Source organism: Bidens hawaiensis, unplaced genomic scaffold, assembly GCF_021521415.1.
Source record: "Bidens hawaiensis isolate Kalapana, Puna unplaced genomic scaffold, B.hawaiensis_p1.1 tig00004444_1, whole genome shotgun sequence".
Taxonomy (NCBI): domain Eukaryota; kingdom Viridiplantae; phylum Streptophyta; class Magnoliopsida; order Asterales; family Asteraceae; genus Bidens; species Bidens hawaiensis.
In genome coordinates this window covers 68,926-141,014 of record NW_027491267.1, presented here as the reverse complement: position 1 = coordinate 141,014, position 72,089 = coordinate 68,926, and the positions used below count along the sequence as shown (strand labels likewise).

General features: G+C 38.0%; 1 protein-coding gene across 1 annotated transcript; it reads right to left on the bottom strand.

Annotated features, from left to right (window-relative positions):
- Positions 1-42,407: 42,407 nt before the first annotated feature.
- LOC143626579 (uncharacterized) lies at positions 42,408-42,938 on the bottom strand. Its single transcript, XM_077096631.1, has 2 exons — positions 42,855-42,938; positions 42,408-42,755 (listed from the first exon to the last, which is right to left on the bottom strand). The coding sequence occupies exons 1-2, from the start codon at positions 42,936-42,938 to the stop codon at positions 42,408-42,410; spliced, it is 432 nt and encodes a 143-aa protein (XP_076952746.1).
- Positions 42,939-72,089: the final 29,151 nt, after the last annotated feature.

Below are 72,089 nucleotides of genomic sequence, written 5' to 3'. Positions count from 1 at the left end.
CTACCGCAAACAAACCATAAACACAAAGTTTAGAATCAAACAATGCACCGACCAATCAATACAAAACTAATCAATCAACACACGGGGTTTATGCAATGAATTAACCAATAATTCCAGCCCTTAAACACAACCTATTTGAAGTCTAAATCAAACTTTACAATAGCAAAATACGTCTAGCAATCAAACAATCCAACAAGCTCATCAAACATTAACAATTTTCATCTTTCCTAGGTAGAACTAACAAGTTTAGCCGAGCATATTTTTTAGACAGCAGCAAACACTTAACAAAATCATCATTAAACTCATCTCAAACATCTTAACGAACATCCAATGATCAACAATAATCAATAACAAATCAATCTTTCAAGTAATTGCAAAACTACTAATCGATTCAACAAGTATATTAAAGTGTATGATCAATGAAAAATAGGTGAGGATATGGATGATTCCGGGGCTGCTCCTTGCTGTAAAAATCGATGGTGAATGCTCCCGAGGCTTGCACTTACTTCCTTCTTCCTTCCATAGCCGCCAAGAACACCAAACCCTAGCTTGCAAAAACTTTTTTCTTTTTTTTTCTCTGCTGGAAATCCCGATCGCAGCCTAGCTGTGTGCTTAGGGTTTTTTTTATTTTTTTTATGTTATAATATAATATGGTATTGGGCCTCCATGATGCATACGGGTCGGGCCTTGAGCTTTGTCTTGAACTTGTATGCGTAAAAAGGCTCGTAGAATGCTCGAAAAGTCCCGGTTTTCTTCTTTCTTTCACCCAAAACCTACAAGATTAATAAATGTATGTAAAATCTATCTAAAACGAGTTAAAACATATAAAATATAATATAATACGTAGATAAAACGTGCGGAAAATACGAGTGTTTTACAACACATCAGTACCTTGCTCGAAGCCTTCAACACTTAGAAGAATCAACCATTTAAGGTTCAAAACCTTACTCAAAGTAGTAAAGACCATGCTCGATCGTCTGGGATTGCTCGTATTCCATACTTAGCCGTTTTCTATGGAGGTTGAGAAGATTCCAATCTTCCTTATCAAAAATCCGACCCAACAATCTCCCCCTAGATTGGAACAAGCTTAGATGCACCAAAACATACTTGCGTAGAGTTACACATGTATCAGATTTCTAGATAAATCATTTAATAACATGTCTTTTCATTACATAATTGGAATTCTGCTACATGGGCATTACAAACTAAATTTTACAACTCAAACAAAATACAAAGATAAACAGAAATAAAAATCAATCATCCATTAGCTCCATTCTGTTATCTTCTTCCTCTGTTCTTGGCTTTAGCTCTTTCTTTCAGTTTCTTCACAAATGCAGCTCTTTGCTTCAGCATGTCAATTTCTGAGGAGTCAGAGGCATCACATGGAAATCTTGCACTAATTAAATCTTGTAAGTCTTGTGGATACATATAATACAGATCTCCATCCTCCCTTATGAGTGCAATAGGTATCCCTGACTCATTTCTCAAGGTGGTCGAATCATCATTTTGATTGTACGTTATGTATGTGATTCTTCCAAATTGTTGCACTTTTGAGTTGGGTTCCTTCATCACTTCTCTCGTAGCCAAGCACTCTTTTAAGGTCTTCCTTTTCTGATGAGAGCTGCTTGCTAGAGTTCTTTGTTTCTTTGATTCAGAGAGGGAAAGCTCAGATATGTGAACTTCACTGATTCTCTTCCTCCTCTTCTCCTTTTCTGCTTGGCTCCTGATCTCTCTCTTCTTCTGCTGCAGAAATGGGAATCCCTTTTCTACTTGTTCCTTCAAAAACTTTGAGAGATCATTCCTCAGTTGACCAGATGGTTGACTCCTTACTTGATTATCATATAAAGTCAGCTCAGCCATCTTGGTCAGTTGTTCTGTTGTAAAGTTTCTCAAATCATCTCTGAAGATGATGAGATGTTCTGCTTCATCTTCAGTCACGACCCTTAAGGTCTTCGATCTTTTGTCTAAATAGAGATGAGTGGGCAAATTCAAGTTTCTTGGCAACACAGGCCTCACACTCTCTGACCTATGGGTTCTGCTTGAACTCCCCATTTCAACTTTCTTAATCTTATCAAGACCCTCTTCAACATACCATCTCTTTATTGTATCTTCTGTTTGCATTAACAGTCTTGACATTTTTACTCCCTTTTTGTGGAGGGCATTCATCATTTCTGCATGAACTTCTTGTTCTGCCCTCCTTTTGTCTTCTTGCAGTTTCCTCTGTGTTTCAAGATACATCCTCTGCTCTCTGTGATATATTTCCATTAGTTCAGCAAGAGGCATGTTCTGAAACTGTTCTTATGATATCCCTTTCTCCATCACAATTTTCTTTAACATCTCTACTCTTTGAGGGTCCTCAAACCACCTCTTTGCTTCTTGATCTTTCTTTTCTTTTTCCTCCCTTTCCTTCTGCAATCTCATTTTTAACTCCTGCTCCCTTTCAAACTTTTCTCGACTTTCTTGATATCTGTGAGAGTCTTTAATATGTTGAATTCTTCTTTTAAGTTCTTCAAGAGAGAGATTTATCAGGAAGTTGTAGCTGTAGCCATACAGCCGAAGGAATTTGATATCTTTGTGTTTTAAATTTAAGGATTCATATTCTTCTTCATCTTTTTGTTTCTTTTCAGTCCTTTTCCTGCCACTGTCTGATTCTTTGAATTATTTTTCTTTCTCTTTCTTCCTTTCAGACACCCTTCTCACATAGTCAGATAGATTCTCCATGAGAGCCCTTTTGTACAAACTATCAATCTTGTCAAATGGTTGTAAGTTCAGGAAAGCAGGCTTGTGACCAGCCTTTATCAAAACTTCTCTTCTACCTTTCCTTACTCTCCAACCCTCAGCTTCTTTTGCCACATCCTCTTTAGTTAGTCTTTGAACATACAGAGGATCATAACCCAAGCTGATCAGATATTCAACATCTTCATTTGTCTTTTCAGCTTCCTTCAATTCTTCCTCATTTTCACTTTCACCATCCAATTCCACCACTTCTTCAAGGTTATGAAGAGCCTCAATCATTGGTTCATCATTTTGTTTGGATTGAGCTTTTTGATGTGTTGTAAAACACACGTATTTTCCGCACCTTTTATCTACGTTTTTGTATTACATTTTATGTGTTTTAACTTGTTTTAGATAGATTTTTTATATAATTTTATTCATATTGTAGGTTTTGGGTGAAAGAAAGAAAGAAACTGAGCTTTTGGAGTGGTTTACGAGCCTTTTACGCATACGTTTTCAAGTAAACAACTCAAGGCCCGACCCGTATGCATCATGGAGGCCCAAATCTTATATTATATTATAATATATAAAAAATAAAAAAACCCTAAGGGCTGGACAGCAGGTCGATCGCAGTAGCAGCAGGGGGAAGAGAAGAAGAAATCTTTTTTCGGCTAGGGTTTGAAGGTTGTGGCGGCTAGGGAAGGAAGAAGACACAAGAACCAAGCCTCGAGATCATTCACCACTGTTTTTTACAGCCAAGAGCAGCCCCAAAACATCTCATATCCTTACATCTAATCTATTATTCATGCACTTTTAGTTTATTGCTTAATTGTTGAATTGTTTTGCAAGTACTTGAGAGATTGAATTGTTTATGATTAGAATTGATTGTTGGACGATTGTTAAGATGATTGGTATGAGTTTTATGGAGTTTTTAATGAGTATATGCTGCTGTCCAAATAATATGATCGGCTAATCTTGTTAGTTCAACCTAGGGATGATGATTATTGTTAGTGTTTGATAGGTTTTATGGATTGTTTGATTGATAGACGTGAATTCTTATTGTAAAGTTTAATTTAGACATGAAATAGGTTGTGTTTAAGGGCTGGAAATTTTGGTGAGTTATTGCATAAACCCCGTGTGTCGGTTAATTAGTTTTGTGTTGATTGATCGGTGCATTGTTTGATTCTAGACTTTGTGTTTAGGGTTTGTTTGCGGTAGGTACCACCGTAGGGTTTTGTTGCGTGATTATTTGGATTAAGTACAGCGGTTAAACACCTTCTTTGAGACCGAGAGGTGATAGGAAGTTAGGGTTGTCTCATTGCCTTTGCATGCTAGAATAAGGATTGCGCGAGAGCGAGTTCGTTTCTTGTCAGGTTTAGGTGTTTTGAGCGACTAGTTGATCTATTTTAGTTTAAGTTGAATTGTTCCTCTATCCTTGGTTGTGTAGTATTCATTGCCATTAGGGTCGAGTGTTGGTGAGACCGAGAGGTGATCCTTCATTAGAACACGTTAGCAATTGTTTCCCGGTTTGGTCGTTTTAGGCGATTTTGAGTAGTTTAGGCTTATTGAGTGAGACCGAGAGGTGATCCAGTGAGCCCGAGCGATCCTTAGTCGTGTCATCTTTAGGGACCAGTGTCTTGAAGTCATTCAATCCATTAGCTTGTTAGGCCTACAATTTGATTCAAACCTAGGTAGACGTTTTTTTCCATCCTAAATTAACACAGTTAGTTTTTCGTTAAGTTTTCTATTTTTGGTAAGTTTTGTTAGTTAGTCCAGTTAGTTCAGTTAAGTAATTAAAAAGCAAAAATCAATTAAATATTATTTTAAGGTAGGTCTTGTCTAGGGTTAGTGATCATTAGTGTCTTACGTGTCCACGTATTCGATACTCGGACTTCCTAGGTCTATACTACTTGCGATCTGTACACTTGCCGGTTGTGTGTGGTTTTAGGATTTTCGTTTTAATAATAAAGCTTAGTTGTGAGGGTCATTATTATAGGGTTATTAGACACACATCACTTTTCTTCTTTCTTCTAGCTTGTCTCTCCTCATCTTATACACCATTTTCTTCATAGATTTTTGTCTTTTGGATTTTGGTGTCTTAATATCAGTTGTGTCTTTCCTTTTTAAACTTGATTGAGTTGGAGTGGATGTATCGGACTGCTCCACTTCTGTTTTTGGTTCTTCAATAATTATCTCCTCATCCACAGACTCAGATTCTTCAATAACATCTTTATTTCTATTAGTTTCTTCAGTTTCTTCAGTGACCTCTTGAATGATGGGTTCACTTGGTTCAACATGTTCTTCAGATCTTGATTCTCCTTTGCTCAGATTTATAAAGTCTTATTGAGCCTTTCTTGCTGCCATCACAATCTCTGGGTGATGTCTCTCTCGATTATTCAGAATCAGTGTAAGATCGTTCATTATAATCAGTTTAACCATTGTGCTTGCTGAGACTTCGATTGTTTCATCTTTTTCTTGACTAACTGGTCCCAAACTAATTTCTGGCTCATTTATCTTAGCCTCTTCAGGCTCAGTGATCAAAGGCTCTGCAGCCTTTTCTTGTTCAGGTTCTTGTTGATCAACATTCAAATGTTCTTTCAAGGCATAAATTGTAGCCTTGATTGCTTCATCAACTTCTCTTAATCTCCTCTCATCATCCTTCTCTTTATCTTTCATTTTAATCAAGGCTTCTATGACCTTCTGAGGAATTTCCTCCTCCTTTTGATTCAACTTTTCTCTTTCCAGAGCTTCCAATTCTTCATTCATCAATTCTGTAGCTGTTTTCACGGATTCAGCCTCAGCCATGTCTTGATCAACTACATTTTCTTTAAACAGAATGTCATCAGACTGAGTTGTGTGTTGAGGCAGGGGGTGTAAGTCATCGTCTGTAAGTGCAACCCCCTTACCCTTTTCTTTCCTCTTTAAATTTTCTTTTTCAGTTTTATCTTCTTCTTTATCCTCCCCTCATCCTCTGATTCTCCATCATCATATGCTTGGTTTAGCATGTTTAAAGTATCAGATGGTCCAACCTCCTCTTCAAGTCCACCTTCCTCTTCAACACTAATATTCTCCCCCTATTTTGGTGCATCTGAGGTCTTCTCAACCTCAGACTGCCCCTCAAGAGTTTGAATTTTCAATAACGCCTCCTTTAATGCAGCTTCCAGGGCCGAGTTCTTTGCAACCAAAATGGCATTCTTATCTTTTAGCATTATGTTCTCAAACTCTAGTTTGGCATTTTCACACACAATATCATAAAGATTTGGACTTGATGGTGGGGTTTCAGTAGTAGGTGTTGGGGCTGGTTCCGAGAAGGGTTCAGATTCTGCGTTTTAGGGGATGGAACGGTGTATGGTTCTGGGACTTGTGTTGGGAGAGGAGGTTCAGTTGGTGCTGTAGTAGGTGAAGGATGGATAGGTATGTCTTGTTCAGTCGGCTCAGTTGTAGCAGGGGAAGAACGAATATCAGCATTATCAGTTGGCTCATGAGCTTCTTGACCAATTTCATACACAGTCTCGTCAACTACCACCTGTGCATCAGCATCATTATCAATAACCATCGCATCTCCTCCATCGGCACCATCATCATCATCATCATCATTATCAATATCATCACCATCATCAACTTCCTCATCACTGTTGCCAGGAGTCCTCGGTACATTAATGGCACCCAGTGTAGGTACAAATAACAATGGGAGTACATCCCAGCCATCATTCTCAATGAAGTTACTCTGAGCATCCTTCATACGTTTGCATATGTTTGAGTCTTGCAACTTCAAAATCTGCCCTATTCTTTGAATGTCAGGTAAGGCTCTGTTTATTAATATTTGAAGAAACCTTGGATACATCATAAATTAGTCGTGAAATGTTGAAGGGTTGTTGATAAAGGATGGCGACAGAGAGAGTCCCAAGCTCTCTGCTCAACAAAGTCCAGGTCCCTCTTCGTGGAGATAGAGACTGAATAACGTGATAAATTAAAAATCTGTAGAGTAACGGAAAACTCCCCTTTTGAAACTGTCCCTCCTTTACTCCTCCCTGATATCCCATAGTCTCTTGATAAACATTCAGTAACCTTGGGATGGAGTAAGACGGCTGATCCTCAAGATTTTCAGTATGTTCCAGAGCAGCTCTGATTGAGGCTTCAGTTATCTCAATGTCATGATTTAGAATCGACGCCTCAATTCTTTCTGCATTGACGTCATTAACATGTGTTGCAGACCCCCAAGAAAATTGAAATATGATTTCTGTATATTGTGGGGTCGGTAGTTAAAGCCACCCTCAAATTGGAGTTTCTCAAAAAGTTTATCATTGGCTCCAACTCACAATTTTCATTGTCTATCTCCAATCGAGCACACATATTATGCCGTTTTTCGAATTTGAAAGCCATCAGTTCTGCAAAAACAAGAAGGTTTGTCAGCAGACAAAGTTGCAGAACTAATATAGGAGAATAGATTGATGATTAATGGCGTCCCCAATTAACCTGTTCCTTAGTAAGGCCTATTGAATATCCCGACGGAATCAGAATATCCAACGAATGGGAATGAAGGTGTGAAATTATAGACACAAAACAATAAATGATAATCAATGAGAACACAATCAAAGATAAAGATTCACTGTATTTAATATATCATTTAATAAAACCGTGAAAGGAATGCCTATGGTTTTGTGACAGCGGCGGTACGAGGAAACAAATAGAATATTCTTTTGAATGTTTCTCGTATTGTGTGCGTCGTTATCCTTCCCTAAATAGAAACCTAGGACCCTATTTATAGACCCTGACGTTCCTTCTAGAATTCTTATCTATTACATAATGAAACACAAAATAAATTCAAGTGTAGGAGTCTTCGAGCAAGGTTTGTCACTTGCTCGAGCATACTCAGTATGCTAGGTATGCTCGATGAATGTCTTCAAGCATACTTTACTGAGTATCTTCAGTGAAGATATTATCCTCCAGCAAGCTTCATTCTTCTTGATATCTTCAGTCTGGTCCTTAGATTTATTGAACAATCTTTAGCATGCTCGGATTTAAATCTTGCTCGGGGAACTGAACTGTGCTCGAAGTCCTTGCTTTGAACACATGACATCTTTTTATTGCATCCATGCTTGTCCCCATGTGCTCGACCATCCAGTGCTCGTAACACTTGGTTAAAACTTGTATGATCAAGCTGTTTGCTCGATTGGCAATCGATGCTCCACAGAAGAATACTCTTGCTCGTTGAAGTGTAGCTTGCTCGAATCCTTAACACTTAGAAGAATTAACCACAAATGGTTCTAAAGACCTTGCTCGAAGTAGTAAAACTATGCTCGATAGTCTAAGCTTGCTCAAAGTCCATACTTAGCCATTTCTTAAGGAGGTTGAGAAGATTCCAATCTTCCATATAGAAAATCCATCACAGAAGCCAACCATCTGGACAACAAAGAAATGACCTCTCAAAATTTATAAAGAAAAAATCAGAGAGAGGGTTTCCATTCCTAAATCAAAAGAAAAGAATAATACACAACCAAGATGAGAAGAAGAGAAGGCGAAAAAGGGTTAATGAAGTTCACACTCTTGAACTCTCTCTGTTTGATACCAACAAAAGGAAAACCCAAGGAAGCAGCTCTCATGGTAAAAGAAAGACTTTAAAGGAGTACTTAGCAATAAGGCAGGAGATGCTTGAACGAAATTCGGTTGTGCAGCAAAATGGAATGATCACTTACATCACTTACAACCAGCACAATGACTCAATATCTCTAAGGAATGAATCAGGAATAACAATTGCTGTGATCCGGTATGATGGGGATCTTTAATTCGTACATCCTCTAGATCTCCAAGATATAGTAGATGCAGAGTTTCCCATCGACTCCTCTGATTCTATGGAATTAGACATGATCAAGCAAAAGGCCGCTCTTGTCAAACTGAAAAAGGAAAAATCTGACACGAGGAGCAGGAGGAGGAGATAGCAGAATAGACACTCAATGATGATTAATTTAATTCTGTTTATCTTTGTAATTTTTTTTAGTTGTATTTTGATGTAAAAATTTAATGTGTAATGCCCAAGAGGCAGAATTCCTATATGTAATGAAATGACATGTTCATAAATGATTTATACTTGATATTTGATCCATTTGTAACTCTATGTAAGTGTGTTTTGGTGCATCTGAGCTTGTTCCAATCTAGGGGGAGATTGTTGGGTCGGATTTTCTATAAGGAAGATTGGAATCTTCTCAACCTCCTCAAGGAACGGCTAAGTATGGGCTTTAAGCAAGCTTAGACTATCGAGCATGGTTTTACTACTTCGAGCAAGGTTTTCAGAACCATTTGTGGTTAATTATTCTAAGAGTTAAGGCTTCGAGCAAGCAACACTTCAACGAGCAAGAGTATTCTTCTATCGAGCATGGATTGCCAATCGAGAAAACAGCTTGATCATATAAGTTTTAACCAAGTGTTAGGAGCATAGGATGGTCGAGCACATGGGGACAAGAATGGATGCAATAAGAAGATGTTATGTGTTCAAAGCAAGGACTTCGTGTACAGTTCAGTTCCCCGAGCAAGATTTACATCCGAGCATGCTAAAGATTTTTCAATAAGTCTAAGGATAAGACTGAAGACATCAAGAAGAATGAGCTTTCTCGATGGACTGGTTCGAGTAAAGCAAGGAATTGTCAAGAGGAATGAAGCTTACTGAAGGAGAATATCTTCACTGAAGATACTCTAAGTAAAGTATGCTCGAAGACATTCATCGAGCATACCTAGCATACCGAGTCTGCTCGACCAAGAGACAAACTTTGCTCGAAGACTCCTACACTTGTATTTATTTTGTCTTTTATTATGTAATAGATAGGGATTCTATAAGGAATGCCAGGGTCTATAAATAGGGTCCTTGGTTTCCATTTAGAGACATATAATGACGCACACAATACGAGAAACATTTAAAAGAATATTCTATTTGTTTCTTCATACCGCCGCCGCCGTCACAAAACCCTTGGCATTCCTTTCACTGTTCTATTAAATGATATCTTAAACAAAGTGAATCTTTATCTTTGACTGTGTTCTCATTAATTATCATTTATTGTTTCGTGTCTACAACTTCACACCTTTGTTCGTATTCGTTGGATGTTCTGATTCCGCCGGGATATTCAATAGGCCTTTGGGTAACTAAGTCAGTGTGTTCTTGTCAACCTTTCCAAGGTTTGCACCTGACTCCCGGTCCTGACATGGAATATTGAATTTCAGAAACGAAATTTTTTAACTATGGTAGAATGTGACATTCGTGACAAAACCGGATACATCTCAGTATCCAAAATTAGAAAATCGATTAACCGTTTATTACGTAATGAACAAACGAATAACCAAACGGGTCTGGTTAAAACCCATATATCTCGGAGGGCCATCTATAAGTGTTATACGTTTAATATAAGCCAGCATATTAGTATTATGGCCTTAGTTCGATAGCAAACTAGTTAAACGAAAACATGCTCGTTTAACTACCCGCGATGGATTCAAATGCGAAAGATAGTTACGAAACAAGCATTGTATCATCGTACAAGATAATTTTTCGTGCCACAAACTGAACCCGAAATAAATTTGGCTCGGAATTTCATTTTCGGGCACCCAAATCGGGAAATATTGAAACAAGACAAGCCCATGTGGGCCTTCCTTGCTTGCGGCCGCCAAGGGGGAGGGGGACCTAGTCCCTTTGGTATATCTTCTTGTCTAAGTATGAATAAAATATTATTTGGCATAAATATCTACTCCATCAGCTGCCGAAGTCGTTTCCCATTAAAAATCAGCAAGAACCTAGGTAAAAACTTCAATTTTTACTAATTCTTAACTTGTTTAAACTTGCTAAATCACCATTAAACATAGTTTGATCATAAAAAAATCACTCCTAACCATGCAAAAACCCTAAAAATGGTTCATAAACATGTTTTGATCCTACAAATAGTTAGGAATCTAAATTGATGTTTTTTTGGCCATAAACACGGATTAGGGGATTTAAATGATGTTTTTACGGTTAAAAAGTTAGGTGTAGAACCCTAACCGAAACCCGAACATTCATGGCAGGTATTTTGATGATACATGCTTGGTTTGTGATATAGGACCTGTACTAGCTTATATAGAAGCACAAGAACCCGAAAATTTGATGATACATGCTCGATTACGGGCTGTTTAGGTTAAGGTCGTTATGTGCATATTGTTAGGTCATAAAACTTTGCAGGGACATCAGGGGCAATATGATTTGGTCCCTGCCAAATTTGCTAATTTTTCGACCATCCGAGAATATTTGGCGAATTTCTTACCGATATGGGGCGTTTATTTGGGAAAACACCTAAAATGCGTAAAAAATTATGAAATTTGGTGGGGAACTTAGATTTGCTATAATGTGATAGCATATAAAATTTGGGGTCATTTGGAAAACCCTAAGTGTTTTGATCACTCAGGAATTTTGGTGGATTTTTCAGAAATCGTTTGGTACAAATGGACGATTTTCGGCTAAATATAGCATATAAAATTTCGGGCTAAATTTTCATAATCTAACAATTAACGGATAATTAATTGTGCTAATCTAAAGATTAAACAAATTCAATTCTGATAAAAACCAACGAGTTCGTGATTAACGAACCTGTTGGAATATCAGAACATCAAAAGTGATCAAAAACCATATTTTTGGACTAATTAAGTAAAAACGAATTTTTGTGAGAAATCCGGACAATTTGGGTGAATTGTGCACGTCTTTCTCCAAACCAAACTGAATAAATGGAAATGAGCCCCGTAGCGAATCCAGACCCCTAAATTGTGATATTTCTTTATAACTTAATCATTTTATCAACCAACACGTTTACCCAAGTTTACATCCCAATAACTATTTTCCAAACGCGTAAACGAGCAACTTGGCCCAGCTGGTGAAACTGGGAAACTGAGCCAAGTTTGATTTTAAACATCAAACATTGAACATAATCATAATCTAAACCTATTGACACTTTCTGTGTGTTACAGCTACACCCAGACTAGCTATCAACCCAGCCTAGTATAAAGATTATAATAATATTAAAATATTAATATTACTATAATAATGACTATAGGGACTAAGTGATGGCAAGGGAAACGAACCCCGGACTGACCTCGCACTGAGTGCCTACAAAACCGTGAGTTTCATGACACTGCTTTTCAAACTGTTATGAAGTTTTTGTGGTGAAAAGCATAGTACATACGTTATCTATCTGGAAATGGTTCAGGATATAAATTACCATAACGTTTACATACAAAAAGTCCCTGCAAACATAACGATTGAGTACGTGCAAATGAATGGTGAATAGTATTCTTGAATGATAAATTAAGTGGACATGATACGAATACCAAAACATAATGAAGTTACATGTGAAAACACGTTTATATAATTACGCTGTGTACTATTAAACATAACAAGCTAAGGGAATAACGTGGGGTTTAATGGCCATGGGAGAATAACGTGGTCTGTAATGGCCATGGGGGAATAACATGGTCTGTAATGGCCATGGGTGAATAACGTGGTCTGTAATGGCCATGGTTGAATAACGTGGTCTGTAAAGGCCATGGGTGAATAACGTGGTCTCCAACGGCCATGGGGAATAATGTGGTTTGTAACGGGCATGGGGACAACGTGGTCTATGACGACCATGAGAATAACGTGGGCAGTGGAGGCTACGAGGATATTGTCGGCGGAAGGGGGGCACAGTGTTTTGTGATACGTGATAAATACTATATATGTGCATATATATATATGTGTATATATATATGTGTATATATATATATATGTATATATATATATATGTGTGTGTGTGTGTGTGTGTGTGTGTGTGTGTTTGTGTGTGTGTGTATGTCTATATACATGCTACGTGATTAGGCGTAGGAAATAATGTGGCGTAGGAAATACTAATTATTTGTGAAAACACTGTGTATTGTTTGGATTTCACGTGGAACCGTTGTGGGCGGAAGAGGGACCACAGTGGTTGATCTTACCCGGAACCGTTTTGGGCGGAAGGGGGGTCACAGTGGTTGATTTTATGTGGAACCGTTGTGGGCAGAAAGGGGTCCACAGTGGTTGATTAAACACGGAAATTGGAAACACGTAGTTCGAACAAACAATCACGATTTTATCAAAATTTGAAATTTATATTATAAACTTGCATGCATGCATATGTACACACAGACACAGTTGTACATATATATAAGCGTAAACACAATTTTTATATACGCACGTACATGCAAACTACGACTGTGTGGTACGCAGAACTGATTTCGTTAAAACTTATGAAACTCACCAACTATTCGTAGTTGACCTTTTCTTTAAGCATGCTTTTCAAGTAATCAGAAAGGTGGAGTAGATCGATTATGTATTACTGGTTGAATTGTGATTGTTGTGAGCATTTGAGTTAGAAGTAAAGTAATTGAAGAACTAGTTTTGATTGTATAACGTAGTTTGTAAAAGATGTTAGAACGATGTAATATATTGTAAATTAGTTAGTAATGTTTCTTTATGAACAATGTATTTGATACCCGTTGTATCTGTTGCATTTATGTTTTACGCTTCCGCAAATCGCTTAACGGGGTGTGACAACTAATCCTTTCTTTGCTCGAATAAGTCCCTCGAGCAAGCATGTTCTTCTAGATCTCTTCAATCTTGCCTTAGTGACTTATTTAGAACAATCTTCAGCATACACGGATGTGAAGCTTGCTCGGGACTGAACCATGCTCGACCCACCAATGTGCTCTGAACACTTGGTTTAAACTGGATAGATCAAGTTGTTTGCTCAATTGGAAATCTATACTTGATGACGAACATTTTTTCTTGATGAAGTGTAGCTTGCTCGAAGCCTTCAACACTTAGATAAAATTCCAGAAGATAGTCTTTATCCATAAGACATCGTGCTCGAGGTGGTGAAACCATGCTCAAACGTCCAAGCTTGCTCGTAGTCCATACTTAGCCGATTCTTTGAGGAGGTTGAGAAGATTCCAATCTTCCTTTGTAAATATCCGACTCAACAATCTCCCCCCCTAGATTGGAACAAGGTCAGTTGCACTAAAACATACGGGCATATAGTTACAAATGTATCAATTTCTAAAGATAATTAATTTAAGCATAAGTCATCACATTAGACAATGGGAATTCTGCCACTTGGGCATTACACATCAAATTTACATGTCAATCAAATTAAATATCAAAGACAAAATACACAAAACAGAAAACATAAAAGATAAACAAGAAACAATCAGATCATTCTTTAGCTTTCATTCTTGCTATCTTCTACCTTGTCCCCTTTCGGCTACATTCATCTTTTCAAGTCTTACTGCTGCAGCCCTTTGTTGGAACATCTCCAACTCTATACCATCCTTAGAATCTATAGGTACATTTACAATGATAATGTCTCGCAGATTCTCGATGTGTATGAACTTTAGCTCCTCATTATATTCAACAGTTGCTATAGTTCTTCCTTCGGAGTTTCTGAGTGAGACAGAGTCACTTTGCCTATTAGAAGTAAGATGAGCAATTTGCCCATCTTGTTGGACTTGAATTAGGCACCTCCATCTCTCTTCACATAGCCAAGCTTTCTCTTAATGTTCTTCTTTTGGAGCTTGAGCTGCTGGCTTTGTGTGTTCCCCTTTTCTTTGATTTCCACAGAGAGAGCTCTGATAATCTTACATCACTTAGCCTTTTCTTCCTCATCTCCCTCTTAGCTACTGTGTATGATTCCTTTTGTTTTTGGTCAAGCAGTGGAAATCCTTTTTTAGATTGTTCTTTTAAGTACTTAGAGAGATCATTATTTTGTTGGCCAGCCTTTTTCCATCTGTACTGGTTGTCATATAGATCCAGCTGAGCCATTCTCTCTAATTGTTCCTTGAGAAATTTTGAAGTCACTCCTTAATATTATGTGAGTCTCTTGACCATCTTCAGTTATGACTCTCAGGGTTCTAGATCTCATGTCAAAATACATATGTGTAGGTAGGTTCAGATTTCTTTGTGGAGCTTCCTGGCTTACAATTTCAGATCTGACAACAAGTTCACTGGACCTTATTGTGGATGTCTTTTTTCCTAAACTCATCTTAGATTCTTCAAACAGTTTCATAATCTTCTCTCCATCCTTTAATTTTAGATCTCCCATTCTGGCTCCTCTTCTACACATGACACTAATCATCTCAGCCTTCTCCATTTCTTCTCTTCTCCTCCTTTCTTCCAACATTTTTCTTTCTACCTTTAAGTACAACGTCTGCTCTCTATGGTGTATTTCTAATAATTTCTCATCAGGCAGGCTGTCAAACACAGTTTCTGTCATTCCCTTTTTTAATAATATATCCTTCAAAGTCTTCATTCTATCAGGGTCATTAAACCATTCAATTGCTTTAGCTTTTCTCTTTTCTGCCTCTACTATATCCTTTTCTAGTTTCTCTTTCTCTTTCCTCTCTCTTTCACAATCCATTACACATTTATCATGTTTGTGTGAATCTTTCACCATCTTGACCTTTTCTTTAATTCCTCTATGGTTACGTCTTTGACACAGTCATACTTATATCCATGTTATTCCAGGAATTTGATGTCTTTATGTTTCTTCTTCAAGTCTTCATATTCCTTCTTGCCTTGTGCATCTTTTCTTCTCACTTCCTATACAAATTTCGTAGTATCATCAACTATTGCTTACCTGTACATCCTCTCAAAATCAGTGAATGGTTGACGGTTAAGGTAGGAGGGTGGATGTCCAGCTCGCAGTAGGAAGGCTCTTTGTGTTTCTCTCCATCTCCATTCCTCTGCAGCTTCTGTTATACTTTCCCTTGTCATCCTCTCTATATGTCTCTCTTCATAATCAAGTCTTAAGAGATAGGCTTCATCTTCCTTTTCTCTTTTTTCTCCCCTTTATAGCCTTTCTTACTTCTCCTTGGATTTTAACTCTGCCATCTGCTCAATCTTATCTTCAGACAACTTCTTTAGAGTTTCAAAGTCTAGGCCACATTGCATGAGAAAGATGCTTTTAGGATCAGTTTTTAGTCTTTCTTCATCTTCCTCAACCTCAATTGTTTCATCCAAGCCATGTAAAGCCTCTCTCATAGGTTATTCCATCTCAGTAACCTTAGGCTTCTCCCTTCTAGAATAGACTTTCTTGACCATTTTCTGCCTTTTGGCAACTCGAACCTCTGTCTCTCTGGTTTGATTTCTCTTTTCAGACCTTTTGTTAGCATGTTCTTCAGGTTGATTGGGTTCAGTAACAACAGGATCAATCAAATTTTCAGTTTGAGTATCATCAATCACCTCCTCTATTGCTGGGCTCTAGTGTATCTTTAATTAACAACTGACTTTCCCTCAAGTGTTGTTTTCGATCTTCTTCTTAGGCTCTTCTTGCTGCAGCCACAGTCTCTGGTGCATGCTCATCAAGATTGAGTAGTATATCGAAACAAGTCATGAGCATCACTAATCTAGCAATACATTTCACATATGAGTCTCAAGACATCTTTGGTTCTTCACTTCTTTCTTGTTCATTTCTGATTCCTAGACCAAAGTTCATTTCAGACTATTTATCTTAGCTGATCTTCACATTTTCCATGGCGGCCCCAATAGCCTCATCAGCCAATTTCCTCAATCTTTCTTCCTCTTCCTCTTTCTTTTTCATTTTAATTAAAGTCTCTAGAACCTCTTGAGGAATTTTCTCTTCTTCTTCTTCAACAGCCATGTTAGCCCTTTCTTCATTCATAATCTCCATTACAGTTTTGACAAACTCCATCTCAGCTATATCTGGATCATTCACTTCATTTGTTTCTAAAATCTCATCACCAGATGTTATTTTGGGAGTAGCTGTAGGTTGTAAATCTTCTTTAGAATGAGCTATCCCCTTCCCCTTTTGTTTTCTCTTTTCAATTTGTTCAGGGGTTTCCTCCTCAATCTCAATCTCCCCCTCTTCAAATGCCTGTCTCCTGTTTACATTCTCATTCACTTCTTCTTTATCATATTCTTCATTAATTAAGCTTAAGGCATTTGATGTTCCCACTTCAGCACTGGCCTTATTATAAGTTTCATTTATCATCATAATAGCATCTGCTTCTTCATCATTCTCCCCCTGTTTTGGTGCATCTGAGGTCTTCTCAACCTCAGCCTACTCCGAGGCTTGAATTTTTTTTAACGCATGTAGAAGAGCTTCTTCTAAGGCTTTGTTTTTCTTCTACAGAAAGGCGTTCTTCTCCCTAAGAAGAATATTTTTAAATTCTATTTCTGCATTTTCTGCATGTATATCTACATTAATGTACGTTGGAAAAGATGAGGGTGTTGCTTGAGTTGGATTGAATTCAGGATCAGATTCAAGTTGAGTTGAAGATGTTTCAGGTGATGGTACTTTGTAAGTTTCGAATTTGTCTTAAATGTCTTGGGTGACACCTATGGATGTTAGCTTGTATAGGTTCTTGGATTGGTGAAGTTGGTGGTGTTGGAATGGATGCGTCTTGAATAGGTTTAGGGCTGGATACAAAAGGTTCAATGTTGGGAGGGGATGATAGTACTGAATCATGGGCTGGTTCTGACCCTGGAGAGGATGTATCATCTTTGTCTTCAAGTGGATCCGGGTAATCTGATGGTGTGAACTTTTGGATATTGTAAGTTACATAAGAGATCACACTAGCCACAACACATCCCCATCCATCTGCTCGGTTGCTACTTCACTTGGTCCCACAACATGTTCTCCATTTGTTCCCTCAACATGAGCCTTTTCACTTTCAACCTGCACCTCTGGTTCTTGATTATCAAAGACCACCAATTCATGTCCCACTGGTTCAACTACAGGGTCATTAACCACTTCCTCATTATCCGTATCAACTTCATGACCAAGCTGTGCAACTTCTGGTTCAACTATCTCATCATCTGCTTGTGGTGCAATAATCACAATCTCATCTCCCATTCCACCATTATCACCATCTTCATTATCATCATCATCATCATCACTGTCACCTTCCTCATCTTCATCACCACTTGGATATAGTGAGGGAGGTACTTTCATTATTTCAATGTCTGCATTTAATATCCAAGGGAGAATATCCCACTCCATATTCTCATTGAAATTAATTCTTGCTCCTTTGATTCTATTATAAATGTTTGGGTCTTGTAACGGTGGATGCTCTCCTGCTAGGTTTAAATCATGTAATGCTAGATTGATTAAAATTTGTAAGAATCTGGGATACATCAGGAACCATTTATTTGCCTCTTTCTGAGCATTACTAACCAAACCATTAAAGATAAATCTTGAGAAGTTGAATGGTTGGTTAAACAATATAGAAACAGTCATTGTAGCCAGCTCTCTAGTCAAAAGAGTCCAGGTTCCTCATCTTGGTGACAAAGACTGAATGACACGATGGATCAAAATTTTGTACATCAAAGGAGAACTCCTCTTCTGAAATTGACCTTCATGCACAACTCCATAGTAACCTAGCATCTCTTGAAAAATTCTCAATAGTCTCTGGGTTGAATACAGAAGCTGCACTTCATGATTGTCGTTTAGCTGAAGTGCTTCTCTGATGGATGCTTCTGTGATTTCAATATCTTGACCAAGGACCAATGCTTCAATCCTCTTCCCATTAATATCACCCATATATTCAGCGGAACCCCAAAAATCTGTGATATGATTTCTATACATGATTGGGTTCTCTGTTAGTGCTATCCGTATATTGGAGTTGTTAAGGAAGTTGATTATGAACTCCAACTTCCTGTTCTCATCATCTACCACCAAACGGGCAAACATGTTGTGCTTTGGTTCGAACCTCATCGCCACTAGTTCTACAAAACAAAGAAAATCGTTAGTAACCGTAACGGCAGAGTAATAGCAGTTGGTAGTTGAAGAAGAAAGACATCTTCAGTAACCTGTTCCGTGACAATTTGCGAACCTGCACAAACAAGTAAACAGTTAGTAAAAGATGCAAAGGAAACCCTAATTCCGATACTCAAAGATACGATAACCGATAAACGATATCTTATCAAGGTCGAAACAGAGCTAATGGCTATAGTCGAACTAGTATCGACCATAATCGAGTATTTGCAATGAGCAGGGGAGGCACGAGCAAAGGGTTTTCTTTTGGTTTTTGGTTGTGAGAGGGAAAAAGTGTTTGGAAATTTTTCTAAGTCCCCATTTTATGCCTAACGCTTGAATAGTACAGCATAGATTTGTCGTCTAGCGCACGCCAGATATCATTTAATTTGAAATAAGTGTACCTCCTCTGCTCGAGCATACAGCCAAAAATAGCTGTCTCTAATTGTACTCGACCACCCTTTAAAATTAAACTCGACTTATATTCCTTTGAAAATGGTAAAGTATATCAGAATATTCAATTAAAATATCTGCTCGAACCCTAGTATACTTGAGAGAAAAACTTAGACCAAATTTTAGTCTTTAAGTCATTTCAAAACCTGTGCTCGAGTGTACCTGTGCTCGGGACTTTGCGTTAGCCAAAATTTCTGTTGTAGTTATCTTTTGTTCAGACACTCATGCTCGTTTATATGACCTTACTCAAAGACACTTAGTCACATTTCTAACAACTCAACAAACTTCTCTTATGCTCGAAGTACGTATAGAAATACTCAGTCAATCAATCATGCTCGAAACACATTCAAATCATCATCTTTACTCGAACATACTTAAACAAATTATCATATTGTCACTTACGCTCGTAGAGTGTACTCGTGCTCGAAATACTTAGAAAAATCTATCATTCCACGACTTGTGCTCATAGAGCCAAATTTAAGTATCTAGCATAAGCTCATGCTCAAAACACTTAGCAACATCAATCACTCCATAACATTGTGCTCGAAATTCAAATTCATGTTAAAAATGCAAGAATCATGCTTGAAAGACTTAGAAAAACTTTCAACACATATCTTTGTGCTCGAAGATCAAGATCATGATATCTATGCTCGAAACACTTAGAAAAGTTTTCAAAGCATATCATTGTGCTTGAAGAACAACAAAATCAATTTCAAGCATCGATTCATGCAAGCACATTTGAGAGCATTTCTAAGATTTAGAGGGTGCTCGAAAACACTTGTACCATTTCAGATTATACTTTTGAAATAACTTATCATCTTCCTAGACAACTAGACATTTTCACACACAAACTTTACTTAAATCATTAAGATTTATCATTTATGATACTATGTTGGACTCAAGCATAAGTTTAAGTTGAATAAAAGATCAAACTTCAGTTAATGGTCATTTCAAAACATTTTATAGAGAGATCTCAACTGTGATCATACTGTCTAATTACTTTCACAACATTTCATGGTTGGCATTATTTTGACTTAGCTCAGGTTGACAGCAGGTATAAAACTTAGCATGATTATCATTGTTTTTAGTGATATGATTAAGGTTCATTTAAGTGCATAAGATATGAATGGTTAACACTTTGAACCTAGGTTGTCCCTAATATCTTCTTAACGCTTATTTAGCTTTCTCCAAGTCATCCCAATTTGAATTCAACCCCCTGATGTATGGTCTAAATTGTTTTGATTAAAGAGCATAAATTATAAAAAGCAGACTTTAAGGTTGAACATTGGACTTACATGCCATCCGGACTTATATGTCTTATATTCAGGGTGTTTAGGACTTACTTAAATTCCCCACCCCTATAGTTTCCTTGATGCCCCTTTAAGTCTGATTATTTTTAGAGAACATAATATTTATAATAAGCATTCGTACCCTTTTTTTTATACAACTTTGGCTGATACATATATATATTTGCAGCTGCTCAAATAAAAAATAAAAGAGTTTTTAGGTGACCATAACATCAACAGGCTTGTGTATGACTGGATAATGACATTTCTGCCTATCACATGGAGAGATGTGTAAAAGAACATACTTTGATTTTCAAATGTTTCCCCACAACAGACTTAGCAAGATCATTATTTTTAAATCACTTAGACAACTACTCACCATGGAAAGCTACCATACAATGTCAATAACTAAATTGGTCTTTAAGCCTATAATCCATGTGTTAGGTGAATTAAACAGTTTTCTATCATTTCCCACAGGTTGGATACAATCTCTATTTAAAAAAACTTTTAAGCTTCTATAAAACTTGTAACTGAATATTCTTAATATTTCTTTTATGAGATCACCAAAAACAGTTTGATTAGTCAAAGATATCAATTATTTTTTTCAAAAATCACCTTTTAAAACTCATTTAGCATTTGATTTTGAAAAGCAACTTTGTCCTTCAAGAACATTTGACTTATAAATCTTTTCATGACTGCAGGCATGATTCATTCAATCATATTCCTTCATCCTAGATAAATGATTTTACATTCAAGCACATATATATCACACAAACTATGAATCAAGTGTCATTAGCATATTTCATTTCAAAGAATTGATTCATTAAGTTTTTCAATTTCAAGCCAGATAAAACAGATCAGTTATGCAATCAATCAGAAAATTTTCTAGCAAATCAAACACAATCTGCAAACAGAACATAATCAGTAAGCACATCGTTGATACATGTTTTGGACATCTTGGTCTTTATTAGTTTATTATTGTATTCACTTTATAATGTAAGGGCTATTAAAGTAAATATGCTTATTCGCTCTATTGTAAGTTACATTCGTTACCCCGTAACGAATGTATCACATTCGTATTAATGTAAGCTAATTCGTTAACCAAGCTTAACGAATGAGATAATGAATGAGGGCCATTTGCTTAGATTAAATGTATTAACGAATGAGTGTGTTCATTCGTTAGGTTAATGTAACAAATGACACATTCGTTAAGGATATCTTAACGAATGTAGTCATCCCCTATATATACCTGTAAGGTTATGTTTAATGTAAGAGTTCTATTATTATTCACTCCTGAGTCGTTACGCTGCCAAAATTACCTCTCAACACAAAAAGTACACACTCATAATCGTATTCTACCTAAACGTATTCCAAATCAACGAAGAACATGATGTCATACGAGATCTAGATCCGTATCAGGCTCTTTCAAGTGGTATCAGAGCTTACTGATCTGATCTCCGTGTTAATTCGTTGTGTAAACGTATTCACTTATCACGAATTGAGTCAATTTGAGTATGAATTGATATGAATTGTGGCTGATTAAGTTATGGAAAAACTGAGCTTCTGATTAATTGTAATTGGATTGTAATTAGGAGTGTTAATAAGGTAACTGGAACTGGTTAGGGATATTTGAGTTCGAATTAAGGTGAATTGATTAGTATGTTGATTGAATTGATAGTTAATTGAGGTTTTGAATCGGATGTTCATGGCTGGTGGTTATTTGGATAATTGAGGTCTGGATTTTAGTGTTTGTGATTACGGACTAGCACAGTAAGGATCAGATTTCGATTACGAGTCATTTGATAGAGGTTTTATTGATTTCGGACTAGTATGGACTAAGATCTGAATGTATGAAGACTTGAGTACCGATTCGTTAATCAATTTGAAGACTGATTCGTTAACCTTTCAACTAATCATTTGTTAAACCCTACCTTCGTCCTTGAATTCGCTTAAGTCACATTCGTTATTTTCAATCACTATTCGTTACTTTAGCCATTCCTTAACCACATTCGTTCATCTCTTATTCGCTAAGACATTCTCTATTCGGTTCACATTCGTTATTCGTTTCACATTCGTTACATCTTACCTATTCGTTACACCTTCGTTGATCAGTCCCATTAGTTTGTGTTCTCTCATTCGTTGAACAGTAACCTTAGCCTTAATATTTGACAAGTTTGGTCCCCTGATTTTTCTAACTTGTTATCTCATGGCTTCTCAAAATGCTACGTATTACGCGTTTGCATCCCAGAATGCTTTAATGCAACAAATGCTCTCATTGGACAACGAAATTGGTACTCATAACAAGTGTCCAAAACTCCTGAAGCTTTCTATGTTTGCTCGGTGGGAACAAAGGTTTCGTGCTCATTTGGGTTTGGTACATCCAAGCAGTGTTCGTTTTCTGGATGAAGTCTACAAGGCACCTCTTGTAGGTAGTGATACACTAGGTTGGACTCCGAATGATCATAAAAGATTATGAAGCCCAAGAGATTAAGGATTATGAGAGTGAGACCAAAGCGTATTCTACTCTCACGATGGCCTTGCCCGAGCAAATATTTCACCAGTATAGCACTATCAAGAGTTTTGCATCTTTGTTTGCTACTTTAAAGACCGGAAGCTTGGAAAACACTTTTGAAAGTAAAAAGACTCTAGTAAAATTTCAGTTTCGAAATTTTACTCTGCTGAAAAACGAAACGGTGGAAGAAATGATAAGTCGATTTTGTCATTTGGTTGTGGAGATGACTACTGTGAATTTGGAACCGACTGATTCAGATAAGATTGAGACCTTGAAGAATGCTTTATCACATTCGTATTCTTCTTTCTTATTGGTGCTAAAGGAAAATGGTTATTTTAGAAATGATTAACTCACTACTGAGCAATTCATTAATGAGATTGAAGAAAGAGAATTTGACTTGAAGTGTCAAACATATTGAAGGATAATAAAATCAAAACACTTCTCTGTATGGCGGTTCATTACCGGAAAATAATTCTTCAAGCTCAGCCCCAATCACTGCATTCTTCACACAGACTTCACCAGAAGAGTCTGCTAATGGTAATAATGGTAATAGTTCTCCTAATGTATGCTTCATGGCATCTGGTGGTAATTCGGGTTCAAGTGCAAGCTCTTCAAACTCATTGCCTAATGTAAATATTCAATAAGCTGAGCAGCAATTTGCTTTTGTTTGTGCATTCATGACTTCTTACGAACAACTCGTTTGGGAGTAAGATAGCCACAAGTGAATTGACTGACGAAGATTATGACCAAATTGATCCAGATGACCTTGAGTTGATGGATCTTAAGTGGAACATGGCAATGATTGTCAGAAAAGTGAAAAGATTCATGCAACGGATAGGAAAAGACTAACCGACTTTGAACAAGCGAGTTGGGTTTGACAAACTGAAGGTCAAGTGTTATAATTGTGGAGATTTCAGTCACCTCGCAAAAGAGTGTGATAAACCGAGGAAGGAATATTCGGGTCCATGCAATTCTGAAAGAACTTCGGGAAAGAATTCATCTGGAAATGATCAGAATAAGAAGAGTTCATCAGATGGTGACCAGAACAAACCTAATGACGGTGTAGATTGGTCTCAACGGCTTTTAGGAAATCAAGCAAAGCTTGCTTTGGTTGAACCAGTTGAAAAGTTTGAAGATTCTAATTGTGATAATCTATATGAAGAAAGTGACACCTCAGATTCAGAAACTGATTCGGATCTTTCAGCACCTGAACAAACCGAATCCTTTGTATGTATGGCTAAAATTGAAGAGGTATGTCCTAATCCTTCAAGTAATGTATCTGAATCAAAAGAAACAATAACTTCAACTATTGTGACAGAGTGTGCTGAGTGTGTTGAACTCAAAATCAAACTTGAGTTAGCATTACAACAAAACACTTCTCTCACAAAAGAGCATTTCATGGTCAATTGATACTACTGACAAAAATCCAAATTATTGGAACAATCGACTTTGAAAATAAAAATTTGTCTGTTAGCAATCACGATCTCAAATCTGAAGTTAATTGTAAGATTGTAGTTGTTGAACAACATTTCAAGGAGATTCTTAGACTCCGAACATGCATTTCCAATTTAGAAAATGAAGTTTTTGAACTGAAAAATAAACTTGGAAAATTTCGAGCTTCCTCGTTTCTTTAGGGTATGTTGAGATTCTTCCTCCTTTTAAAGGAGATTACAGTAGCATTCATGTGGTTGAATCATATATAACTCCAGAAATGCATACTATTGAATATGAAATTGTTGAACCAACTAAAATAACTCAAGAACCGATCCATATTAAGAGTAAATCAGTTTTTACTGAAAATGAGTTGGATGGATCGATTGAAGAATTGATAGAACCCGATGTGATTGTAAAAAATGATAACATTCCTTCTGACAATCATATCTTGTGTGAACCCGAGGAGTTTAAACAAGCAGTATATGGGTCAAAGCCCTTGGGTGATTCAGTGAAAACACCTAAGGTATCTCCTAAGGTACAGAAGTCAGACAAGCCTTCTGTGTCTGATGAGGAGTTGATGAGATTTATCAATCCTCAACCTGAATCTGTCAATGGGAAAATCTTTAAGATAAAAGGGTTATCTAAATTATTTTCGGATAAGGAAGTTCCTTTGAATCTTCTGAATCTTGAAATGATCGAAAGTGTTTTTCAAGATGACACTTCAAAAGTTACCGAACTTGAACGACAGCTTAACAAATCAAAATTAAAGAATGTTCAAGTGAAGTCTTATTTCAAAAAGTTTAACCCTATAAAATTTGTGAAATCATCTAGAATGGAGGAATTATCGAATTCCACAAATCTGGAATTTTATCTAAATAAAAAGGGATTAAAACATGAATATTCAAAGAAAGTAACTTTTGAAAGATCCAAGGTTGATATTCCTAAATATTTGCTTAAAAAAAATAAAGTGTTTTACCTCAAAAATCTTTAGACAATCGTTTGTGTTTTAAATGTGGTGAACCCGGTAATATCTCAATGAAGTGCAAAGCTAAGGTTGACGATATCAAGTCGTCGTCAACCCATAAGACTTACTTGAATCAGAATTTGAAAGAAAATCAAATTGATGAGTGTTTTGTAATGTATTCAAATGTCAATCCGAAGAAAGTCGTTCAGGTTGAATGAACTAATGTATTAAACAAATTCGTTGACCGTGCTCAACCAATTTGTAAAAACACTGATTCAGGAATCATACGTGACGGTTAAATTAAGAAGAAAACCAAGAAACCCATCACTTATTCTCAAGTACCGAATGCAAGTGTTAATTTAAATTTATCTCCGAAAGTATGAAAGGGAGAGCCCAAGACTGAGGCTTCGGATGCCTTTTTGAACTAATCATTTTACATGTTTGTGCAGAGTTCATCTAGGTCTTTGTCAAGTTATAAGTGGATACTGGACAGTGGATGTTCTCAGCATATCAGCGGCAACCTGGATCTGCTTAACAACATCAAAGATATTCAGGGTGGTTATGTAGCGTTTGCTGGTAATAACGGTGGGATGATTACTAAAGAATGAAAAGTATCAAACGGGGCAGTTACTTTTGAGAAAGTAAATTATTATGAAAAAGTGGGTCATAATCTGTTGAGTGTCTCACAGATTTGTGATAATAAATATACCACAGTTTTCACAGAGAAGGAGTGTGTTATCCTATAACCGGGATACACAATTCCTGAAGAAATGGTTGTCATGCGATCACTTCGATCAAATGATATTTATATACTTGACATGAGTGTAAATGTAAACATTTCGCCCTCGGCAACGTGTTTTGTCTCCAAGGCCTCGGAGAAAGACTCAATACTCTGGCATCGACGCATGGGGCCCATCCACGTTCGCAAAATGAATCATTTAATATCTAATGATTTAGTGGATGGTGTAACCCTCAAGAACTTTAAGTTAAATGATCATTGCGTTGCTTGCAAGAAGGGGAAATAGAAGAAGAAGTCACACCCGTGCAAGTCAATTAATTTGATTGTCATGCCACTAGAATGACTTCATATGGATTTATTTGGTCCAGTGAATCGTGCTAGTGCTGCGGGTGATTTGTACTGCTTGGTTGCTACTGATGACTTCTCACGATACTCATGGGTATTATTTATGGGTTTGAAAGATCAGACGCCTGTTTTAATTCAGAACCTTATCACGAAGATCGAATCACTTTACAAACTGAAAGTGAGACGAATTCGTAGTGATAATGGAACTGAATTTAAAAATAACGTATTGGATTTCTTCTGTATTCAAAAGGGAATACACCGGGAATTTAGTGCGCCGTATGTTCCTCACAAAACGGCGTGTCTGAGCGAAAGAATTGAACGTTGCTAGAGGCTGTGAGAACAATGCTTGCTGATTCTAAGCTTCCTGTTCAATTTTGGAACGAGGCTGTGAATACAGCATGTTATACGCTAAATCGTGTATTAAGTGTAAGGAAGTTGAAGAAAACAAACTATGAACTTCGAAATCGTCACAAGCCGAACTGAAAGTATTTGGAACCATTCGAGTGTCCATGTATGGTATTAAAGAGAGATGCTGGGAAGTTTGACGAAAAGGAATTCGAGGGTTACTTTTTAGGGTATAATTCTCCTAAAAAGCGTATCTTCAATATCTCGTCGGGTTGTTTAGAAGAATGGTATCACGTAGACTGTCAAAGCTACACTACACCTCCTGCCAGTAATGGTCCCAATTGGATGTTCAACTACGATGGGTTATTTAATTCGTTTACACCAACGGTTGAGTTGATACCTGAAGACTTTATTCGATCTTATTTGGAAGAACAATGTCTTCCTATTCCAAGTTCTTCGTCCGTTGATGTTAATGACTCTCCTAATGTATCCGAGACATCTCATGATGTTTCTGAGTCTTCCGATGATGCTAATTTTGTTGATTTGTCTTCAATTCCATTGGATGAAGCTCAAGAACCGCACGAGCCAATTCTTGTAGAAGATGTCTCATCATCTGTTTCTTTTGACACAGCAGAGGAAAATGTCACCAATCTTGGTGATAATGAATCTGTACCTGCGAATCCTTCATTAAGGATTCACACGAACCATCTGCAGGAACAGATAATTGGGAATGTGAACGATGGTGTTCGCACGAGAAATCAGTTAGCTAATGTATTTGATGATGTGTTTGAGTGTAACCTATTTCCAACTGGGGATTCGATTGTATGTGCTTATGCAGATTTGCACTCATCAGGGATTCTTAGTATTGCACGATACACCTGCTTCTTATCACAATTGAACCGACAAGTGTCACGATGGCACTCAAGGAACCGTCTTGGGTTGAAGCGATGCAGGAGGAGCTGCAGCAGTTCGTGAGACTGGGTGTATGGGATCTCATTGATAAACCCGACCGTGTTAAGAAGGCTTTACCGACCAAAGGGGATTTTAAGTGCAAAAAAGGACGACCGCATCAAATGGTCAGAAAGCGTGCTGTACCAGGCTCTCAGGGCCTGGTGTAAACCATAAAGAGCCTTGTTTAACCGATAAACATGCTCTGGATAGTCTGGATCCTCGAAGCCGGGAGGCAGCTTCGCATACACTTCCTCATGAATTTCTCCATTTAAGAACGCTGATTTAACATCCATTTGATACACTTTAAAGTTCTTGTAGGCTGCATAGGCAAGAAAGATACGTATATCTTCCAGTCGTGCTACAGGAGCATATACTTCGGTGTAGTCAATGCCTTCTTGTTGAGTGTAACCCAATACTACCAATCGTGCATTGTTTCTCACGATAGTGGCTTCTTGAGGGGGGCTGTGGACTGTACATTATTTTACATGAACGTTTGTGAAGATCTGCTCCTCGTCCAAATTTACATGGACTACATTATTTTTGGTTCCACAAACGACAGCCTGTGCAAAGATTTCGAGAAGACGATGCAAACCAAATTTGAGATGAGTTCGATGGGAGAGATGAGCTTTTTCTTTGGATTGCAAGTTCACCAGTCTGATTCCGGGATCTTCATCCATCAGACCAAATATTTGAACGATGTCTTGAGCCAGTTCCACCTCCTGTTGAAGTTTCAAATGATTCTGATTTACAAACTGATGGAGTTTGTATCTCAGAAAGTAACTGATCTTCTTGTGTTTGTATGTGCAGGAACAGTCCTCAAACGAAAATGATATATGGTATATGGATAGTGGGTGTTCCAAGCACATGACTTGCGACAGAGAAGCACTAGTCAATTATGAACAAAAGTTTGAAGGACCTATTGCCTTTGAGAGTGATGAGAATGGATGGAAAATTCTTGGAAGAGGCACTCTTAAAAATGACAAAGTATCCTTTGAGAATGTGCTGCATGTTGAAGGACTACAATACAATTTGCTCAGCATTTCTCAAGTTTGTGATAAAGGATACAAGGTCGGTTTTGATGATGCATATTGTTTTATTTTGAAGCATGAGTTTGTCATCCCAACCGAAATGCTAATGCTGATGGCTCCAAGGAATGGAAACCTCTATGAACTAAGAATGAAGAATGCAATATCTAGAGGTGGTTCATGCTTTGTATCTAAGGAAACCAAAAATGAAACAAAGATATGGCACAGAAAGTTGTGTGATGTTAAAGCTCAAAAACATGAACTAACTGGTGAAAGGAGAGCATGCAATAGGAATTCCTACAAAAGAATTCAAGTTGGAAGAGAAATGCTCTTCTTGCATCAAAGGGAAGCAACACAAGTCTTCTCACAAGAACAAACTGATTAATACAATTGGTGAGGTGCTGGAACTACTTCACGTGGATCTTTTTGATCCTGTGAGTATTCCAAGAATTGGAAAGAAAAGGTTATGTCTAGTAATAATTGATGATTTGCCAAGGTTCACATGGGTATTCTTCTTGGGGACAAAGGATGAAACACCTGAATTGATCAAAGGATATGTGCTCAGAATGGAAAATCTACTTGAGAAGAAGGTGAAAGTGATTAGAAGTGACAATGGGACAGAGTTTAAGAGTTGAATTATGGATGAATTCTACACTTCTAAAGGGATCTTTCAGCAATACATTGCTCCAAGGACTCCTGAACAAAATAGTGTAGCAGAGAGAAGAAACAGAACTCTCATAGAGGCTGCAAGAAACATGATAGCAGATGTACCCCTCCCAGCTACATTTTGGGCAGAAACTATCAATACTGCCTGCTATGTGTAGAGTAGGGTCCTTTTGAACAAGACACATGACAAGACTCCATAGGAGATACTTTTCAAAAGAAAGCCTTATATGAAGTTCTAAAAGCCTTTGGTTGCAAATGCTCACTATTGAATACAAAAGACTATCTGAACAAGTTCCAATCCAAGTCATTTGAATGCTTCTATGTGGGCTATTCATCATAGTCAAAAGCATATAGGATTTATGTGAAGGAACATATGTGTGTAATTGAGTCATCTGCCATAGTGTTCAATGAAAATCATTTTAATGATGTTGATGGACCAAAGTGGCTGTTTGATTTAGAAAAATTGATTAAGTCATTCAAGAACTATAATAAAAATATGGATGACAACATGTTCAGAACAAGCATTGAAGAAAAAAGGGAAACAAAAGAAGATTGATCTGGACAAGCTATGGTGAACTGTTGCCTTAGGAGAAACGGAATTTGATTTTGTGAGAAATATCAGAAGACCTAATGAGATTGAGTCTACTGGACCTGAAACAACAGTTGAAATCTTAAATGATGGTCTAAGTGGAGTGGAGAGTGAACCTGTGCAAAGTCAACCTGAAGAGACAAATAGAAATGAAGACAGGTTCCAATCATTATTTGACTCACTGCAAATTGGAAATAATGAGGCATCTACATCCGGAAATGCTTTCAATCAAGAACCTGCTGAAAATAAAGAAGAGCCGCATATTGAAATTTCTGATGTAAACATGACAAATCTAAATGCTAAAATAATGGCAAATCAGATTGTTCAAACTTCCTTAGTTGAAGGAAACCATCCTGCTAAAAATATCATTGGTAACCTGCATGAAAGAGTGACCAGAAGTTCTTCTGAAAGGGCAAACATTTGTCTTTATGCTTGCTTTCTCTCCCAAGTTGAACCCAAGAACATCAATCAAGCTTTGAAAGATAACAGTTGGGTAGAAGCAATGCAAGAAGAGTTGGCTCAATTCAAAGACTTACAAGTTTGGGAGTTGGTTGACAAACCCAAAGGAAAGTATGCAATAGGAACCAAATGGGTGTTCAGGAACAAGAAGTATGATAGAGGAATTGTAATCAAGAACAAGGCAAGATTGGTGGCTTTAGGATGCTTACAAGAAGAAGGACTGGATTTTGAAGAAGTCTTTGCTTTAGTAGCCAGGTGGAACTGGCCAGTTGCTTTTGGGAGTGATGAAAACGGAGGGAAGATTGTTGGAAGAGGAACACTCACCAATGGCAAGGTATCCTTTAAGAAGCGCTGCCTGTTGAAGGACTACAAAATAATCTACTCAGCATTTCTCAAGTCTGTGATAAAGGGTACAAAGTAGCCTTCAATGATGAACACTGCCTAATTCTGAAGCCTAAGTTTGTGATTCCAACTGAGATGATCATGATGATGGCTGCAAGAAATGGCAACCTCTATAAACTGAGAAAGAACACTGCTACATCTAGAGGTGGTTCATGCTTTGTTTTCAAAGCCACTGAAAATGAGACTAAACTGTGGCATAGGAAGATGTGACATGTCAACTTGAAAAACATGAACAAGCTAGTGAAAGGTGATCATGTTGTTGGCCTTCCCACAAGAGAATTCAAGCTAAAAGAAAAATACACATCTTGCCTCAAAGGGAAACAACATATATCCTCACATAAGAGCAAAGTGATAAATACAATTGATGAGGTCTTGGAACTGCTACACATGGATCTGTTAGGTCCAGTAAGTGTTCCAAGATGAAACCTCACATAAGAGCAAGTATACTTGGGTATACTTTATGGGCAGCAAAGATGAAACCCTAGAATTGTTCAAAACCGATGTGCTAAAAATGGAAAATCAACTTAAGAGGAAGGTGAAAGTCATTAGAAATGACAATGGGACATAATTCAAGAATGGAACAATGGAAGAATTTTGCACTTCTAAGGGGATATTTCAACAATATAGTGCACCTAGAACTCCTGAGCACAATGGTGTTGCAGAAAGAAGAAACAGAACATTAATTGAAGCTTCAAGGACCATGATTGCTGATACAAATCTGCCAGTCACTTTCTGGGCAGAAGCAATTAACACTGCATGTTATATGCAGAACAGGGTTCTACAAAACAAGGCTCAAAATAAGACTGCATATGAGGTTATATTTAAAAGAAAACCATATGTGAAGTTCTTAAAGCCTTTTGGATGCAGATGCTCAATGTTGAATACAAAGAATTATCTGAACAAATTCAAGTCAAAGTCCCTGGAATGTTTCTTTGTGGGATACTCATCTCATTCAAAGGCTTACAGAGTCTATGTGAAGGAGCACATGGTGGTCATTGAGTCATCAGACATAATTTTCAATGAAAACCATTTTAACAATGTTGAAGGTCCCAAATGGCTATTTGACTTGGAGAAGATGATCAAGTCTTTCAAAATTTATAATGAAGGAATGGGTGACATCATGTACATAACCAGCTTTGATGATAAAGGAAAACAACAACAAGTTGATATGGACAAGCTATGGTCATCTGTTGCTCCTAATCCAAATGGATTTAATTTTGAGAAAAGCAACCTAGGAGCTGCTGAAGTTGAGATGAATGGACAAGATGCTGTAGTTGAAGTCTCTAATGAAGGTCCAAGTGACGTGGGAGTGAACCCATTCAAAGTCAACAACCTGCTCAGCCTGAAGGGATAAATCAATTTGAAGACTGGTTTCAGTCTTTGTTTGACTCTCTACAAATTGGGTCAAATGAGGGATCATCATCTGAGATTAATCAACTTCAAGAAGCTGGTAAAAGTCAAGAAAGAATTGAAAGTGAAACTGCTGAGTTAAATATGACCAATCTTGAGACAGAAGTGTCTGCACAACAATTTGTGCAAACTACCTCTGTTGAAAGAAATCAGTCTACAGAGAATATCATAGGACACTTGCATGAGAGAGTGACTAGAAACTCTTCTGAAAAGGAAAACATCTGCATGTATGCCTGTTTCTTATCCCAAGTTGAACCAAAAAACATCAATCAAGCTTTAAAGGATAACAGCTGGGTAGAAGCTATGCAGAAAGAGTTAGCCCAATTCAGAGACTTACATGGATGGGACTTAGTTGACAAGCCCAGAGGCAAGTATGCTATTGGAACAAAATGGGTGTTCAGGAACAAGAAAGATGAAAGGGGCATAGTGATCAAGAACAAAGCAAGATTGGTGGCTCTAGGATTTTTACAAGAAGAAGTGGACTTTGAAGAAGTTTTTGCTCCAGTTGCAAGACTAGAGGCTATCAGGATCTTTCTGGCATATGCAGCTTCAATGAACATAAAAGTCTATCAACTTGATGTGAAATCTGCATTTTTAAATAGAAAGATTGATGAGGAAGTATATGGTACTCAACCTCCAGGATTTGAAGATCCAGTTCATCCCAACAAGGTTTACAAACTCAGCAATGCATTGTATGGACTGCATCAAGCACCAAGGGCCTAGTATGATGAGTTGTCAAACCACCTGTTGGACAATGGCTTCTGTAGAGGAGCTATTGACAATACTTTTTTCTACAAAAGATGGAACAAGGATCTACTGCTGTTTCAAGTGTATGTGGATGACATTATGTTTGGCTCTACAAATGAACAGATGTGTAAGGGGTTTGGGCAAGTGATGAAATCCAAGTACAAGATGAGCTCAATGGGGGAAATGAATTTCTTCCTTGGACTTCCGGTGCAACAGAAAGCTGATGGAATTAATCAATCAAAGTATGTGCAAGAGATTCTTAACAAGTTCAAGTGTCAAGACTTCAAGACAGTGTCTACACTAACGGACACACATGATAAAATGGTACCAGATGAGAAGGAAGTGCCGGTGTACCAGCATGAATATCAGGCCAAGATAGGATCACTGATGTATCTTACAACATCTAGGCCAGATATTATGTTTGCTGTATGTGCCTGTGCTAGATTCCAAGCTAACCCCAAGGTCTCATATATGCTAGCAGTTAAGAGGATATTCATATATCTCAAAGGAAAACTAGATTTGGTATCCAAAGAACCCTTCCTTTAACTTGATGGCCTATACAGATAGTGACTATGATGGTTGCAACATGAATAGAAAATCAACTTCAGGAGGATGCTAGTTTCCAGGGAACAGGCTGGTGTCTTGGCAATGCAAGAAGCAAACTACAGTTTCCATCTCTATTGCTGAAGCTGAGTACATTGCTGCTTCTGCCTGCTTTGCACAGGTTCTATGGATTCAGAATCAACTTCTAGATTACGGTCTGAATTTCTTACTTACTCCTATTTTAATTGATAATACTGCTGCTATGTTTATTGTTAAGAATCCATTCCAATATTCTAAGATTAAGCACATTGAAATTAGACATCATTTCATAAGGGACTGTTAGGAAAAAGGCTTAATAGAAATTAAAAGGGTAGATACATCTGATAATCTGGCTGATTTATTCACGAAACCTTTAGATAAAACCAGGTTTCATTTTCTGTTAAAATGCCTATGAATGATAAATGCTGATGAAGTTTGATTTAGGATGTGTGCTTGAGTGAGAGGCTTGCTGATTATTTGTGTTACTCACTCTGAATGTTTTCATGATGATTTGCTATGCTTAACTGATTATTCTAATTGCATGAATCATGTATGTGACTATCTTTGTGTGTAAATTTTGTTAGATCTGTTAATTACAGCTTTCAGTACTTTGATCTGTTCTTGCATGATGTATTTTTGAGGTTTAAGTACTTCAAGCATGAATCTGTGCTTGATATTATGCTTGTTGCTCCTTGAGCATAAGCAAAAGTACGTGGAAGACCTTTCTAAGTCTATCGAGCATAGACGTCGTAGCTCAGTTGCTCGAGCATAGATTCCCGTGTTGAAAACTTTCCAACTATTTCGAGCATGACTCTGTGTTTAATGGTGTGTTTAATGTTCTTCGAGCACAACCAAACCATACTGAGATTTCTCAAGTAATTCAAGCACAAATGTTGTGTTACTACTGGTCAAGCATGGACATGTGATTTCGGAAAAGTTTCTATGTATTCCAAGCACAAGTCTACTGCTCGAGAACACATTCAAGTCTTTCGAGCACAAGCACCGAAATGATAGAATTTAAGGTTGCTCGATAGACTTTCGAGTGTGCTCGATGAATTTCTAAGCATGCTCGACAGACTTATGTGTTTATCTGAATGTTCTATGATGTCTAAATGAATGTGTTTGATACTGGTTAAGTGTGTGCTTGTTAAATATGCTTGAATGACATCATTGTTTTTAGAATCAATCCTTAAAATGAATTTTCAAAAGAAATGATTTCTGAAAATGTGAAACGTTTTTAACTAAGCAGAACTGTTTTTGGGTGATCTCATAAGAGAAATGATAAGATTATTCAGTTATAAGCTTTAAAGAAGCTTAAAGGTTTTTGGATAGAAATAGTATCCAAGTTTTGGGAAGTGAAGAAAACTGTTTAAGATAACTAACCCATGGATTATAAGTTTAAAAGGCTTTGAGTACAACCATTGGCACTGTATGGTAGCTTTCCATAATCTGTAGTTGTCATATGTGATATAAATCTAAATCTTCTAAGTCTGATGTGGTGAACCATTAGAAGATACGGTATGCTCTCTAGCATATCTCTCCGAATGATAGGTAGAAAGGTTATTATCTAATCATACACGAGCCTGTTTACGTTTTTGGTCTAACAAAATATTTACGAAGTATTTGAGCAGATATAAATTATTTCTATATAGCAAATTTATCAAAAGAAAAGAACACGAAAGTTATTGAAGAATATAAAAGGTCAAAAATAGTAAAAAGAAATAAGTTGTCTGATATCATGACTTAAGGGGCACTAAGGGAACTACAGGGTTGGGGCATCCAAATAAGTCCTAAACGCCCTGAATGTAAGGCATGTAAGTCCAACGTTCAACCTTATAGTCTGTTATCTAAATAAATAAATAAATAAATAAATAAATATATACATATATAAACCGCTCATTATACTAAAAACAACTTTTGACCAAGGCATCAGGGGGTTGAAGTCAATTCCGGGTGATTTGGAGAAAGCTAAATAAGCTTTGAGAAGAGATTAGAAGCAACCTGAAAATATAGTGATAACCATTCCTAACATATGCTTTAATTGAAACTTAAAATATAAGAACCTGAATCCCGGAAATCCTACAGTTGGTATTCATACAAAATAGTAACAAAATACTTACTCAAAACAGTTCATTCCATTAAAAAACCAATTCAGAGTATAATTAGCGGAAATTCCTAATTATTAAAACAAGTTCCCAAAACCCGGGAATTATGCCCAAAACCAACTTTCAATGTATTTAACAAAACTTTAAAAGAAAAATGTTCATTATTAAAAACTTCCGACTATGTATGCCCTCCACCGTCCAAGTAGCTTCGTGCACGTCCAAGCGGTAAAGATGTACCTGGGATAATATTACACTACTGCTTAGCTACACGATCACACATACGATTCCGAAAGGATGAGATATTATAATGGTAGAATATAAAGATGAATAAGGAAAAAGTACCTGAAACAACGTCCGCATCATCCTTTGCCTCTCTCTTGGAGATGTTGAAGGTCCTCGCTTTGACCTTCGGCTTCTCTTCCACTTTCCCCCTCGAGGAAGTCTCCGGACCGGACCCCCCTGCCTTGCTAGTAGGACAGTTTGATGCCAAGTGGCCGACACCCTTACAGCGGAAACAAGTCAACGTCGGACACTCGAAATGGGGGTGTCCAACCTTATCACATCGAAAATAGGAACCAGACCCGACCTTACTTTCCCCCTCGAGGAAGTCTCCGGACCGGACCCCCCTGCCTTGCTAGTAGGACAGTTTGATGCCAAGTGGCCGACACCCTTACAGCGGAAACAAGTCAACGTCGGACACTCGAAATGGGGGTGTCCAACCTTATCACATCGAAAATAGGAACCAGACCCGACCTTACATTCCCCCTTGTGCGGTTTACAGCACTTCCTGCAATTACCAAATGCCGCATCCCTTTTAGAATCCAAAGTCTCAGTCTTTATCCACTTCTTAGCCGAATTGAAGTTGTTTCCCCCGGGTCGTTTACCGTACGAATTTGAGTTCCATGTCTTCCTAGTCTCAGTCGGTGGTAACTTCTCCCTCTGATCATACAATGTGCCTGCTAGGGTAACCACCGAGTGAAACGAGTTCATATTAGTGGTCCCCACACCTCTACGAATATCTGCCGGAAGCCCCTTCACATACTTTTTAATCCTCTTGGCTTCGAGAGTAACCAAATCAGGACATAATCGAGCCATCATATTAAACTTTGTGGTATACTCCCGATGCGTCATACTACCCGCCTCCAAGGTCAAGAATTCCTGTTCAATCTTATCCAATTCACGGGGAGGACAAAAATGATCAAGAACCAATTTCTTCAACTCATCCCACATCATCCTCCTAATTGAACGATCACCCATAGCCTGCGCCAGATTATCCCACCAACACAGTGCCTTGGAATGAAACGAGGCAGTAGCATAAGTCACCATATCATCCCCCTTACATTTACTAACTCTCAGAATGGCCTCCATCTCCCTCACCCACTGATGTGCAACCAACGCATCCTTAGTACCATCGAAAGAAGGAGGGTCAGATTTCTTAAAGTCCCCATACGAACAACCCCGGGTAGATACACTAATAGTCCGCACTTCGTCTTCATCCCCACTCGGCACATACACCTCCTCCTCCTCCTTGACCTGCGTCTCCTTACCCTTCCTCCCCTTATCCGAACTCTTACGAACCAATGACTCCTCCATGGACCTAACGGCCTTAGCAATGATCTCTGGAATGGCGCTATGGAGCACCTGGTTTACATGAACTCTTTGATGTAACCATTTTAATATCTAGTTTAAGATGGGACGTGAAGGCATTTTCGGTTATGGGACCTCCTTCTTGTAATTCGATCATTTCGTCCTTTGAAAGAGGTCTTCTATCAGTCATGTCTTTACAAGCGATTTCCATTTCTAGTCTCAAATAATTAGTCCATGTTTATTACACCAAAATTTCTTAACCCTACCGGGAGTGGGTTAATAAGGAATGGTTGGTTGTTTAGGATGAAAGAATAATTTTGGTTTATTTGGTTAATCGGGCTACAGATTTACCTTTAGAGAGTTCTATGTCATAAAGGTTTATTAATTTACTAATCAATATATTTTTCTAAGGGTAGGAAGTTAACAAAATGAAACTTCTATTGGTACATGTGTTATTTAATTTGAAGCGCACTAGTCAGAAATTGTGAATGTACTTGCTATTATGTTCGAATCTGTTCGTGCTCCACTCGAGTCAATCACGAAAGCGACCTTTAGTCTGGCTAATCATCGATGGTTGATCTCCACTTAATTTGGGACAGTTCTTTGGAAATGCTTTGTACTACCACATTCATAGCAAGTAGGGTGATTTAGGATAGGTTGGGTTAATTGTATTGGTTGTAAGTGAATTGGTTATGGTCGGTTTAGTTGTGGGTGGTGCAATTGTGGTATTTGATATGGATGGTTCATATTGTTTACAATGGTTTTTCAATCACGGACATAGTGTCCAACCTTGCCACATCTATAACACCCGTTTGTTTGACATTCACCAATATGATGATAACCACATTCTCCACACTTTGGCAAAAGCCCTTTGTACTTCTCTTGTTTCACATCAGAACTGGTAATGGCGTAATTTTGTATCGTGGTGTATGCACGTTTATTCAGTTATTTCCTTGTGCCTTTGCCTCATACTCGGTTTGTTTTGTAGCAGACGATTCTCCAGGCATTCTCAGCGTACCACTTCTACCCAAATCAGAAGTTACAATGCCGGCTTGTAACACGGCATTTTTGAAAGTTACTGGGCCAATTGAATTAACTAAACTCCTTACTTCGGTGACTAAACCCCAAATGTAGAGTTCAGTACGTTTAGATTCTGAAGTAACTAACCATGGAACTAGACGAGTCAGTTTGTTAAAACGGTGGGTATATTCCAAATAATCTGCACCCATCATTTCTAGATTCCAAAGTTCTTGTTCTAATTTCTGAATTTCGTTTATCGGGTAAAAGTGTTTTAACATAATATCTTTAAGTTCTGCCCAAGAGATACAATTGGTTACCTCTTGTCCCCGAATTTAAATAATAGTATTCCATCACATAAGCGCGTGGTCCACAAACGTAGCAGTAGCAAATTTGACAATATAGTCTGGTGGACAATTTGTGATATTAATGATGGATTCAGTCTTTTCGATCCACTTTACCAATCTATTTGATCCTTCAGTACCCCTAAAGTCCATGGGCTTACATAACATAAAGTTCTTAATATGATATCCATGCTATGGGGATTTTGGTTGTTACGATTATCGTTCAAGTTCGGTGGGGGATTATCAATATTGAAAGTGGCATTAGTATTCAACGGGGGAGTATTAGTTGTGACCGTGTTAGTATTTATTGGGGGAGCATTCATCGTTGTATTAGTATTTGTCGGGGGATTGGTATTCACAGCCCCATTAGTGTTTGGCCTTTGATTTGTATTCATAGTTGTATTAATACCAGCAGCGAATTATGCTACAATAGTCTGAAGTATTGTTTGTAGTTGCCGAGCTATCATCTCGGCTACATCTGCCTCAGACAAAGTTTTTACTTTCTTCGGGGCCATTCAATAACAATAACCAAGTATCCCACAATTAAAAAAATTCACTTACGCAACTAATTACAAAAGGAATCACATTAACAAGCAATTAGGTATTTTAAATAACACATATGTATCACACGGATCTGTTCCAGGTCTAAATACTAAAGATAGTATGTTAAGTTAGCCTAAAGGCCAATGTATTTACATATGTCTGATGTGCATCGGATAACCCTATAATAATGATCCTCACAACTAAGCTTTAAATATAAAACAAAAAATCCTAAAACCACACACAACCGACAAGTGTACCGATCGCAAGTAGTATAGACCTAGGAAGTCCTAGTATCGAACACGTGGACACGTAAGACGCTAACGATTACTAACCCTAGACAAAACCTACCTTAGAATAAAATTTAATTGACTTTTGATTTTTAATTACTTAACTGAACTAACCTAACTGACTGACAAAACTTACCAAAAATAGAAAACTTAACGAGGAACTAACTGTGTTAACTTAGGATGGAGAAAAACGTCTACCTAGGTCTGAAACAAATTGTAGGCCTAACAAGCTAATGGATTGAATGATATCTAGACACCGGTCCCTAAAGATGACACGACTAAGGATTGCTCGGGCTCACTGGATTACCTCTCAGTCTCACTCAAACATGCCTAAACTACCAAAATCGGCTAAAACGGCCAAACCGGGAAACAATTGCTAACGTGTTCTAATGATGGATCACCTATCGGTCTCACCATCACTCAACCCTAATGGCAATGAATACTACACAACCAAAGATAGAGGAACAATTCAACATAAACTAAAATAGATCAACAAGTCGCTCAAAACACCTAAACCTGAAAAGAAACGAACTCGCTCTCGCGCAATCCTTATTCTTGCATGCAAAGGCAATGAGACAACCCTAACTTCTTATCACCTCTCGGTCTCAAAGAAGGTGTCTAACCGCTGTACTTACTCCAATAATCCTGCAACAAAACCCTACGGTGGTACCTACCGCAAACAAACCCTAAACACAAAGTCTAGAATCAAACAATGCACCGATCAATCAATACAAAACTAATCAACCGACACACGGGCTTTATGCAATGAATCACCAAAATTTCCAGCCCTTAAACACAACCTATTTCATGTCTAAACCAAACTTTACATCAACAAATCAAGTCTATCAATCAAACAATCCAACAAGATCATCAAACACTAACAATTATGATCATTCCTAGGTAGAACTCATACCATTAAAATCATCATAAAACTCATACCAATCATCTTAAAAATTGTTCAACAATCAATCCTACTCATAAACACTTCAATCTTTCAATCAATCGCAAAACTAGTAATCAATTGAACAAGTATAAAAAGATGATGAACAATGTTATGAAAAGAAAGGATATGGATGAATTCCGGGCTGTTCTTGGCTGCCACAACTGATGAGAAACGTCCCCGAGGCTTGGTTCTTGTGTCTTCTTCCTTCCCTAGCCGTCACACGATCAAAACCAAAGCCGAAAATACTTTTTTCTTTCTTCTCCTTCCTGCTGTCTTGCGATCGGCAGAATTCCCCAGCCCTTAGGGTTTTTTCTTTTTTTATTATAATATTAAGAAGAGGCTTGGGCTTTTCCATGATGTAAACGGGCCGGGCTTTGAGTTTTACTTGAAAACGCATGCGTAAAAGGCTCGTAAACTGCTCCAAAAGTCCGGTTTTTCTTCCTTTCTACCCTTTGCTTGCAAGATAAATAAAAATATGTAAAACCTATCTAAAACAAGTTAAAATACATAAAATGTAATACATTACGTAGATAAAAGGTGCGAAAAATACGAGTGTTTTACAACACATCAAATATCCCCACATTTTAGACTTTTTCTTCCCTGAAAAAGAGTTCTACACAGGATCATATCCGAGTTTAACCGAAAACTCTTGGTTTTATTTATTTATTATTATTATTAATATATATATTTTTTCTTTTTAAAGTATTAGAACAAGTGATCCGTTACCCAACTATTTCTTCCAACTTTCACCTAATAAACTAGATCAGGTCGATTGCCGGTATTGCTCTCCACTTTAAACCCATGCCCCTAATACTTATCGAGGCAAACAAGGCGTGACGATTCTATTAATTTGTATGACTAAGCGTAACCCACACCTAAAAGCCTTGCTGCCACTTCACCAATTCCATTATGATTTTATCAGGCTGAGTCACCCCAACTTGACTTAAACCTATTGCCACATGATTAAAACATTTCAACTCATATACAAACTATAAACTCTAGCTCTCTTTCAAGTGCACGCAATTACAAATGCATCTCTTTTATTTTTAATTTTTTTTTTCTGCCTTTTGGCTTTATACATTTTTTTTATACTCATAGTACATGGCTTTGCATGAATAGAAACAAATACAAAAGATAAAACAGCTAATATATACAGACGATCATATGACTCGAGGCTTGAGTATGACCCGGATTTTCATTTCAGTCCTGTCACGAGCTTAGTTAAACAAACAAAACCCCTAAGATGTTTCCCACTAAAGTCAGGCCATTTAAAAGGTTCAATTAGGTCAAAAACCAAACCGCCCTTTCATTCTCAAAGGCTGAGACTACCGACACATTAATTACTGAGTCTAAACCGTTCGGTTGCCATACATTACGTGCGGGTCTAATGGGAACTGTTCTTATTTATTATATATATATTTTTGAAACCACCAAGAATTTATAAAATAATCACTACTCGGTAATAATATCATCTCCTGTTTAACGTAGAGAACACAAATTTCAGGGGACTATTTTTTTTTCAAAATTTTTCAAATTTTTTTTTATTATTGTTTTTTATTTTTTATGTATTTTTATTTATTATTTTTTTTCTCAAAAATTTTCCTACAACTAAGTAAAATAAACCCCATCCCCACAGTTAGAACGAAATCGTCCTCGATGAGTACAAGGAAAAGAAATAAAATAAAATAAAAATAAAACAGAAAATAAAAATAAAGTATACAAGACTAAAACAAAGAACATGTTACTCCCCTAGTTTGTGTGCAGAATCTTCAACAGCTGAGTAGTATCCAAACGACGTATAGCATTTCATTCGCGGTCACAACCTCAGGAGAACTTGTTCCACAACGCCATCGTAGCTACCCTGCGCACAATATAACCTGCAAAACTCAAACTCGCTCGCATGTAGCGGCGTAACAACACGGAAAACAAAAACATAAAGAAATAAACATATTTTTGTGTTTTTGGTTTTTATAAATTTTTTTTATTTATTTTTTCAATAATGGAACACCCCTTAAATCGACCGACTCGAATGGAGATTGAGTACGAGCGGTTTCATCTTGGAACATCCTGAAATAGAAAAAAACAAATGAAACAGATAGCACAAACATATAACAAAAATACAAACTCTACAACTCAGGCAGTCTCCCGAGTGATGCATCCACACGTCTACGTCTCAGAGAACGAGTCAAGGTAGAAAACCTCGACCGTCTGATCAGTCATCGGCTCGCCAATGTAGTGCATCAGTCTATCACCGTTCACCATAGACGTACCGCCTTTATCCTTTATCTCAACAGTGCCATCTGGGAAAACCTCAGTAATAAGAAACGGACCTGACCAACGAGATTTCAACTTTCCCGAGAATAGCCTCAATCGGGAATTATACCATAAGACCAAATCCCCACACTTAAGTTGCTCAATACCCTTCAACTTACGACATTGCAGTTCCTTCACCTGCTTCTTATAACAATATGAATGCGCGTAAGTATGGTCCCGTAACTCCTCCAACTCATACGACTGATGAACACGATGATCTCTGATAGATAACTCAGAATCAAGGGAAGACGACTCAATGTCAACATCAGGGGGCTGTTAAGTCAAGGCGAACGTCTCAACCTCTAGGGTCTCCCTATTTGAGATATGTGTGTCTGAGGCGGAGCCTCCACAGAGGTCACCGGAAAACTCCCTCACATGAGTCATGATCGTATTAATGAAGTATAGGGAGTCATTAGCCGATTTGGGATGCTTAGGTGACTGTCGAACGTCAAACGTGACGTTCTCATCCCCGACTCGAAGGATCAGTTTGCCATCGCGAGCGTCGATCAACGCATGTGTGGTGGCCAGAAAAGGTCTGCCCAAAATGAGTGGAACATTATCATCCTCATTCATGTCAATAATAACGAAGTCCATCGGGAAGATGAACTTACCAATGCGAATGAGCATGTTCTCGACCACCCCTCGAGAGTATTTCACAGAACGATCAACAAGCTGGATACTCATCCTGGTAGGCCTTGGTTCGCCTAAACCCAACTCCCTAGATCAACCCTCTTTTCTTGTAGTTTCCTCTGTAAGACAGCAGAACAACTAGCACTTAAAGGGATGGAAGCAACCTCAGCTAACTTCTCCTTATTCGAGAGAATATCCTTAAGGAACTTCTCATGTTTAGCATCTGATTCAGTGCCTCAAGGAATGGAATATTAAGGTAAAGCTGCTACAAAAGATTAAGGAATTTGGAGTTCTGCTCCTTATTCTATCTCTACGGAGTCTCCCGGGGTATGGCAATCTGGGTTTGTAGACTCTCGGTGGCTCGCTCGGTAACTGCTGTGTCTCGGCCTGTGCTGAACTCCCTGGGCTGCTGCTCTGATGCACCTGGGCCGGCGGAGACTCCATCTGAATCTCCTCATCCGTCTGCTTCTCTCTATCATCAACTGCAGGCTCCTCGACAACTCACACTCTCGACCTCTGCTGAATCCCAGCTCATCTCGTGCCCTTGCACCGCTTCTCGTCGTCACAGCCTTCACGAATCCTCTCGGGTTCTGCTCGGTATTACTCGGTAGCGTACCCTGCGGCCTCTCATTCAATCGACTGGCTATCTCTCTCATCTGCCGCTCGAGATTCTGAATCGACGCTCCCTGATTCCTCATGAACTGCTCGTGCTCCTAAAACTTCTCCTGAGTCTCCTTATGTCGGGAATCCTCTCGCGTCATAAGCTGTGACAACATCAGCGTCTGCTGCACCATCATCTCCTCTAAAGTGGGCTTCTTCTCCCCACTGCTCGCTCCCTCACCGACATCCTGAAACAAACTCTAACACTGCTGAAAACCGGACTGATTGCCGCTCCTCCAGTTGGAATTCTGACTGCCTCTCCACCCCGAATTTTAAGAATTGAAAGAATTTGGAATTCTGTTCGGATTTCCTATATAGTCTACGGTCTCCTCCTGCGAACTGACTGGGCACTGAACGGTATCATGTCCTCCTCTGCATATCTCGCACAGCTTGCTCTTCGTCTGCAAGTCCTTCACAATCTGCGCTAGCGCCTCTACCTGTGCCGTGAGAGCGGTGATCGTGTCCACCAAATGCATGCCGCGTGAAATGGAATCGACGGTCTTACCACCCTTGGCTGGGGGTCACTGGTAACCACTCATACCTAGCCCGTTAAACAAAGCGATACACTCATCCAGGTCCTTTGTCGTCAGCAGATTTCCTCCGCAGCTGTGTCGAGCATATTTTGAGTCACGTACGTCACTCCATTGTAGAACTTCTCGACAACCGCCCAATCTTGCAAGCCGTGGTTCGGGCACAACGCTAAAAGATTTTTGAATCGCTCCCTTGCCTCGTAGAAACTCTCGGTATCCTCGAATTGTAGAGAATGAATCTGATTACGTAGACGAGCGGCCCTAGCCGGAAGATCATATTTTTCGAGAAACAGGGTCTGCATGACAGCCTAAGTGGCTATGGAGCCCTGTAGGAGGGACTCGAGACACAGACTCGCTTTATCAATGAGCGAGAATGGAAAAACGCGGAGTTTCACGGCGTCTTCGGATACGTCGGCAAGATGGAAGGTGTCGCAGATACGCGCGATGCGAGTGAGATGATGATGCGGGTTTTCGTGAAGTAACCCGCGAAACTGAGCAGAATGAGAAATGGTGTTTAGAATATTCAAAGGAATCTGCCAGTTCGCATTAACTCCAATGGCGGGTGGTGCGATGCTGGATCTCGTGCCAGCATTGGCCGGTCGGGCCCGGTCTGCGACTGTCCTCCTCGGTGGTGGATTGTCTCCCATGATCCTATCCCTATCGTCGGAGTCAACTGAAGAAGAAGTGGATGAAGGTGAAACGGGACGACGTCTCTCACGAAACTCTCTCTCTGGCTCGGGAAATGCTTCCGTGTGTGGTGGTCCTTGAGATCGAGTTTGTCGCATAAACTATAATTAGAAATAAAATTATCTAAACTATTCTAACAAATAAGCAAAATAAAACAAAAATAATTACAAGTAGCACAAAAGGTAAGTCCTAACTCGGATTGCTCTCAAAACGCCTAAAACCGTGTCCCTGGCAACGGCGTCAAACACTTGATGTGTATCGGATAACCCTATTATAATGACCCTCACAACTAAGCTTTAAATACAAAACGAAAATCCTAAAACCATACACAACCGGCAAGTGTAACGATCGCAAGTAGTATAGACCTAGGAAGTTCGAGTATGGAACACGTGGACACGTAAGACGCTAACGATTACTAACCCTAAACAAAACCTACCTTAGAATAATATTTAATTGATTTTTGATTTTTAATTACTTAACTGAACTTACCTAACTGACTGACAAAACTTACCAAAAATAGAAAACTTAACGAGGAACTAACTGTGTTAACTTAGGATGGAGAAAAACGTCTACCCGGGTCTGAATCAAATTGTAGGCCTAACAAGCTAATGGATTGAATGATATCTAGACACCGGTCCCTAAAGATGACACGACTAAGGATTGCTCGGGCTCACTGGATTACCTCTTGGTCTCACTCAACAAGCCTAAACTACTCAAAATCGGCTAAAACGACCAAACCGGGAAACAATTGCTAACGTGTTCTAATGATTGATCACCTCTCTGTCTCACCAACACTCAACCCTAATGGCAATGAATACTACACAATGAAGGATAGAGGAACAATTCAACTTAAACTAAAATAGATCAACTAGTTGCTCAAAACAACTAAACCTGACAAGAAACGAACTCGCTCTCGGGCAATCCTTCAACAATCAATCCTACTCATAAACTCATACCAATCATCTTAACAACCGTTCAACAATCAATCCAACTCATAAACACTTCATTCTTTCAATCAATCGCAAAACTAGTAATCAATTGAACTAGTATAAAAAGATGATGAACAATGTTATGAAAAGAAAGGATATGGATGAATTCCGGGCTGTTCTTGGCTGCCACAACTAATGAGAAACATCCCCGAGGCTTGGTTCTTGTGTCTTCTTCCTTCCCTAGCCGTCACACAATCAAAACCTTAGCCGAAAAAACTTTTTTCCTTCTTCTCCTTCCTGCTGTCTTGCGATCGGCAGAATCCCCCAGCCCTTAGGGTTTTTTTTTATTTTTTTATTATAATATTAACAAGAGGCTTGGGATTTTCCATGATGTATACGGACCGGGCTTTGAGTTTTACTTGAAAACGTATGCGTAAAAGGCTCGTAAACTGCTCCTAAAGTCTGGTTTTTCTTCCATTCCACCCTTTGCCTGTAAGACAAATAAAAATATGTAAAACCTATCTAAAACAAGTTAAAATACATAAAATGTTATACAATACGTAGATAAAAGGTGCGGAAAATATGAGTATTTTACAACATATCAATGTCAAAAGTTGTCACCAAATGACAAGTAAATTTAACCCAGTAAGGGTCAATGTTTGTAATGAAATATCCAATTCATCACCCATATCAACATAGCATACTACCAGATGCTTGCATGGGGTATCGAAGCCATATACAACAATATCGTATATCCTTATCTATCCAAGTACACATTACACAATCATGAAAGGTTCACACTTGCACAACAATTATCTCGATACGAACCCCACATTGGGTAATTGTTTTTGTCTGGTCTCTCCCATACGTAGGCATCTGGCCGTTATGTGTTTAATCTGTATATTATAATAAGAATGCATTCGTATATTCCACTAGACCCTTAGAGGTTGCTAAATATAATTATAGAATATGTTCCTTTGCCAGGTCATTCGTTATACGCAATTATGCTGGGTTTACTAAAATTAGTAATTTACTGGTGGGGTAAGTATGTCTCATTCCAGTCAAGCACATCATCAATTAGTGAGCATGAGGTTTCTCTCCTATAATAACCAGATGGAATAGAAAAATATAGGAGAGGTTGGAGATTCTCGTTCATAGATGATTCGAAGAATATGCTAGTTAGGGAGGTTCATCAGAGTTAGTTGTACTGGTGATATGTAAAGGAAATTATTTTTATTAATATTTCTTTTTGAAATATCATTAGTACATTATATGTACCAGTAGTCATGATTGGTCATATTATAATTGAAAACTCAGTTTTTGGTAATTAATGTTAGAGGATAATGTCTATTGCTATGGTCCATGTATTAGATATGATTGTATAGGGCTAAAAATGTTAAATGTATAGTTTGTGTATGACAGTCAACGCAAATGATATGTGATGTATACGTTATACGTCGTATAACATATACGGCCTTGATGAGCTTGTGAATGTTTCCTATAAATAGGGGACTTATGTGTTTGTACTTAGACTTTTGGTGGCTGCTAGAAAGAGAGAGAGAGAGTAGAGAGAGAAAGAGATAAAAGTATCATATCTTGTAATACTTTGATTTATCAATGAATATGAGCTTAATGTTGACTTGATTGTGTTCATTCTCAATGGATTCGGCACATTGAGGTATATGCTGTAACAAATAGAGATCCTGATTGTTAATTACATCTGCATTCAAAGCGTTCATATAAGTGGTATCAGAGCATTAAGGCTTATTACTAGCTTGAACATTCAATTTTTCAAGGTTTTCTCTCCAATTACAAATTCAACCGTCAAAAGTTCTCCAAATTCTCATAGAACCTTCCTTACACATCCGTGACAAATTCTACAAAGTTTCATTCAATTCCTACATATTTGCACATTCAAACTTCAAAATTACCAAAATGATGATGATCAGCGCATATGTTTTCATAGCGTATATGTTAACCATGCATAACATATACAGAGTATAACATATACGACGTATATGTTATACTGAATAACATATCCGTTGACTTAGAACATATACGTTGACCAATTCTAAACTTTATAACATATCCGTTAATCACAACATATCCGTTGAATTTTTACATATCCGTTGACCTTTGAATCTCACACATATACTTTGATGGAAAACCTAAGTGCTTTGGTGCCACAATCATCTGTCTTACTGCAAAATATCAACTTGAAAAATGAGATGGGTACAGCCAACAAGCCTCCTAAGCTTCTTAGGATGGAGGATTATCCTTTATGGCCTGATAAGTTCGAGACATACGTACCAGCGTTGAACTATGAAACCTGGACAGCTGTTGAAGAGGAATACATCATTCCTAAGAATGAGAACAGGGAAAACTACCGACTGTCACAGATTGCTGAGGCTGATAAACCATTATTTCTGAAGGAAAAGAAGATGCTTAATCTTTTCCAGCAAGCCATCAAAGCCGAGATATTTCAACTACTGCAACATAATGGCTCATGGTATTCCATTTGGCATGCATTTTTAAACAAAGATCGAGGGAACCCTGACATGCGTAAGAGTAAAATTGCACTTTTCAAAAAGAATTGGATATATTTAGTCAAGTCAAAGGTGAATCATTTGCTCAGTTGATTGAAAGATACTACTATCTTGTGAATGAAATAAAAAGGCTGAAGATTGATAAGCCTGAATATGAGTACATAGATAAACTTGCTGATGCTTTTCCTGAGGAGTGGGGTACTTTTATCATGATTCAGCAATCTAACCCCATTGTCTATGCTCGTTTGAACCTTGCAAGTTTCATCGAAAAGAATGAAGCTCATGATCTGGAGCTTAGAAAGAAACAAAAGTGGAAGTCTACAGCCGTGTCACAAGATGTGGGTCTTTATTACAAGGGTTCTAACTTCAATGTTACTCCAAATCCAAAAATTCCTACTGCATTTTGTATTGAGCCAATCAGTCAAGCTAGTGTTACTAATGTTGCTGCTACACCTCAATATAGTAGTAGTTACTCAGGAACAATTCTAACTACTCAAGCTTCAAGTTTAAAGGATTCTGATGTTATCCAGTGCAATATTGCATTTAATTTAAAGAATACAGTAAACATGGCCACTAACACGATTAAGGAACACATGGCGTTTCAAGGATCTGTACTAGAATCATATGAGTATTTGGTGGCGGGTCGCATTGGGAATTACAACATGATGAAAGAAGATTATGACCAGATAGAGCCAGAGGAAATGGAAATGATTGATATAGAGACGCTGCATAAGTGCAAGATTCAAGTGTCATGTGATAAATTTCATGCGTCTGCTATTCAATACCAGAAGGTTGTAAAGATTTGTCATAAGTATAAGATACATTCCGGTGATGTGTTGAAAAGAAAATGGTTTGAAAAAATGCGGATTGCTTGATTGAAAAAATTTCAATACAAAGGCATTGGAGTCTCAATTCGTACTAATTAGAAGCCCTCAACGAAACGTTCATGGGAGGATATGAGGTGGGAATATCGAGAAAAGAAGTTTGGAATGAAGGACTGAAGATATTTAAGATCAAAGACCAAGCAACATCCAAGGGGGAGTCTGTTAGAGCACAATGTCTATTGCTAGGATCTTACATGTATTAAATATGGTTGTATAGGGCTAAAAATGGCAAATGTATAGTTTGTGTATGATAGTCAATGCATAAATCTCAAGGTCAACACATATGATATGTGATGTATATGTTATAAGCCGTATAACATATACACCCGTGATGAGCTTGTGAATGTTTCCTATAAATAGGGGACATATGCGTTTGTACTTAGACTTTGGGTGACTACTAGAGAGAGATAGAGAGAGAGTAGAGAGAGAAAGAGCAAAAAGTGTCATATCTTGTAATACTTTGTTTTATCAAAGAATATGAGCTTAATGTTGACTTGATTGTGTTCATTCTCAATGGATTCCGCATATTGAGTTATAGGCTGTAACAAATAGAGAACCTGATTGTCAATTACATCTGCATTCAAGGCGCTCATACAAGTGGTACCAGAGATAACTTTTATATCTTATACATTTGACATTGATATAAGATGGTGAATCGAAAGTGTGATTAGACGAGCTCAGAGATTCAAAAAGAGATAACCAGTCGGAACGTGCTTGATGGAACAATTTCTAAGTTAGGCTTTGACAAGTCTAAGGTTAGATGTTTTCGTTGCAAGGAGAAAGGTCATTTTTAAAGGGAATGCACAAGTAAGAGTGTTGAAGATAATGCTGCTAATCCTTTTGGACGAAACTACTACAAAGAAGCTATATATCATCGTCCAGACGGAAAATCATCAATGGGAAAGAAACCTACTGAATCATCAACCTCGTAGCAAAAGGCAGCCACATCCTAAGTTGAGGAAGGTTTCAATTGGAATTCAGTATTCCAAGCGAATGTGGCTGAAGTGGTTGATAAAGACAAACATGAGGTTATTGATGTGAATGTGGTCAAGATGGATAATGGGAATGAAGACAAGGATGAGTTTAAAACTGGGAGTCAAGAGTTGGTTGAGAATGTGGAAATTGATGCGGTCAAAAATGAAGACAAGGATGTGAATAAAGATAGCAACAAAGAAGTTGATCATGATACTTCCGATGACAAACTTCCTCGAACAAATGATAAAATTCATGAGGTTCCTTCTGACTATCTTATTTCATTATTTCCTCCTGATATTATCGAGAGTTTTGCAGGTTGGTTTTATGAGTAACATGTTCCACAAGGGAAAATTGACTTCGGAGTGGAAGAGGATGATGAAATTATAGAAGACAACAAGTCAGGAGATAAGGAGGATTTAGTTGCTGAAAAGATTGTTGAGGACAAGGTTGTTGAAAGAGTGGTCGAAGACATCACTAATGATGACCCAGAAACTTCAAAAGAGGAAAAAATTAATCAAGCAATCATGGAAAATGAGGCAATTCTTAACTCAAATATTTGTGAAAAATGTGAATTACCTTGCGATGAATGTGGCTTTAAAAATCTTGAAATCAAAGAATTAAAGAGACACTACGATAAGTCTTTATTTGATCTCAACGTTGTTAATGATGCATACATGAAGCTTCAATTGTGTGAAAAAAATTTATGGGGAAAAGATTTTACAAAATCAAAAGACAATTTCTATGCTAAAGCACACGGTTGAAGACAAATAAATTGCCATTAACAGACACATTGACGAAAAGCAGCACTCAAACTTGAGCTTCAAACACTCAAGATTGAGACTGAACGTGTTAACTTTAAATTGGTAAGCTATGCTGCATCGTCATATGTACTTGATCACATTATCCCGAAAACTTCATTGAATAGCAAGGATAATGAGACTGAGAACATTAGAGAAGATTATCATGTCGTGCCTCCACCTATGTGGAATGCTTATATTCAAATGAAACCGAAAGGTATAAAAAAGGCACTCAATATGGAAATCAATTGACTACATCATGATATCTCCAAGTCTGTTGATGATGTTTGTAAGAAAAATGAGAGTTCTGGTTGTGATTCAACAACTTGAGTCAAAATGGCAGAATCGGTGCTGTTTGAGGAAACTGTTAAACCTCGACATGCAAATTATGCCCCTTTATGGGAAATGTTTATAATTATTTGCTTCGGAATTCGTTCTTCTGTTTCCGAACGCATTTGATTCCCCGTTGCGGATTCCACCGAACTTATTCAATGAAAGTTTATTGAGTCGTAACTGTTTGATTTTCCCCGCTTAACATTTGTACAATTTTCTTTACAGAGTTTAGTTGTATCCAAGTTTTCAGGTGTCAGTAATTTCATTCTGTCAGTAAGGCAGTCATCCTTCTTTACTTCATTCTTAACTTCTGGTTTCTCATCCTGCTTCATTACAAACTCTCCATTTTCATCAACAATCACGTCTTCATATTGTTTTACAAATTCAGCTTTGTCTTCAAACACATTCTTAAATTGTTTCAAATACTCATTTCTACTTTCCTTGTCTACTTTTAGTGGATAACTGTCACAAAAAGGTGGTGGCACCTTTTTGAATTTCTTTCCATCTGTCTTTTTGTCCACAAATCCCACAATGTCTCCATTAGATACAAGGTTTTTCAAGAATTCCATTCGAATTAACAAATCAGCATTCTCCAGCTTCTCTTCAGCATACAATTTTTTCAGTCCCTCAATCTCAATTGTCATTTTTGACTGAGTTCTATATGCTTGCATACAATCTTCTTCTAGCCTCTTAATTTGATTCTCATAGGTTGCTTCACTCGTTTCATACACATTTAGAAATGCTTCTTTTCTACCACATTCAGTCTTCCATTTTCCAACTTCCTAATTGAGTTCATCAATTGTAATAAGAAGATCAGAAATTGAAATATCATAATGTACCTGTGCATTTGAAGATTCTTGTTTGTCCTGCACTTTGGCCATGAAAGCAACATTTGCTTTTTCAATCTCAGCTGCCTGGTTACTCCAGTTAAACTCCCCATCTTAACGCACCCTAGTGACTGCAACATTCCCTTGATCCCTAACTTGACTCACATTGTTTTGATTGACTTTGTTTTGGTTATTGTGAATCTATATCTGGGTATTTCTTTGAGAATGAAGAGGTTGCTGCTGGGGTCTATTCTGGTTCTGATAGGGGTTTTGATTGGTGATCTGATTTCTCTGATGTTGTAAGTTCTGATTCTGATTCTGGTAAAACTGATTTTGATTCACTTGGTTTCCAACTTGCTTGGACAAATTACATTCTCTTGCGACGTGTCCAGGTTGTTTACAATTGTAGCAGATGGCTTTTGATTTGTCAAAACATATTCTTTCATTTGGTCCATTGAAGCTTGATCTTCTTGTTCTATTGTATAACCTCTTCCTTATCACAGCCAACATGGCAACCTGCCATTTGATGTCCATATCTTCCAAGTCATCAGCATCAATTTGCTTAAGGTCTTCCTGCACAATGCATATGTTGATCAGGTTCTTGGCCACAAATGTAAGATATGACTTAGTAAACCTAGAGAACAATGCTTGGTAATCAGTTCCTTGAGTTGTATTGTTCTGCACATATGTGGACTGTCCACATGCTGTTGAGGCTACATCATCTTCTATTAACTGAACATTAAATCTTGGCTGTCCACCACATGTTGAACTTGTCTCAACGGGCTCTTCAATGATTGGCTGTTGATTTTTGACTGAGAGATTTCCCATTTGTGCCACAAGAGCATTGTTCACTTGAAAACTGGGATTATCCTCTCTAAACATGTGTTTTTCAATCATCTCATGTTCTGCAGCTTTAAGAAAAGCTATTACATCATCCAACTTAAAGTTGGGAAATTGACATTTTCTTTGATGAATTTGCTGGCTGTATACCACTCACCTGACAAAGATGACAAAAGCTTCTGGTCAGTTGTTCTTATATCATTCACAATCACCATGAACCTTTGCAAAACTAATTTTAATCGTTCACCATCTTTAAACTTGAATATATCCAGCTGTTGTTTCAGTTTATCCTTCTTAATGTCTCTCAACTCTGTATTTCCCTCAAACATATCAATTTAGCTTCTTTTCCTTTGGTTTGGATGGTTCCGCTTTAGCCTTCCTGTTGAGTCGGATTTTTGATAGGAAGATTGGAATCTTCTCAACCTCCTCAGAAAACTGCTAAGTATGAACTTCGAGCAAGCCTAGATGATCGAGCATGGCTTTACTACTTCGAGCAAGGTCTTCAGAACCTTAAATGGTTAATTCTTCTAAGTGTTAAGGCTTCGAGCAAGCCACACTTCAACGAGCAAGAGTATTCTTCTATCGAGCATGGATTGCCAATCGAGCAAACAGCTGATCATACAAGTTTTAACCAAGTGTTACGAGCACAGGATGTTCGAGCAAATGGGGACAAGCATGGATGCAATAAGAAGATGTCACGTGATCAAAGAAAGGACTTCGAGCACTAGTTCGAGCAAGAAGACTGAAGACTGAAGACATCAAGAAGAATGAGCTTGCTCGATGGACTAGTTCGAGCAAAGCATGGATTAGTCAAGAGGAATCTAAGTAAAGTATGCTCAAAGACATCATCGAGCATACCTAGAATAGTGAGTTTGCTCGACCAAGATTGTTACCTTGCTCGAGGACTCAACACTTGTATTATTTTGTATTTCATTGTGTAATGATTAGAAACTTCTTGAAGGAATGTCAGGGTCTATAAATAGGGACCTAGGTTTCCATTTGGGGTAAGGTGGGCACACACGGAATACGAGAAACCTTCTAAAAGAATATTCTATTTGTTTCCTCATACAGCCGCGCGCCGTCGTCATACACGAAACCCAAGACATTCCTTTCATTGTTTCATTGAATATAGTGAATCTTTGTCATTGAATGTGCTTTTATTGATTATCTTTTATCGTTTCGTGCTTGTTATTTTCACTCCTTCGTTGCCACGTGTTGGATATCCTGATTCCACAGAGATATTCAACAGGCCTTTGGGTTACAGAGTCGGTGTGTTCTTGTCAACCTTTTAGACGGTTTCATCCGATTCACGGTCCTGCCAAGTGTATCAAAGCGCCAGTGTAAGCTGGCTAAAGGCCACATGACTGAAGGTTTGAGAAAAAGCTTGAAGCTTTACTCTATTTCACTACTGCGAATTCCAGATTTGCTGAAATGGAAGACCAAGAAGTGTTTACCAACAAGATCCCAAGATTGTCTGGACAAGAAAACTTCATCAAATGGAAGGTGCTCTTTGAAGCAACTATAAACTACAAGGACCCAGAGCTTTGGACTTCCATCACTGAAGGAAACTATGTTCCTTCAACAGCTCCGAACAATAATGCCACTGTTGAGCTAAAAATAAATAAACGGGATGATAAGGCTTTGTCTATGATGAAGTTAGGTCTTTCTTGGGAAATCTTGACAACTGTCAATTATCACAAAATCGCAAAGGGTATGTTTCATGAGGTCATTGACATGTTTGAAGAAAATACTGAACTAAGAGATATCAAGAAGGATAGACTGAAGCAACAGCTAGACAGGTTCAAGTTTAAAGACGGAGAGAGATTAAAATCAGTATTGCAGAGGTTTATGACGATTGTAAACGAAATAAGAACAACTGATCTGCAGATCTCTGACTTTGAGCTGAACAAGAAACTCTTGTCATCCTTATCCGGTGAATGGTACACTGCCAGCAAGTTTATTAAGGAGAAAGTCAGTTCCCCCAATTTTAAGCTAGATGATGTGATTGCATTTCTCAAAGCTGCAGAACAAGAGATGATCGAAAATCATATGATTAGAAAGGACAAGCCATGTTTTCAAGTGAACAATGATCTTGTAGCACCAATTGGCAATTTCTCAATCAAGAACCAGCAGCCTATTATTGAAGAGCCATCAGAAACAAGTTCAACATGTAGTGGCCAGTCAAGGTTTAATGTTCAGCTAATTGAAGATGATACTACCTCTACAGCAAATGGACAGTCAACATTTATGTAGAATAATAATGCTCAAGGAACAGACTATCAAGGATTGTTCTTTATGTTCACTGAGTCATATCATGCCTTTGTCGCCAAAAATATGATCAACACAAGTATTGTGCAGGAGGATCTTGAACAAATAAATGCTGATGACTTGGAAGACATGGACTTAAAGTGGCAGGCAGCTATGTTAGCCATGAGGAGCAAAAGGTTGTATAATAGAACTGAAAGAACAAGCTTTAATGGACCAAATGAAAGAATTGGTTTTGACAAGTCAAAAGCCATCCGTTATAATTGTCAACAACCAGGACATTTTGCTAGAGAATACAACATGCCAAAGCAAGTTGGTAATCAGAGCCAATTCTATCAAATCCAGAATCAGAATTTCCAACACCAGAAAAATCAGATTATCAACCAAAACCCCTATCAAAATCCAAACAGACCCCAGCAACAAACCTTTCAACCCCAAAGAAACAATCAAATGCAGGTTCACATTAATCAAAACAGAGCTAATCAGAACAATGTGAACCAACTGAGAGATCAAGGAAAAGTTGCAGTAACCAGGGTGCCACACGATAGGGAATTTGATTGGAGCAACCATGCAGCTGAGATTGAGAAGGCAAATGTTGCTTTTATGGAAAAAGTACAGGACAAGCCTGAATCTTCAAATGCACAGGTACAATCTGATATTTCAATACTTGAAAAGAGACTGAAACAAGTCTTGAAAATCAAAGATGAACCAAGAGTATCAAGCAAACCTGCAAAGAACAGAAGGCCAATTGACAAAGGAAAAGAAAAGATTAGACCTGGTGTTCTAAATGGGATGAGAATTTTTTTGATGAAGCAGGGTTATGAACCTAGAGGGTTCCAATGGAAAACTAAGAAGGAGTTGAGTGAAAAGAAGGACTATATGATTGAGCAAACTAAAAAACTAATCAAGTCACAAGTTGTGAAAGCTGGGTCGAATTCAGACTCAGAAGAAGAATGTGAAGTTGTGTATGAAGACCGACTTCCAGTTCCAGTTCTAGTTCCAACTCCTGAGGCGTTACAAACTGATGCAGTTTGTGACTCAGATTCCAACTAATTCTGTTTTATATGTATGTGTAGGAACAGTCCTTGAATAGTAATGACATATGGTACATGGACAATGGATGTTCCAGGCACATGACTTGTGACAAAAGTGAACTAATCAATTATGAAAGAAAATATGAAGGGTTAGATGCTTTTGGGAGTGATGAAAATGAAGGGAAGATAGTTAGAAGAGTAACACTCACCGATGGAAAGGTATCCTTTGAGAATGCTGCATGTTGAAGGACTACAATACAATCTACTTATCATTTCTCAAGTTTGTGATAAAGGGTATAAGGTGGCCTTCAATGATAAACACTGCCTGATTTTGAAGCCTGAGTTTGTGATTCCTACAGAGATGATCACGATGATGGCTCTAAGAAATGGCAACCTCTATGAGCTAAGAATGAACACTGCTATATCTAGAGGTGGTTCATGCTTTTTTTTCAAAGCCATCGAAAATGAGACTAAATTGTGGCATAGGAATATGTGTCATGTAAATTTGAAGAACATTAACAAACTAGTGAAAGGTGAATATGTTCTAGGCCTTCCCACAAGAGAGTTCAAGCTAGAATAAAAATGCACATCTTGCCTCAAAGGGAAACAACATAAATACTCACATAAGAGCAAAATGATAAACACCATTGATGAGGTCTTGGAACTGTTACACATGGATCTATTTGGTCCTGTAAGTGTTCCAAGTATTGGAAAGAAGAGATATTGCCTAGTGATCACTGATGATTATTCAAGGTTTACTTGGGTATACTTCATGGGTAGCAAAGATGAAACCCTAGATTTGATCAGAACCTATATGCTGAAAATGAAAAATCAACTTGAAAGAAAAGTTAAGGTCATTAGAAGTGACAATGAGACAGAATTCAAGAATGGAATTATGGATGAATTCTGCACTTCTAAGGGAATCTTTCAACAATACAATGCACCTAGAACTCCTGAACAGAATGGTGTTGCAGAAAGAAGAAACAGAACATTGATTGAAGCTTCAAGGACCATGATTGCTGATGCAAATCTGCCAGTCACTTTTTGGGAAGAAACCATCAACACTACATGTTATGTGCAGAACAGGGTTCTACTAAATAAGGCTCAAAACAAGACTCGATATGAGGTTATCTTCAAGAGAAAACCCTATGAGAAGTTCTTGAAACCTTTTGGATGCAGATGCTCACTACTGAATATAAAGGACTACCTAAACAAATTATAGTCAAAATCTTTGGAATGTTTCTTTGTGGGCTACTCATCTCATTCAAAGCCTTACAGAGTCTATGTGAAGGAGCACATGGTGGTCATTAAGTCTTCTGATATAATATTCAATGAAAACCACTTTAACAAGGTTGAAGGTCCCAAACGGCTTTTTGACTTGGAAAAGATGATCAAATCTTTCAAAATCTATAATGAAGATATGGATGATAGCATGTACAGAACCAGCTTTGAAGATAAGGTAAAACAAAAACAAGTTGATCTGGACAAGCTATGGTCATCTGTTGCTCCTGAAACAAATGGATTTAACTTTGAAAGAGGCAACCAACAAAGTGCTGAAGTTGATCTGAATGAGCAAGATGCAGCAATTGAAGTTCCTAATGAAGGTTCAAGTGAAGTAGAGAGTGAACCCATTCAAAGTTAACAACCTGTCCAGTCTTAAGGGATAAATCAATTTGAAGATAGGTTTCAGTCTTTGTTTGACTCTCTACAATTTGGGTCAAATGAAGCATCATCATCAGAAATTAATCAAGTTCAAGCAACTGATGAAGTTCAAGAGAGATTTGAAAATGAATCTGCTGAGTTAAATATGACCAATCTAGAGACAAAAGTGTCTGCACAACAAGTTGTGCAGACCACCTTTGTTGAAAGAAATCACCCTGCAGAAAATATAACAGGAGACTTGCATGAAAAGGCAAACATCTGTCTGTATGCTTGCTTCTTATCCCAAGTTGAACAAAAGAACATTAATCAAGCTTTGAAAGACAACAACTGGGTAGAAGCTTTGCAGGAAGAGTTAGCCCAATTCAGAGACTTACATGTATGGGACTTGGTGGACAAGCCCAGAGGTAAGTATGCTATTGGAACAAAATGGGTATTCATAAACAAGAAAGAAGAAAGGGGGATTGTGATCAAGAACAAAGAAGGATTGGTGGCTCTAGGATGCTTACAAGAAGAAGGAGTGGACTTTGAAGAGGTTTTTGCTCCAGTTGCACGACTAGAGGCTATAAGGATCTTTCTTGCATATGCAGCATCAATGAACATTAAAGTCTATCAACTTGATGTAAAATTTGCATTTTTAAATGGAAAGATTGATGAAGAAGTTTATGTCACTCAACCTCCAGGATTTGAAGATCCACTGCATCCCAACAAGGTTTAGAAGCTCAGCAAAGCACTTTATGGACTGTATCAAGCACTAAGTGCCTGGTATGATGAGCTGTCAAACCATTTGTTGGAAAATTGCTTATTTAGAGGAGCCATTGACAAGACTCTATTCTACAAAAGGAGGAACAAGGATCTGCTGTTGCTGCAAGTGTATGTGGATGACATTATCTTTGGCTCTGCAAATGAACAAATGTGTAAAGAGTTTAAGAAAGTAATGAAATGAATTTCTTTCTTGGACTTCAGGTGTAATAGAAAGCTGATGGAATCTTCATTAATCAATCAAAGTATGTACAAAAGGTTCTTAACAAATTCAAGTGCCAAGACTTCAAGACAGTGTCCACACCAATGGACACACATGAGAAAATGGTACCTGATGAAAAGGGGGAGCCAGTGGACCAGCATGAATATATGGCCAAGATAGGATCATTGATGTGTCTCACAGCATCTAGGCTAGATATTATGTTTGCTGTGTGTGTCTTTGCCAGATTCCAAGCTAACTCCAAGATCTCACATATGCTAGCAGTTAAGAGGATCTTTAGGTATCTAAAGGGAAAACCAGATTTGGGAATTTGGTATCCAAAGAACCCTTCCTTTGACTTGATGGCCTACACAGATAGTGACTATGATGGTTGCAATATGAGTAGAAAATCAACCTCTGGAGGATGCCAGTTTCTAGGGAACAGGCTGGTGTTTTGGCAATGCAAGAAGCAAACTACAGTATCAATCTCTATTGCTGAAGCTGAGTATATTGCTGCCTCTGCTTGCTGTGCAAAGGTTCTGTGGATTCAAAATCAACTGCTAGATTATGGTCTGAATTTCTTACTTACACCCATTTTAATTGATAATACCGCTGCTATGTTTATTGAGACGTGGGTCGGGTATTGAGGTACCTAGTTAACCGTTTGAATAACCATCTCCACCCGTATCTATTTCAGATCCTATTCCTACTTCTCCTATGCCTTAGAGTATTCTGAGATCTCCTATTCCTATTGTGACTCGATCTCCGACTCCAGTTCATATGCCTATTTCTCCTGTACCACCGACTATGACTCTGATGACAACATCTATGTCGGATCCGTACTATGGAGACATGTTGAAGACTGTATTGGCACGTATGCCTAGTCCACAGCCTACTAATCCTACTACACCAGTTACTCCTACAACATTGCAAAGACCTGAGCACTCATTCATGGCGTTTAATCGTCCTCACGGTCCTATGCAACCGGTACATCTGAACTTTTATGGTATGTCTCCTCATGCTCAATGGTTTCATATAATGAATCTGTTGCATCTACAACAGACTCAGAAGCAAGCAGACAGAGCAGCTCATGAGTTAGCACAAAGGAATATGTATAGGCATATTCAGTTCATTCAAAAGTAAAACAGGGAACTTCGAACCCTTGTTAAGGCATATATCGTAAAGTGGGAGCATGGTATTTATTATTTCAAGTAACCACACGATATACTATCTATGCCAAGACGGGATGTAAGAATACTAGCCAACAGACCATTTGTGAATCGAGGTAAAGATCCATGGGTTGAGTGGTTCTATGCTCATCTGCAACATTAAACCCGTTATGGTTTCAAATTCTTCAAGCCGCAAGTGCTGACACACAAATATATTGACGAGATTGATCCGCCACTGGCTGGAGAAAGATGATTTTACAGGTGAAGCCGCCAAAGACTATGAAGAGGGCACCGATGAAGATATTCCCACAGAGTCTATTCACCACGTTCAACATATGGTATTACGAAAATCAGACTGGTGAAGCGGTTATAGTATTGGGCACCGGATCTAACACGAGGATTATAAGTGTAATCGACCCAATGTGGCTCGTTAATTTATCTGAGTCTGACAACGACGTGTTATTTCATAGTCAGATCAGATTTGCTAACGTAAGCGACTACGATCTTGCAATGCAGCTTCAGAGAGTATTTCGAAACTGCTATGCATTCAAGATTCACAGTTGCACAAAATGGAAGACAAATATGTTCGAGAAATAAAGAATAAAGAGCTCGAGACGAGAGGGATTTTGTTGATACATGTTTTGGACGTCTCGGTCTTTATTAGTTTATTATTATATTTTAAGGGCTATTTTGCAAATATGCCATTCGGTTAATGTATGATACATTCGTTACCCGTAACGAATGTATCACAGGATCAGACTATTTAAGGCAAGGTCACACCACTTCATGGTCAGTGTTATTATGACTTAAGTCAGTTGACAGCAGGTAAACTTAGCATAATTGTCATTGCTTTATGTGATACTTTTATGTAACAACCGTTAATTTTCGGTTTAAAGATTTTAAAGCTTGTAAAGTATATATATTTCTCGGGAGCTATCCGGCATTCCTCGATGACCTTACCATCTTTCCGGTACGTTAAATTCATTTAAATTTCCATCCAAGTTGCTTCACACTTTCTTCTTATCAACCCACACCGTTTTCATCAATATTTCTTTAATTTGTCGGTTGGACACTTCGACTTGTCCACTGGTTTGCGGGTGATATGGAGTAGCAATTTGATGATTCACATTTCCCGAAATTGAAGTTCTTGAAGTGCGTTCCCCCATTGCTTATAATCACTCTCAGAATTCCAGATCTTGCAAAAATATTGGATTGAACAAACTTACATACCACGGTGTGATCATTGGTCCTTGTTGCTATCGCTTCAACCCACTTTGAAACATAATCCACCGCCACCAATGTGTATAAATACCCACAAGAATTTGGAAACAGGCCCATAAAGTCAATTCCTCATACGTCAAAAATGTCTACCACCAAAATGGGTTGCAAAGGCATCTCATTCCGTTTTGAAATTCCACCCATCTTTTGACAATTCAAACAATGGCGGGCATATTCACTTGCATCCTTAAAGATTGTGGGCCAATAAAACCCACATGTAAGAACTCGATAACCCATATTTGCCCACTAAAATGACCACCACAAGCAGATGAATGAGCATGTGCCAAAATCTCTAGAACTTCCGATTCGGGAATACAACGCCTAATGATTTGATCGGCACCAATTTTGAACAAAACGGGCTCATCCCAAATATATTGCTTGACTTGGGATAGAAATTGTTGCCTCCTTCTCTTGGCCCAATGTTTCGGCATCTCACCCGTGGCCCAATAATTGACAAAATGAGCATACCATGGCGTAGTGGAAACGACTAACAATTGTTCATCCGGAAATCTCTCATTGATTTCATGGGAATCATCCACACCTTCCAACGGAATCCTTGATAAATGGTCCGCCACCGCATTTTCACACCCCTTCTTATCTCGGATCACCAAATCGAACTCTTGTAACAATAAGACCCAACGAATCAAATGAGGTTTTGCATCTTTCTTCTCCATGAGGTAACGAACCGCACTATGATTTCAATAGACCACAACCTTACTTCCCCGTATGTATGATCGAAACTTATCCAAGGCGTACACCACCGCAAGTAATTCTTTTTCAGTGGTGGTGTAGTTCAATTGTGCCTCGGATAACGTTTTGCTTGCATAGTAAATCACCACCGGCTTCTTATCAATTCTTTGACCCAAAAATGCTCCAATCGTGGTGTCACTTGCATCACAATATAATCTTAAATGGCTTCGTCCAATCCGGCGGTTGCAAAATTGGTGCTTGCACTAACGTTTCCTTCAAAACATCAAATGCTTGCAAACAATCGTTAGTAAAATCAAATGTAACATCTTTTAGAAACAAATTACATAGAGGTTTAATAATCACACTGAAACCTTTAATAAACCGCCGGTAAAACCCCTTTTCATTTTTCGGTGGTGGTAATGAAGAAATAACCTTAATTTTTGCTTTATCCACCTCCATTCCCCGACTTGAAACTCCATGACCCAACACAATACACTCTTGTACCTTGAAATGACTTTTCTCCCAACTTAAAACTAAATTAGTCTCGACACAACGTTTTAAAACCTTTTCAAATTCATCAAGACATCTTTCAAAAGTTGACCCAAAAATAGAAAAGTCATCCATAAATACCTCAAGTGAATCCCAACCATATCCGAAAAAAATACTCATCATACATCGTTGAAACGTGGCCGGGGCATTACACAATGCAAATGGCATTCGCCTAAAGGCAAAAGTGCAATATGGACATGTCAATGTGGTTTTGTGTTGGTCGTCGGGATGGATTTCAATAATTTGGTCAATAAAAGGTAATGGAAAATTGTCTTGAAGTAACCGCATTTAGCTTCCTATAATCAATGACACTCACCACTTTCATCTTTAATTACCTGGATGCCGGCATTTTTTGGAACTACCTGTGTTGGACTTACACATGCACTGTCTGAAATGGGATAGATGATTCCCGCATCCAACCATTTGATGACTTCCTTTTTCACCACCTCTCTCAAATTGGGATTCAACCTCCTTTGAGTTTCCCGAGTCAGCTTTGCATCATTGGTGGTGATGATTTTGTGCATGACTATAGATGGACTAATACCCTTCAAATCAGCTATAGTCCACCCAATCTCCACCTTGTGAGCCTTTAACACTTCCAACAATCCTTTTTCTTGAGCCTCATTCAAGTTAGAGGCAATGATAACCGGCAACGACTCACGTTCTCCCGAAAACGCATACTTGAGATGACTTGGCAATTATTTCAATTCCACCTTGGGAGGACAAATCAATGAGGGTTTAGTGTCCGAATTGATTTCTGTTAGTAGACTTTCAACCTGATGAGTCCACGGTGGTCTTCCTTCATGCATTGCCAATACCTCTTGATTCCTTTCCTCTAACTCCAATGCACAAATGTGAACCTGTTCAGAATCATCACAAACACAAACATCCAACATACCTTCCTCATACTCGTGTGGTACACACCCATCTATGATATCTGCCATAAAACATTCTTCACTTGCCAATGAATTAGCAACATTAGTAAAGACATTTAAATGCATTTTACTATTTCCAAAGGCCCTGTCAACTTTACCAAACCGGCAATCAATAATAGCATGAGTAGTATTTAAAAATGGCCGACCCAATATAACGTTTTGCTGTTGTGTTGGGTCAACCGACGAGTAATCCAAAACCAAAAAGTCAACAGGATAATAAAAGTCCTCTAATTTAACAATAACATCCCGCACAATCCCCGGAGGAAGTTTGTGAGACAAATCAGCCAATACAACTATGGTCTCAACTCATTTAAGTAGACCAAAATCATATTGGTCATATAAACCCCCCGGTAAAATACTGACACCCGCTCCAAGATCCAATAACGCCCGTGACATTTGAAAGTCACCTACTTGAATGTTAATCAAGGGCGCTCCCAGATCTTGAAGCTTAGGTGGGAGATCACCCTTAAGAATTGCAATTACTCGTTCAGTTAAATCAACCCGTATAGGAACCTTTTGTTGTCTTTCTGAGTACACAATTCTTTTAAAAATTTTGCATATGCGGGTACTTGTTTTATTGCCTCAAGTAAAGGAAGATTAACTTTAACCTGTTTAAATACCTCCCACATCTCCTCCTTTTGAGGACCCCGTTTTAAAATCATTTTTTTCTTACCCGTAACTTTTGAAGCCAAAGGAAAGGGAATTGGAACCTCTTCCACTTCCTTGCTTTCATCATTTAAAAGTTCATTTTGACCCGAATCTTTGTTTGAAAATGTGGATGATTTAGGGGGTTGAATGGGTGAAGCTTGTTCATCTTCATTTTCTACCCCTGTCACATCCTCTACCACACCTTCAACTAATTCCGGTGCAGTACTGATTTTAAACTCCTTACCACTTCTTAAAACACTTACCTGATTAATCGACACATTGCGAGAAGTAGTATGAGTAGGGTTCACCTTGGTGTTACTTGGGAGTTGATTTTTATTGTTCTTCAAATTGGATACCTCAGTTGCAAGTTGGCCCATTTGGGTTGTTAATGATTGAATGGCCGTGTCACGAATTTCATCCTTTCGTATACGAGCTTCATCCAACTGATTCCTCTTTTGCATATCTTGTTGCATCATCTTTAGCATGTCCATCACTTCATTCCCACTTGATGAACTTTGGCCCGAAGGCCCACCTTGATTACCACCAGTTTCTTGAAATTGACTTTGATTTCCTTGGTTGAAGTATTGTTGACGAGGGATTAAGGTGGTTTGAGAAGTCCCTTGAAAATTCGGATTGAGTAGAGTTGCTTGATTTCCATAATGGAAATTAGGATGATTTCTCAACCCGGGGTGGTAAGTGTTTGAGTTCATGTTGAAATTTCGATTACCACCCCCTTGACCTTGTAGTGCATTTACCTCTTCAACTTGTGCTTGCCCTACCATACACACATCAGCCCCATGACCCAACTCGTTACAATTTGTACAAACGTTAATTCTTTGATTAGTAGTTTGTACCCCCACTTATTCCACGGCATGAACTTGCGGTCTTCCAATTGCCGGTCTTGCTCTTCTTGCAGTTTGAGCCTTTCTTTTCGATGTGACTGACATTTGTTCCAAGAATGCCCAATCATCTTGTTCATAATTGGTATCGAAAGTACCATTTGTGATTGACATTTTAAAATCCCTTTCATCTTCCACATTCAACCCCTCATGAAAAGCATTCAACAACTCCCAAAGAGCTATACCATGATGAGGACAATTCTTAATCATTATATTAAACCTCTCGAATTCTTCATAAAACATTTCACCTGATTGTTGTTGGAAAGACCTTAAACTTCGTCTCACATCATTAGTATTTTGGGCCGTGTAAAACTCTTCCAAAAACCTGTGTTGTATTTCGGCCCAAGTATTAATCGATGCGGATGGCAATGTGTAAAACCATCTCTTCGCCTTATCCTCCAACTAAAATTGAAATAAAACCAATTTCACCTCATCCGGTGAGAATCCTTGACCAACGATTGTGTTGCAAATAGAATCATATGCCTCCAAGTGAAAATAGGGTTCTTCTGTTTCTAAACCCTTATACTTTGGTAAACTTTGGAGCGCATTGGTTCTCACTTTAAATGTTCTTCCTTAGTGATTTTGAGGAATAACCACTGGAGATGGCTTATTGGTGATGATCAGTCGAAAATGAGCTACAATACCCCTAACCATATCCCTTGTATGTCTTCTTGGTACCCCCAATGGTACTCTTGGTTGACCCATTTGTCGATAAACGGGCCTTTGTTGCACATTTTGTTGAACTTGCAGTTAGGGATTTGGTTGTTCAAATTGAGGTTGTTGTAAAACTTGTTGCAATGGTTGTGGTTATTGTATTTGATTGACATGTGGTCCACCCCATTGTTGCACTTGTTGTTACGGTTGAAATTCGGATCCATACCCAAACTGCCCTTGAATCCTCAACTGATTCCCATCAACCCCGCTTGCATATCCTTCTTCGAACTCTACATACCCTTCATTTCCATCGCCATACTGTGGCCCACCAAACAATTTCGGGCTCGATCTCTGACCCGGTGAAGTATGGGTTATGGGTGGGTCTTGAGGAAATGTATATGGCTGTTGACTGTAAAGTGGGTGTTGTTGAGAGTGAAAAGGTGATTGTTGTGATGAATTTGAAAATTTCCCTTGAATAGGCATAAAACTTGTCAAGGGTGGAAGGTTGATTGGTGGTTGAAAGCTAAACACAGTTGAAGTAGGTACACTTGTAGATATTGTAGTGGTAATGGGTTCAGTGGATGATGAGTTTTGTGGATTTATGGGTGGTGGCATTGGTGGTACAGTTTGTTCCGAATCCATGATTGTGGTGTCAGTTGTTCGACTTTTTGTGCTTGGCGACCCAATAACCTTGTTTTCCCTTTGCAGAATCCGGTTCTGACGAAAGGTTCTCTCGATTTTAGGATCAAACGCTAACGGTGATGAAGACTGAGAGCGTCTTGTATGCATATACCTGTAGGTACCTGCACACTAGCACAACCCGCATAAAACTGACAATAAAAATTTGAATAAAAACTACAAAATAACACACGTTGCGCACTACTCCCCGGCAACGGTGCCAAAATTTGACATGAGGTCGAAGACTCGAACAAAAATAAATCAAATACACTAATTAGATAGTGGTAAATGGGTGTCGACCACGAAGAGTTTGTGGAATATATGTTACCAAGTAGTTTTATAGATTAACTAAATTTAAAACTAAATGAAGAAAATAAAATATCAAAGTTTTGGTTGTGTTGTTTGATTAACGAAAATTAACTAAAACACTTAACATTGTTTTCCAATCAAAGATGAGAGGATATGCTCTCCCTTGGTTTCAGGTTTCAATGAATGTTATGTAAATGTTCAATTTGAGACGAGCTATAAAAACATAATTCGTGAATATGCAAACGATTGTGGTAATTGAAGACTAAGTACTTGGATTAAAAAACGCAAGGCAATCACTCAAAAACCAATTAGATTATCCAACCCCGAATTCCACCCGATTAATCCTGATTGCCTATAGCACCGAGAACTGATGGTTTAGAACTCGAATTAAACAAACTAGCAACTTATCAATCAATACATAGATATCATAAATAGGAAATCAATAATATTAAATTACCATCTCAGCAATTGCTTAAACATTCAATCAACAAACAATATGAAACCTTACAATCTAAGGGAAAACACAAAGGAGATTAACCAAGCATGATTCGGTTCATCATCCCTTCGATATAATGTGCATATGAATAAAAAACAAGTCTCTGATGCTTAAACAACCCAAAATTGAGTTATAGTTCCTTAAAATCGCCTCCCAAAGTGTCTCAAACCGAAAACTATGAAAAAGATACCCAAAAGTTGTCCAGAAACGGACTTAAATGTCAGTTACACATTCTGCGTCAGCGTCCACCATAAGCTACGGTGGCCACCATAGCTTACGGTGGCTTCAGAAATTTTACGCCAGCTTAGTTCTGTGTACGCTAGCCTTCCACGCCAGACTTCTACCGTAGCTTACGTTGGCTACCGTAAGCTACGGTAGCCTCAGCTCCCAAAATCTTTGTTCCTCTTTGACTTGTTCACTGCTTTGTGCCACCATCAATTCCTTTGCTCCTCTCTATAATAGTTCACTTGAATTGCCATTTTTAGCACCTGTACCTGCAAACACGCACCATATATGGTAGTAACCTAAATCCTTGAAATAATACGCAAATGCTCATGTTTTGTTTAGAATTACTACATTTAAAGGTGGCTCTACAATCCACCCGTCAACTTACATGTATGGGACTTAGTTGACAAGCCCAGAGGCAGTTATGCTATTTGAAACAAGAAAGATTAAAGGGGCATAGTGATCAAAAACAAAGCAAGATTGGTGGCTTTAGGATGCTTACAAGAAGAAGGAGTGGACTTTGAAGAAGTATTTGCTCCAGTTGCAAGACTAGAGGCCATCAGAATCTCTCTAGCATATGCAGCGTCAATGAACATAAAAGTCTGTCAACTTGATGTGAAATCTGTATTCTTAAATGGAATGATTGATGAGGGGGTATATGTGACTCAACCGCTAGGATTTGAAGATCTAGTTCACCCCAACAAGGTCTACAAACTCAGCAAAGCATTGTATGGAATGCATCAAGCACCAAGGGCCTGGTATGATGAGTTGTCAAACCATCTATTGGACAATGGTTTCTGCAGAGGAGTTAATGACAAGGATCTGCTGCTGTTGCAAGTGTATGTGGATGACATTATCTTTGGCTCTTTAAACGAAATAAATGTGCAAGGAGTTTGAGCAAGTGATGAAATCCAAGAACAAGATAAGCTCAATGAGGGAAATGAATTTCTTCCTTGGACTTCAAGTACAACAGAAGGCTGATGGAATTTTTATTAATCAATCAAAGTATGTTCAAGAGATTCATAACAAGTTCAAGTGCCAAGACTTCAAGATAGTGTCTACACAAATGGACACACATGATAAAATGGTACCTGATGAGAAGGGGGAGCTGGTGAATATAGGGCCAAGATAGGATCCTTGATGTATCTTACAGCATCTAGGCCAGATATTATGTTTGCTGTGTGTGTCTGTGCAAGATTCCAAGCTAACACCAAAGTCTCACATATGCTAGCAGTTAAGAGGATTTTCAGATATCTCAAAGGAAAACCAGATTTGGGGATTTGGTATCCAAAGAACCCTTCCTTTGACTTGATGGCCTACACAGATAGTGACTATGATGGTTACAACATGAGTAGAAAATCAACTTCAGGAGGATGCCAGTTTCTAGGGAACAGGCTGGTGTCTTGGTAATGCAGGAAGAAAATTACAGTGTCTATCTCTACTGCTTAAGCTGAGTACATTGCTGCTTCTGCCTGCTGTGCATAGGTTCTATGGATGCAGAATCAACTGCTGGATTATGGTCTGAATTTCTAACTTACTCCTATTTTAATTGATAATACTGCTGCTATGTTCATTGTTAAGAATCCAGTCCAACATTCTAAAACTAAGCACATTGAAATTAGACATCATTTCATTAGGGACTGTCAGGAAAAAGGCTTAATATAAATGGAAAGGGTAGATACATCTAATAATCTGGTTGATTTATTCACCAAACCTATAGATAAAACCTTTAGATAAATGCTGATGAAGCTTGATTGAGGATGTATGCTTAAGTGAGGTGCTTACTGATTATTTTTGTTACTCACTTTGAATGTTTGCATGATGATTTGCTATGCTTAACTGATCATTCTGATTGCATTGAGTTGTGTGTGTGACTGTCTTTGTGTGAAAAATGTGATCTTATTGTTAATTACAGTTTTCGGTACTTTGATTGAGGATGTGTGCTTAAGTGAGGTGCTTACTGATTATTTTTGTTACTCACTTTGAATGTTTACATGATGATTTGATATGCCTAACTGATTGAGTTGTGTGTGTGACTGTCTTTGTGTGAAAAATGTGATATTATTGTTAATTACAGGTTTCAATACTTTGATCTGAGATTGCATGATGAATTTCTGAGGTTAATTACTTCGAGAATGACTTTGTGCTTGATACTGTGCTTGTAGCTCCTCGAGCACAAGCAGAGGAACTTGGAAGACTGTTCTAAGTCTTTCGAGCAAAGATATCACAGCTCAGTTGCTCGAGCATAAATTCTTACTTTGAAAAACTAAGTATTTCGAGCATTACTCTGTGTTTGATGGTGTGTTTGATGTTTTTCGAGCACAAACAAATCATACTTGAGATCTGTCAAAGTAATTCAAACACAAATGACGTATTATTCCTGGTCGAGCATGGACATGTGTTCTAGAGAACTTTCTGTATTCCAAGCACAAGTCTATTGCTCAATCACACATTTAAGTCTTTCGAGCACAAGCACTGAAATGATAAATCTTAAGGTTGCTCGATAGACTTCTGAGTATGTTCGATGAATTTCTGAGCATTCTCGACAGACTTGTGGGCTTATCTGAATGATTTATATGTCTGAATAACTGTGTCTGATATTTTTGAAGTGTGTGCTTGTTAAATGTGCTTAAATGACAACACTGTTTTCAGAATCAACGCTTTAAATGAACTTTCAAATGAAATGTTTTTGAACAGTCAAATGTTTATGACTTAGCAACACTGTTTTTGGTTATCTCACATACCAGATATGATAAGATTATTTAGTTATAAGCTTTAAAGAAGCTTAAAGATTTTTGGATAGGAATTGTATCCAACCTTTTGGGAAATGATTTTATATTGTTTAAAATCTCTAACCCATGGAATATAGGCTTAAAGGATTTCTGTTCATTAAATTGATATTTTGCCTTGAGTATCTTTTCATGAGTGTAACGACATGAGTGATACAAATATAATGAACAGCTAAGTATGATGTGGTGACTCATTTGAAGACCAAGGTATGTTTCCTTGCGTATCTCTCTGAATGATAGGCAGAAAGGCAATTACCCAATCATACACGAGCCCGTTAGTGTTGTGGTCACACAAAAATTAATTTACAAAGTATCTGAGCAGATATAAAAAATATAGTTATACAAAAGCTTATCAAAAAGAAAAAAAAAAGAAAAGGTAAGTGGAAAAATATAGAAAAAGAAAATTGCCTCAAAATAGTATATCAAATAACAATTTATCTTGACTTAAGGGGCACTAAGGGAACTACAGGGGTGGGGCATCCAAATAAGTCCTAAATACCCTAAATGTAAGGCTTGTAAGTCCGGATGGCATGTAATTCCAACGTTAAACCTTATAGTCTGATATCTATATCTAATTTTCTAATAAACTGCTCATAAAAACAAATTTTGACCTAGGCATCAGGGGGTTGAAGTCAAACTGGGGTGATTGGAGAAAGCTAAATAAGCTTTGAGAAGAGATAAGGAACAACCTGAAATCCAAAATGTAACCATTCTTCACTTAATCCTTAATTGAACTCTAAATATATCACAAATATCATCATAATCATGCTAAGTGCAATTACCTAATGTCAACCTGACATAAATTGTAATAAGGCTCACTATGATATGGAGTGGAAGCTTTTGAACAATCTAATCCCATGTTGAGATCTTTCTATGAAACTGTTTTCAAAAGAATATTCAACTGAAATTTGATCTCTTATTTCTCCTTAAACATATTGCTTAGGTCAGCTCACTATTCTGAAATGATTATCTTTAATGCAAAATTGCGATTTGAGCAAAGGATAAGTGTGAACATGTCCAAATTGATTGGCATAAGATGTGTTGGTTTCACAATCTAAACTGAAAATCCATTTAAGTGTTTCGAGCAAAGGAACTCTGCTTGTTTGTGTGATTACATTGCTTCGAGTATGCTATATGATTTGTAAGATTTATCTATGTATTTAGAGCATGCATCCTACTTTCGAGCATTCTGATGAGATGAAAATTTCCTATTAAGAGTTTCGAGCATGCTTCTTACTTTTAAGAAACTGCTTTGATATGACAATTGATGTTATGTGTTTCGAGCACGATTGCATGGTAAGTGGTCAGACCTAAGTTTTCGAGCACAAAGAACTGAATGATAGGAGACGCTTAAGTGTTTCGAGCATAGTTGTGTGTTAGGAACTGTGGTATGAGATTTGAGCTTTACAAGGTTGTGACAAAATTACTAAGTGATTCGAGCATAGCTGTGTGCTAGACACTTAGGTATGAGAATTCGAGCTAAGGAACTTGATGGATGAAAGTGTTAAGTAGTTCCAGCAAACTTGTATGCTAGACTTTTAGGTTGTGTGTTCGAGTACATGCATCGGAAGGATTAAATCTGCTAAGGTTTTCGAGCATAATGTTACCTCGAGCACATTAAGTTGTAGTACTTAAGATAAGCAAAGTTTATACCACTGC

Coding starts and splice junctions, on each gene's coding strand:
- LOC143626579 (XM_077096631.1), bottom strand. CDS start 42,938: ATGACTCATGTGAGGGAGTTTTCCGGTGACCTCTGTGGAGGCTCCGCC. Junction 42,756..42,854: donor CAAATAGGGAGACCCTAGAG/GTTGAGACGTTC, acceptor CGTGTTCATCAG/TCGTATGAGTTGGAGGAGTT.